Source organism: Mauremys reevesii, linkage group 1 (assembly GCF_016161935.1).
Source record: "Mauremys reevesii isolate NIE-2019 linkage group 1, ASM1616193v1, whole genome shotgun sequence".
NCBI classification, from domain to species: Eukaryota; Metazoa; Chordata; order Testudines; family Geoemydidae; genus Mauremys; species Mauremys reevesii.
In genome coordinates, this window is record NC_052623.1 from 5,126,787 (window position 1) to 5,198,875 (window position 72,089).

General features: G+C 43.3%; 3 protein-coding genes across 3 annotated transcripts; all 3 read left to right on the forward strand.

Annotated features, from left to right (window-relative positions):
• Nucleotides 1–14,114: 14,114 nt before the first annotated feature.
• Nucleotides 14,115–15,062, forward strand: LOC120395749 (olfactory receptor 52E4-like). The gene has a single exon (XM_039520426.1). The coding sequence runs from the start codon at nucleotides 14,115–14,117 to the stop codon at nucleotides 15,060–15,062; it is 948 nt and encodes a 315-aa protein (XP_039376360.1).
• A 21,970-nt stretch (nucleotides 15,063–37,032) lies between these two features.
• On the forward strand, nucleotides 37,033–37,980 carry LOC120381241 (olfactory receptor 52J3-like). Its single transcript, XM_039499442.1, has one exon. The coding sequence runs from the start codon at nucleotides 37,033–37,035 to the stop codon at nucleotides 37,978–37,980; it is 948 nt and encodes a 315-aa protein (XP_039355376.1).
• A 26,875-nt stretch (nucleotides 37,981–64,855) lies between these two features.
• LOC120388249 (olfactory receptor 52R1-like) lies at nucleotides 64,856–65,803 on the forward strand. The gene has a single exon (XM_039509960.1). It carries the CDS (start codon nucleotides 64,856–64,858, stop codon nucleotides 65,801–65,803), a length of 948 nt encoding a protein of 315 aa, XP_039365894.1.
• Nucleotides 65,804–72,089: the final 6,286 nt, after the last annotated feature.

The following is a 72,089-nucleotide window of genomic DNA, read 5'->3' on the forward strand; positions in this document are numbered from 1 at the left end:
TGACAAGAGGGAAATGAACTCATGGTCTAGCCGGGCCTGTTTGTTTGGTGGATGTGATAGACTTTCCCAGGGTGCAACCTGGAATGGGGTTACCTCCAAACCCTCTGCTAAACCAATCTAGGCCCCTTCTCGCACTGTGAGACTCTGACAAGGTGCAGTCATCTCAGATCTTCCACTTACACAGCCTTTCGCAGACAGGGACAGAACCATCTGTACTTACATCAATGTTTTCACTAACCACTCATGATCCAACAATACAGAGACTCCAGCCAGCTCACCCCAGATCTCCAGCCTGGAACTGCAGACTTATACCATCATGCTCTGATCAAAAGTTTCACCTGTGTAACTTTTTATTACCCAGTCTGCCTCTCATAGAATCATAGAATTATAGACGATTAGGTTGGAAGAGACCTCAGGAGGTCACCTAGTCCAATCCCCTGCTCAAACCAGGACCAACCACAACTAAATCATCCCAGCCAAGATTTGTCAAGCCGAGCCTTAAAATCTCTAAGGATGGAGATTCCACCACCTCCCTAGGTAACCCATTCCAGTGCTTCATCATTCTCCTAGTGAAATAGTGTTTCCTAATATCCAACCTAGACCTCCCCCACTGCAACTTGAGACCATTGTTCTCCCTCAATATGGAGAGGACAATGAACCAGCCTTTGTTCCTGAGCAGATTTCCCTTTTACATTTCAAACAATGCACTTTTAGGTTGAAAAATGTAAAACAGATTAGGTACAGAAAGATTTTAAGTGATTATAAGTAATAGTGGACTGATCAAAGTTGATTACCTAAGAATTAAACAAAATCACAACTTAAGTTCTGTACACTAGAGAGAGTTTAAATCAACAGTATCTCACCTTTATAGTATAGATGTGGATGTAAAGTCTCCTGTGGTTGTTACCCAGGAGCAAACACATTTGAAATACTGGTACATAGTCAATATTCATAACTTTCGGTATAGAAATGATACATGTACACAAATAGTGTAATCATATTCAGAGGAACAAAGAATCCTGTGGCACCTTATAGACTAACAGACGTTTTGCAGCATGAGCTTTCGTGGGTGAATACCCACTTCTTCGGATGCAAGTGGTGGAAATTTCCAGGGGCAGGTTCTCCTCCCTTGGTTTTCACACCTCAACTGCTAGAACAGGGCCTCATCCTCCCTGATTGAACTAATCTCGTTATCTCTAGCTTGCTTCTTGCTTGCATATATAAACCTGCCCCTGGAAATTTCCACCACTTGCATCCGAAGAAGTGGGTATTCACCCACGAAAGCTCATGCTGCAAAACGTCTGTTAGTCTATAAGGTGCCACAGGATTCTTTGTTGCTTTTACAGATCCAGACTAACACGGCTCCCCTCTGATACTTGACATATTCAGAGGGTTCATCAGATGCAACAAGAAACTGCCAGACTTCAGCTTCAAGGCAAAAAAATCAATGGAAGAACAGTAGAAACCGTATCCTCTTGAAAGTTCAGTTTATAACAATGTTCGTATGTTGTATTACTCTGAGCAGTTTTCTGTGTTTAACTCCTTATGCTATGACCCGAGGAGGGAGACTCTAACTTGGTGGGAAATAGCTATTTGTCTGTGAATGAAGTGTCTGAATGTCTGTCTAATGTCTCAGAAATGAATCTGTAATTAGATCAAGCACAGAAAGAACTAATTGGTCAGGGAAAAAAAATTCAGGAGCAGATTAAATTGGATGGTCAGGTTAAATCCCTGGCTGAGGAAGAAAAGTGAAGATTTTTGATGGGAGAGGAGGTCAAAGAAAGTTTGAATGAGCCTAGGCAGCCTTGTGAGCTGATGGCTTTGTCTAGTCAGCGGTTTGGAAAGGCAAGGACAGTGGCAGATGAGTGTCCCTATCCCTTACCTGTTTCCTGTGTGGAGAAATGTGACAGTGAAGGGAATGTGCCTGTGTCTGTCAGGGGTATTGACTTGCCTATGGAGGAAGCTACCTCGGTCTCCAAGCAGTTGTCTGTGAACAGCCCTGTGGGCTGGGACAGGGGAAATGAGATCCCAAGCTGTATGTCTGGTAAAGAAGAATGTGTCTCTGGCTCTTCTGTGTCTGTGGAGCAGACAGAAGGTGCCTGTCAGCCTGTGATGGTTGAGAATAGTGCAGTTGTCTCAGAGTTAGTTCTGAATTCAACTCAAGCCCAGGAAGAAAATGGTCCTAAGTTTGTGTCTGCTGGGGAGAATGGCACTGTGACTAGGTTGAATCCAGTTAGTGTCTTAGCAAAATCCCAGAGATCTGACAATTCTGGTGCTTGTATTTTGCCTGTTGCTAATATGTGGCTGGAAAAGGGTGTAGCAGCTCTATCTGATCAGGGTAATACCCTAGCCAGGGCACATGGAGAGCATAAAGGTAATTTGATTGTGTTACCAACTGACATTTTGGAAACATAGCAAGAAGAAAAAGATTCCTGAGCTTGTGTGTGGAAAGGAAAGGAAAATGCTTCTGACCCTTTAACTATGAAATTTAGCAGTTTTCCTGAAAGGGGATTGTGTAGGAATACACCTGATAAGCCCAAGGTGATCCTGGATGTACATGAGACCCAGAAAGAGTCTGTTGCTGCTCAGGAAAGTGTTCCTTTACAGCAAGTACTAGGTGAAGAGGGTAAGGGCAGAATTTCGGTGAGGAGTGAATTGTTGCTTAAAGAAGCTCCTAGGAAAAGGAATCCTCATGGTAATCTGTGCAAGCACTTTGATGTAGCTGAAGGGTGTGAAAGTGATTTAATCAAGGAAGTTTCAGTTCCTAACAGCCAAAAATTTTCTGTTGTAAATGGATCCACTGACTTTCCTTTTGAAAGATCTAGTGTGGGTAACTTTGAGAAGGTCTCAGATGGCGTAAAAGCTGTTAAGAAAGTTGAACAGCCCTATAACCAAGTGGCAGTGCTTGGCCAGTTTGTGGGGAAGGCAAGGTTGTTGAAAGAGGAATGTCTTCATGCTGATTCTTTGAGTAAACAGTGTGTGCTTTAGGGTCTAAGGACAGATTTGGTTACTGGTGTTTCAGAGCAGAACAGTTTTACCGCTGGATGCTTAAGGATGCTGGGGAGAGCAAGCAAACTCTCACCCTCAGACTTTTTGGATTTGTGTAGTATCTCTGTAAGACACTCCAGCCTTGGAATTGGTAGCAGTTAAGGATCTGGAAACTGGTGAACTGGCTCCTGTCTGTGTTGATGCAAATTACCTGGCTGCCAGGAAGAAGAAAGACTTGCTAATAGCTGTTAGCAAAGAGAGCCCACCCAATGAGCCAGTGAATTCTGTTAAGCAAAAAACCTCAAGATTTGACCCCTCAAAACAGGAAGAAAAGAAAAAAAACGTTATCATGATAATGGTATTAAGCAAAAGGCATGGCCTAACAAAAATGCTTGTTCTCAGGGTTCCCTCCCAACTCTGAACTCTGGGGTACAGATGTGGGGACCCCCATGAAAGACCTCTAAGCTTATTTTTACCATCTTAGGTTAAAAACTTCCAGAAGGCAAAAATTACTCCCCTTGTCCTTGGATGGTATTGCTGCCACCACCAAGTGAGTTAGACAAAAAATCAGGAAAAGGGTCACTTGGAGTCCCTTGTTCCCCAAAATATTCCCCTCAAACTCTTTCACCCCCTTTCCTGGGGAGGCTTGAGAATAATATACTAACCAATTGGTTACAATGTGAGCACAGACCAAACCCCTTGGTTCTTAGGACACTGAAAATCAATCAGATTCTTAAAGAAGAATTTTATTTATAGAAAAATAAAAAGAATCACACCTGCAAAAACCAGGATGGAAGGTAACATTACAGGGTAATACAAATATTTAAAACACAGAGGATTCCCCTCTAGGCTCAGCTTCAAAGTTACAAAAACAGGAATAAAAGTCCCTCTTAATACAGGGCAAATTCACAAGCTGAAACAAAAGATAATCTATCACATTTCCTTGCCCTTACTTACAATTTTTGTAATCTCATATGCTCATTTCAGGTATGTTTTCAGGAGATTTTTTCATGCCTGGTTTCTCTCTCCATCCAGAGAGGGAACAACAAAGAAAGCCCAAACAAAATACCGCCTCCCCCCATCATATTTGACAGTATCTTCTTTCCTTATTGGTATTTTTGGTCAGGTGCCAGCCAGGTTATTGGAGCTTCTTAACCTCTTACAGGTAAGGATTCAGTACGGTACATTCCCCTGGCTTCTTGTATATGCTCAGGCTCTAGGGTGATGGATGCAGTACAAATGCCTGGATGGAGACACAATGCTAATATGAGACATTACATACAGTACTGGAGGCTGTTCTCATGGATGAGGCTGATTGATCGCTCTACATACACTGAAAAATGACATTTTCATTATTCAGAGAAATGAATTATGAAGAACTGACCCTACTAATGCCAATTCCATATTTTATTGGCCTCCTTGTATTAATAATTCCCACCTGTCATGGTCTGAGAAACCTTAATAGGCACCAGCAGGAAAAAACTGTGTGGATACTGATTATCCATCATTGTTCCTTAATGCAATCAAAGCCAGGATAAAGAGTCTATGCTGTAGGAAGTTCTGCACTCACTTGGTTTATCAGAATCTGAGATTGGGAAAACTGCAAATCGTTGCCAAGAGATGTGCCAGGGGAAAAAATACCAAATAGAAAATATGTCAGGGAAAAGACATGGGTTTCACTGATAGCAGTTCCATGAAAACAAATGCTCATTCACAGCAGTGGCCAAAACAAAGACAATGTCTGAATGCCTAAGGAATGGAATGAAGAATAATCTGCTCTGGCTTTGCACTCAGTTTTGGTTACCCAGTCTCTCTAAAAGGGTGCCATATGCAGACAGAGTGAAAAGTCTGGGACTGTTTAGTTTAGAGAAGAGACAAAGAAGGGGGCATATGATAGCAGAGAGCAAAATGAAGAACAAACTGATGACATTTAAATGGACAAACAGAGAAGAGTTCCTGACCAGTAATATCTAGAGACCCTTTTTGCTTCATATGGGCTAATTCCCCAAAGCTGAAGCAAATTATCATTAAAACTGATTGTGAGGAAAAATGTAGACAGAAAAACGGGAAGGAAAATTGGGAGTTCTTTCAGAAGAGTTGATTAGATATTCAAAAAGTCACGATTCCACAGTCAAGAATATAGAGAACATTGGACAAACCCCGGTTCAGCAGCATATGAAGGCAGTAGATGATAGGGGGGGATCAAAGTAGAGCATATGGGGAAAAGGGAAATAGACAGACAACAATAAAAATTTCAGAGTAGCAGCCGTGTTAGTCTGTATCCGCAAAAAAAAACAACCAGGAGTACTTGTGGCACCTTAAAGACTAACAAATTTATTTAAGCATGAGCTTTCGTGAGCTACAGCTCACTTCTTCGGATGCATAGAATGGAACACACAGACAGGGGATATTTATACATACAGAGAACATGAAAAGGTGGAAGTATGCATAACAACAGGCAGAGTCTAATCAATTGAGATGAGCTATCATCAGCAGGAGGAAAAAAAACTATTGAAGTGATAATTAAGATGGCCCATAGAAGGTGTGAGGAGAACTTAACATAGGGAAATAGATTCAATTGGTGTAATGACCCAACCATTCCCAGTCTTTGTTTAACCCACAGTTAATATTATGTAATTTGCATATTAATTCAAGTTCAGCAGTTTCTCTTTGGAGTCTGTTTTTGAAGTTTTTTTGTTGCAAAATTGCCACCTTCAAGTCTGTCACTGAGTGGTTAAAGAGATTGAAGTGTTCTCCCACTGGTTTTTGAATGTTATGATTCCTGATGTCAGATTTGTGTCCATTTATTCTTTTGCGTAGAGACTGTCCGGTTTGGCCAATGTACATGGCAGAGGGGCATTGCTGGCACATGATGGCATATATCACGTTGGTAGATGTGCAGGTGTGCATGGCCCCTCAGTATGCCAACATCTTTATGGCTGACTTAGAACAACGCTTCCTTAACTCTCGTTCCCTAACGCCCCTACTCTACTTGCGCTACATTGATGACATCTTCATCATCTGGACTCATGGAAAAGAAGGTGCTATCAGAAGAATCCAGAAGGTGCTATCAGTTTAATTCCACTGATCACCTAAGGGATAAATTCCCTGTGCTGGGAGAAAGCCAGCCACAGGTAGCCCATGCAAATGCTGCAACTCTGAGCACAGAAGCCCCTCAGGAACTTGTCACGTATCATACTGGGATTGTAAAATTAGCCTATGCACACCCAGGCATGAAAAACATCAAGGCCATCACGATTAATGGCATGGAACATGTTGGGTGGGAAGATACGGGGCAGAAATTTCTGTGCTTAGATGTAGTATAGTTCAAAAAGGTGACATATTGACAGGACAGATGGCAGAGACTTTATTAGTAGGATATTAGTGTTCTTATGTTCTTAGGATGTTACAAACTCCTTGTGCCTTTGGCTAAAATAAACATACAAAATGAGGTTTGGAAGCTGTGTAATCAGTGTGTGTAGGTTATAATAACCCTACCAATATGCTAATAGGTAATGATTCCTTCTGTATAACTCAGGCTGTTAAAATATCCATGTGCAGGAAGAAGCTGCATTCTGCTGGGACCCCAAGTCCTAGCAACTGCTGAGGAAATGGGAGTAAGTCTTTATTCCTTTGCAGCAGTGGGAAGCTGAATGCTTCCACAGGTGTGGGAGGTTGAGACCAGCTCCTGCCCTGCAGCTGAAGGCAGCATCCCCTCAGGGAGGCAGGAGAATCTATTCCCTATCAGGGAGAAAAATGTCCAGGTTGCAGCTAAACAAGGGACAAACCCAGTGCTTGGGAGCTTAGGAAGGTTTGTCCTGGAGAAGTGTGATGGAATCATAGAAACCACTACAGAGGTGGGTGAGATTTCCCTTAACACTGCAGCAGGAGGTAACAGCACCTCGCGGAGGGAGGAGTTTGTAGTGTCTGTCAGTGAGACACTGTCCAGGCTGTTAGCTGTGAGGCACTTATGGCTACACAGGGGATAGATCCCACCCTGAAGAGCACTGGGATATGTGTCTTTGAGGGGGACCCAGAGAAGGAAACAGGGAGGAATAGTGGGAGAACAGGAATGAGTTCTCACTCATCACATGGGGGAGGATGCCCAGGACAGAATGGCTGGTAGAGCATCTGTGCACTCAAGCACTCAACCTATGGCTCAGGTTTTGAGAGGAAACTATAATTTCCCAAGGAAGCAGTCACACAACGGACCTCCTGGGGATAGAGAGAGGGGTGATGGATGGTACCTCAATCCAGGTCCTGATTATTCAGGAATTTGTTCTTGACGTGCTTGTGAAAACAGACTGTGTCTCTTTAGGACAGGATGTAAATCCCACGGAATAAACGGTTGCCTGTGGAAATGCTAATGATGCATCTGACAGAGGGGAGAAAGGAATCCCCAGGGCTGGTAAGACACATACAGCAGCTGAATGAAGGGGGTGGGGAGTCCCAGTGCTTAGAGTGGGGAGCACAGGAAAAGCCATGGGGGGGTGGATTTTTTTGCATTGGCATAAACCTGGGATTAGGAAGCAGCTCCACAGAGAGCCACCCAACAGACAAATCCCCCTTACATCCTTACCTCACTAGACCCTGATATAACAAGACCCCAGAGATGACCTTTTGACTTAGATCCCTACCGACAAGCAGGGTTACAAGGTGTCCAGGTTTCAACTGAACACCCGGTTGAAAAGGGACCCTCTCCAGCCCTCCCAGCACAATGAAAATGAGAGAGGGAGGTAGGGAGCGAATGACGGAGGGAGGTTGGATGGAGTGAGAGAGGTAGGACCTCAGAGAATGGCCGGGGCAAAGGTGTTTGGTTTTGTTAGCCAGATATTACACAATCCTTCTGACAGGGACACTGAGGGGAAAGGAAAACCACTTACTAAACACATGTTAAGGTTCAGAGAGGAGTTGAAAGTCACAGTGAGTTTTTAAGAAACACAATGTCCAAGCAGAAGGTGTGGCAAAATAAAAAGTCTTAGAAAAATGTACCTCTGACAAAAGATTTTGTGTTATTGTTCAATCTCCTGATGCAAAGTTTGTTGCTAATGATAAACTTTATAACAAAGAATTTGATACTGATGGTAACTACTATGAAAAGGTGTCATGTGCCTGATTTTGGGAAATAGCATTTGGACATGGTAGGAGTAGTAAAAAAGAAGCCCTATGGAGAAGTCCTCAGCTAGGACCTGTAAACAGGCTCAAAGCTTCTCACTGTAGGGAAACCATAATAAACCTGGTCTGCTGTGTGGACGGGGAAGCTGAAGCACCCCCACCTCAGGACATTGATGAATATCTGTATATCTGTTCATGAGTGGGGAAAGCATTTACGTAACTGCAGCTGGTGTATCCCTGTCTGTGTATGGCAGTGTAAATGCAAGACCTGGTGAGGCTTGAAGCTTGTCAGAGACTCACAGCATTAGAAGGAGCCCAGATTAGTATGCCAGAGGACTCGGCGGTACCCCAGTTTCAGGTTGGACCCCCAGAGAAATCCGTAGCATCTACCCAAAGAACAGGCCACACTAGAGCGTGAGCCCATTTCCTTTGTTTCATGAGCTCAGTTACTGATGGAGAGACCGTGGTGATGGCAAAGAAGTCAAGATCCTGGATTCTGTCTGTTGTTCTCTGCATGACCTTGGCCAAGTCACATCTCCCTTTGCCCCAGTTTACCTATCTGTGTAATGGGGATATGTTCATAATGACTTTCCTTTGCAAAGTATTTTGAAGATCCTTCAGTGAAAGGTGCTTTACAGTATTGTGATAGTTAATGATGAGAATCACTTATCCCTGATCATTTAGCAATAGCCCCGTATATCTGAAAAAAACTGCTAGTGTCTCCTCTTAGTCATCTTTCTCCAGATCTGTTTGTCTACTATCTACCCAGACCTCCTGTGTATTTACAGGATATCAGACCCTATGAAACCTAGGCACTATCCCTAGGTTTCTAAGTAATGAATTATAATCTTTAAAAATACACAAATACACAGAGCAGCCAATTCCTCTCTGACTCAACACAGAGCCCAGGAGTTCGCATCTCCCTTTGGGAAGGTTCTTTAATTATTGTTTACTCCTAATGCTGCATAAAGAGCACAGAAGTGGAGACATGGAAAGAGAGAGATTGGCTAGAATCTCTCTGGTCTCGAGCCTGTTTGCGTATTTCTCCCCTAGAGGCTGAGCGAACGCTGCTGGAATTGCACAGAGCTATATTATAAACAGATCACACCCCCGCTTCAGCTCTCAATGTGGGATGTTGCTGCGGATGCTGGGGTGAGAGAGGTGTGGGACACGGCTACCTGAGGGGGATTCCCAGGGAGGACACTTCTGTCTCAGAATTCATGAGTACCCATCTCTTGCTGAGGAGCTCACCTGCTCGACAAACCCAGTGAAACATGTTCATGGTGTGATAAAGAGTAAGTGTGTGGTCCTTTTTCCTCTGCACAACCATTAAACATCCCAGGTCCCTTGCCAGAGGTGATGGGTTTGCTCTACTATCATAGGCCAAAATGTCCCTCACAGCTGTGTCCCCCGCCCCCTGCCAGGCTATCTATCCCGGGTGGCTGCATTTCAGTGGCACAGTAGATCCTTCAGGAAAAAAGGCATTAATAGATGTATAATACAAGCCCAAATTCTAAGGCCCTGGCTTGTATATTGCTCAGGCTCCACTGAAGCAAAACTCTCCTTTGAGAAAGACCAAAGTAAAGAGCTCAGGAGCCAGCTGTGAGTTCATGTACAGACACGTTGAGCTCCTCCTCTTGCATTTCATGGCTTTGGCTGGTAACAGGATGACTGTTACCTGATTTTTATCTGCTGGAAATCATGGAGGTGCTAGGACTCCTCACTGGAAAATTATAAGAATTTTTCAATATAGGCAAGACATTGTCTCTTCTAGCTTCATTTGATTAGTCAGCTGAACACTTAGGTTAGAAACTTTAGAAAAACAAACAAACAAACAAAACAATTCAGCCAGAAGCAGACACCCATTGATGGAAATTTCAGTCCAAACGGTGAAAGTTTGGCAAAATTTTAAGCAACTGAAAATGAGGTCTCCTAGGTTAAGGTGTCAGACAATCTTAACTAACGGAGGGGCCACCAAAACTACCTATAGTGGCCAATCCATTTGTGAATCCCATTCAGCTAAGCTCTTTGCTGCAATAATGTCTGTGGCAAGGAGTTTCACAGGCCAAATATGGATTATGTAAATAATTTTCTTATCAATTTTATAGTTCAGACTTTCAATGTAATTCAACGTTCCCTTGTCTGTGTTTTATGAGACATAGCAAATATAAATGCCTGATACACTTTCTTTATCAATAGATTCATAGGGTTTAAGGCCAGAAGGGACCATTTAATCATCCAGTCCGACCTCCTATATAACACAGGCCATTAAATTTCACCCAGTTACATGTGTACTGAGCCCCATGACTTGTGTTTGACTGAGGCCTGGTCTATGGCAGTATTTTAGATTGTTAAATCATAGAGCCAAAGGATTAGAAGATACCTCAAGGCTCAGCTAGTCTAACCAACTGCCAAGATGCAGGACGTATTCAGTATAAACCATTCCAGACAGACGCTATCCAGCCTCCTTGGAAAACCTACAGTGAAGGAGTTTCCACAAGATCCCGAGACGTCTGTTCCATCGTCCTCTTGTTCTTACAGTTAGGAAGTTTTTTTTCCTGAGATTTCATCTAAATCTGCTCTGCTTTAGTTGAACCCATTGCCTCTTGTCCTGCCCTCAGTGGAAAGGAAGAATATTTTTTCTTCATCTTTTTTTATGGCTTCCTTTAAAGTATCTGAAGACCGCTGTCATGTACCCCTTCAATCTCATATTTTCCAAACAAAACAATCCCAGTTCCTTCCGCCTTTGCTTATATTCCATCCATTTGATCATCGTTGTTGCTCACTTCCATATCCTTCCCAGTTTCTCTATATCGTTTCTATACATAGGTGAACAAAATTGGACACAGTATTCCAGCTGAGGCCTAACCAGCGCTGAGTAGAGTGGTACTATCACCTTCTGTGACTTGCATGTTATGCCTCTCTTAATGCAACCCCAAACGGCATTTGTGTCTCTCTTTGCAAAAGTAAATACATCCACACTCCTCAGAGAGCCTGAGCCTGGTGTAGACAGCAAGAGGTCGATGGAAGATTTCTTCCATTGCCCCAGCTACCACCTTTCAGGCAGGTGGATTACCTATGCTGACCGGGGAACCCCTGCCGTTGGTGTCAGGAGTGTCTACACTGAAGCACTGTGGCAGCACCGCTGTAGCATTTTATGTGTAGACGAACTCTCAAGCAGCTCTTCCAAGAAAGCATCCACTCTGGCTCTGCACACATGCAGAGCTGGAGAATCCACCACTTCCCTTCACAGTTTCTGCCAACAGTTAATCACCCTGATTTCCAGCTGGAATTTGTCTGGCTTCAGCTTCCAGCCATTCAGCTTAGATTTGCCTTTCTCTGCTAGATTTCACAGACCATTAGTACCGGTGGTTTTCTACATATGAAAGTCTCACTTGATCATCTTTTTGATAAGATGAACAAGATGAATCACTTTAAGTCTTTCTCTCTCTGTCAGGCATTTTCAGCAGCCTCCAATCATTTTTGAGGCTCTTTTCTGCATCTTCTCCAATTTTCCAACAACCTTTTTGAAATGTGGGCCCCGGGACTGGACACAGTCGGTTTCACCGGTGCCATGTGCAGAGGTAAAATCCTTCTCTTGCTCCAACTCACCAACCCCCTGTTTATGCAGCCAAGGATTGAATCAGCCCTTCTGGCCAGAGCATCACACTGGGAGCTCGCAATGATTTGGGCATCCACGGTGACCCCAAAATCCTTTTCAGGGTCCCTGCATTCCATAATACGGTGCCCTAGCCTGTCGGTTGGGCCTCCATTCTCTGTTCTGGGAGGGTAACTTTGCATTTGACTGCATTAAAACATTTTATTTGCATGAGCCCAGCTCACCAAAGGCTCCAGATGAACCAGTATGCCTGCCCTGGCTGCCTCATTGTAACTACTCTGCCAGTCTTTGGGTTGTACACAAATTTTATCTGCAGTGATTGTCTATTTGCTTCCAGATAATTGATGAAAATATTCAATAGCATTGGGCCTAGAAATGATCTTTGCAGAACCTCATTAGTAACCTCCCCCTACCTTCACTGGCAATGACGCTTTGACAACAGCTTTCTGAGATATATCAGTTAGCCACTTTTAGTCCATTTTACATATCCTCTTCTGATATTATAGTGTTCATTTTTTATCTGAATGTTTTCCCTACTAAAGCAAATGTTTGGGGGAAATCAAACTTTATGCATCTGAGTGGTCCCCTTGATCAACCAAACGTGTACTCTCATTTAAGGATGAAATTGGGTTTATTTGACAAGACTGATTTTCTATAAACTCTGTTGTTGATTGACAGTAATTATATTCCTAGACTTTTTTAACTAATCCCAGACCAGCTTCCACTGTTTCCTAATCTTGTCAAATCTTTTTTTTTAACTTTCCTTTTATTTTTAATAGTTGATGTTAAACACAGAACTGCCCTGTATCTGCCTCTTTTTTTTTTTTTTTTTGGCTCTGCTGCTGCCTGATTGTGTAGTTCTGGTTTCGAATGAGATGTGTGATTGATCAGTCAGTTCATAACCCTGGTGTTCGTAACTCTAAGGTTCTACTGTAGATGATGTATAACACCCTCCTTGACTGCTAATGGACTGGAAAGTATTTCATCGCCTCACATGATATGAGTACCTCATACTGCTTCTTTCCTAATGCAGGACAAATATATTTATTGAACACATCTACCTTTTCTGTAACATTAAAAAGTTTCTTTTCTCACTCCAGGAGTTGGCCTAAACCTTTTCTAGGATTTCTTTTGTTTTGAATATATCAAATAACCTCCTTTTTGTGATCCTTAGGCCTGCCACACATGGATTTTAACCTGATGTCTTTAATGTCCATGATCAATTTTCACAACTTCAGGTTTGTATTATTTGTTATTTGTTTCCCTTTTTTCCATGTGTTATATATTGCTATCCCTCCCAACCCCCACGCTGCAAATGTCTTCCCTTTTCACTGAACCAGATTTTTATCCAAGCTGTCCACCTTTTTGACTATGGAATTGTGGCTTTCTAGCTATCTAATAAATGCGTCTTATAGAATTCCAACTTTTCCTTCCCAGTTTTCTGTCTATTTTTTTCCTCCCAATAAGTTTTTCCGATATTTTGCCTCAGCTTTGAGGAATTAGCCCAGATATTACTGGTTGGGAATAGTTCTCTGTTTGACCATTTGAATGTAATCAGCTCCATTTTTTTATTTTCCACTCCTCTATTATACACCCCCTTCCTTGTCTCCTCTCTAAACTAAACAGTCCCAGACGTTTCACTCTGTCTGCATATAGCAGCTTCCCCCATTTCCCCAGCCTCTTGGAAACCCCCTTCCGATCTGCAATAACCTTTATAGAACAAAACTGAGTGTATGTCCAGAGCAAGTTATTCTCCATCCCATTCCATAAGCATCCAATCATTGCTTTTGTTTTGGCCACTTTGGGGAATGAGCAGGTCCATTCCATTGAGCTGATATCAGTGATGCCAGGTCTTTTCCCTGAGGTATGTTCTACCTGGGATATTCCCCCCGGTACATGTCTGCACACAGATTTGGGTTTTTTCCACTTTCAGATTTTGAGCAACCAGGTAAACGGGGAACTCCCTACATAATGGATTCTCTAGCCTGGGCTTCACTACATTAAGGAACAATGACAGATAACCAGTATCCATACTCGTATTTCCTGCTGCTGCCTGTTAAGAGTTCCCGCATCACCTAATGTAGGAATTATTTATGCATGGAGCACCATCAAATATGGAAGTGGCATTATTAGGGTCAGTTTTTCATAATTCATTTATCTGATTAATGAAAATGTCACTTCTCAGTGTCTGAAAAGCAACCAATCTGCTTCCCCCATAAGAACAGCCTCCAGTTGTGCATTTGTGTCTCATATTCACATTGTCTCCCACCTAGGAATTTGGACTGCGACCATTACCCGAGACCCTGGGCACATACAGAAAGTCCAGTGAATGTACAGTACATTCAGGAGACACTTCCCCTGCCTCAGAGCTGGACACCTTCTCCCCTACTCCATGTCAGATTCCAACACAACTGACTTCACCAACCCCTCCACCTTCATCCTGCTGGGCATTCCTGGTCTGGAGGCAGCCCACGTCTGGATCTCCATCCCCTTCTGCACCATGTATGCCATTGCTATCTTGGGGAACTTCACCACCCTGTTAATAGTGAAGAGGGAGCCGAGCCTCCATGGGCCCATGTACTATTTCCTCTGTATGCTGGCCGTCACTGACCTGGCCCTATGCACGTGCACAATTCCCAAAATGTTGAGCATCTTCTGGTTCAACTCCAGGGAGATCGATTTCAGTGCCTGCCTCACTCAGATGTACTTCATTCACTGCTTCTCAGTGGTGGAGTCTGGGATCTTTGTGGCCATGGCTTTTGATCGCTACGTGGCCATCTGTGATCCCCTGAGACATTCCACCACCCTGACAAATTCCATGGTGGTCAAGATTGGCTTTGCCATGGTGCTGCGTGGTGGCATGCTTGTACTGCCTGGTTTCCTTCTGGTAAGGCAGTGGCCATATTGCAGAACCAACATCATCCCCCACTCGTACTGCGAGCACATGGCCCTGGTGAATCTGGCCTGCGGTGACATCCACATCAGTAGTTACTACGGCCTCTTTGTGGTATTCTTTGTGACTGGTGTGGATGTGTTTTTTATCGCCGTATCCTATGTCCAGATCCTCAGGGCCATCTTCAGCCTTCCCACAAAGGATGCCCGGCTCAAGACTTTTGAGACCTGCACCTCCCACCTCTGTGCCATCTTAGCCTTTTACATCCCAGATCTTTTCTCCTTACTCGCACACCGGTTTGGTAGCAATGTGCCCCTGCATTTCCACATTATCATGGCCAACATGTACCTTCTAGTGCCCCCCACGCTGAATCCCATCATCTACGGGGTGAGGACCAAACAGATCCGGGACAAACTGCTCCATTTCTTTACTCATAAGGGGACTTAAAATTTTCTCCTGGTGCTCTGGCTCTCAGACCGAGCTCTGTGCAAATCTGGCTGGTAACATAGTGCTGGGCCCTCTTCCCTGAATCACTTATTTAACAGTCAAAAAGACATTAAATCCTTTCCTGGCCTTACAGTGTTCAACTCCTTAAATCATCGGGATGCCACCTTTCTAATTTCTGTTAAATGGACCTCTGAGGCTCTGACCTCTGCACAATTTCGTCCTCCAATGCCCAGCCCCTGCTCCACATCTCACCTCAGGTTCAAATTCTCACCAGCAACTGAATACCACACAGCAAAACAATAACCCAGGAACCAATCCCTGCAACAAACGCTGTTGCCAACTCTGCCCGCATATCTATTCAAGGGACACCATCATAAGACCTAATCACATCAGCCACACCATCAGAGACTCATTCACCTGCCCAACTACCGATGTGATATATGCCATCATGTGCCAGCAATGCCCCTCTGCCATGTACATTGGCCAAACCAGATGCAAAAGAATAAATGGACACAAATCAGACATCAAGAATTTTAACATTCAAAAACCAGTAAGAGAACACTTCAGTCACCCTGGACACTCAATAACAGACATTAAAGTGGCAATTCTTTAACAAAAAAACTTCAAAAACAAACCCCACTGAGAAACTGTAGAACTGGAATTAATTTGCAAACTGGACACCATCAAATTAGGCCTGAATAAAGACTGGCTTTATGGAAATATGCTTAGACTGTGTTTTATGCTACATATGCCATGTAACATATCTCAAAGGTTATGATTTACTGAATGTATTAATCCTATCTGTATGCATGTATCATTATTCAAAGTTATGAATGTTGGCTGTGTACTGGTTTGATTTCTAAATAACCTTAGTCGAGCATTTGGTCAGTTCCTGGAGGAAGGAATGTTGAAATTAAGTACCTAGTCAAGAAACACTTAAAGGATAATGTATCTTGGAATGCTCCAATCCACATAAGAAGTCTACTTGAGGATGTTCAAGGTAGCATGTAAACAATGGCTGCTGCCTGTAAAAACTTGTGACTTGCCCAGGTGACTCCTAAACTCCATCTTGGAGCTGGACTTTGCATAGAAAGGAGGAGGGGGGTCTCCACCCACAAGAGAAAGTTTATTTAAACCTCTGGGACACCCCTCCATTTTGTCTTCATCTGGCGAAAGAGGGAGCCTCTCCACTCCCCAGGATACTTGAAAAAAACTGGAACAAAGGACAGTAACTATAGGTGGTGTGTGTGATTGCTGAACCCAGGCTAAAATGAGTTTAGTCTGTAAAATGGAGCATTCTGGAACTGCTGAGGATCGTATCTGTATTCAGTTTGATTAGACATAGATTTGCGCATTTTATTTTGCTTGGTGACTTACTTTGTTCTGTCTGTCACTACTTCAAACCACTTAAATCCTACTTTCTGTATTTAATAAAATCGCTTTTTACTTATTAATTAACTCAGAGTCTGTATTAATACCCGGGGGAGAAAACAGCTGTTTTCAGCAATCACATAGCTCTCTATCAGTGTTATGGAGGGTGAACAATTTATGAGTTTATCCTGCATAAGCTTTATACAGGGTAAAACGGATTTATTTGGGTTTAGACCCCATTGGGAGATGGGGATCTGAGTGTTAAAGACAAGCACACTTCTGTGAGCTGTTTTCAGGTAAACCTGCAACTGTGGGGCAAGTAATTCAGACTCTGGGTCTGTGTTGGAGCAGACGGGCGTGTCTGGCTCAGCAAGACAGGGTGCTGGGGCACCGAGCTGGCATGGAAATCAGGGGTAGAGGTACTCTTGGCACATCAGGTGGCAGCTCCCCAGGGGGGTTCTGTGATCGAACCCATCACAGTGGCGTAGTCGGCAGGATATGAACAGCTGATTGCTTTGAGGGACAGCTAGTGATTTTAAGTGAGTTTTAAATGTGGTGCCTGGAGAACAGACAAAGTGGTTACTGGTTTGTTATTTTCTGTTTGCTTATTTCGGGTAAAGAAGTAGGGGCAGAAGTAGTCTTGGCACATGGAGTGGCAGCTCCCAAGTTTCTGTGATCCAACCCATCACAGAAGGACTGGGACCAAAGACTGCCATTTATCCTGATGGCTATAAGGGGTTCCGTGGCATCATATGGAGTAACTCCATTCAAGGAGATGACTGGGAGAGATATGTGTCTCCCAGAACAGTGGTGGGTGGATGGAACACCACGTGACACCCTACAACCCTGCATCCTCATGGACCAATGGATGCAGCAGCTGTTAAAAGCTGTTGCTGACATTCAGAAAACAAAAAAAGAATGGGTCAAATAAATCCTCAGAGAATGCAGGTAGGAGACATGGTTATGTATCGACAAGTAAAGGAAAGAGCATGTAATCTCAGTCCCATCTTGGCAGGACATGTTAGAATCTGTAACAAGGCCAGTCTCACTGTCTATTAGCTGGAAATTTGGTCAGGAAAGAAAAACATACTGAAGTGGCTTCACTCCTCACAGCTAAAACGAGGGAAGGGAAACCATCCCAGTCAGTCTTAGACGAGAGGGATGCCTATTTTTGGTTCCTGGAGGAGGAGAGCATAATTACTCATGGGAAATGGGAAACCGAAGTAGAAACAGATAGTGACCTGACAATTCCTCGGAGTCAGAAGAGGAGGAGTTAAGTCCAGAGCTGGAGGTAATAGAGGAAGCTCAAGAAGTCCCAGATGAAAATATAAATATAACCCAAGTAATTGTTGAAATTAAAACAGCAGAAAGTGAATTAAATGCAATAAACGACCCTAGTTGTCATGGGCAAATATTTGGGCCCCAGCACTAGACCCAGATAATCCCAGTGTGGGAGAAACATGATTCAGACATCAGTGAGTCTGAATAAATGTGAGCTTTGAAATGCTTTACCACTCCCTCCTTTTTAAAAGGGGGAGGAGGGAGAGTCTATTTTTGTTTTGTGTGTGGAACGGGAGGAGCAGTCCATAACAGCATTAATGAGGTGGTGCTTGCAAACAAGATGAATGCAATGGGAGCTCCTATAAAAGATTTGGTTACACTTATTAAGGTGTCATTTAATCAGTTAATCTCTCTGCATTCCTATGTAGCAAATATCTTAGAGGGATGGGGAAAAACCTAAGAGGGAGACCATCACCACCTCTTGCAGGCTGTTGGCACTCTGCAAACTAACACTTCTTTAGCTATGGCATGTATGCAAATGCAAGTATGGATGATTGATGTAGTAAAATATATGATTTGCGATGGTATGAATGGGGTGCTCCCAATAGAAATCAGAAGCATCATTTGGAAAAATTCCACCCAAACTGAAAGAATTACAGGCCTGGTGGAAAATGCTAAATTTCCCCTATAATGAAGAGTCAGAGGAAATCGTGGTCTGTTTTGCTAATGTCCCAAGCAGAAATAAAATGGGTTTCTCCCATTGTGGCTTTAGGCCTCAATATTAATCAGACCGTAATGGAACCCTCCAACCTCAGGATGTATGTTTGGAAATAGCTGAAAGAAAATGTCTTTATGCTATTAAGGCATTTGTAAGTAATAATTCTGTGTTTGTGTATCTGGGGAATCATTGTGTATGTCTTAAAAGTTCGTGTCCTATGCGTCTTGTTAATTTTGTGCATAAAATCAATCCTTATAAGAATAGATGTTTTTGTTATATTGTTGCAATTAGGGGATGTGATTTTGAATATAATGTACCTGAATTTAAGTATAGCCAGTTAAAAGTGTTGTATATTTTATATTTTTTTTGTAAAATCTGTGCCCCTTGGAATGAATTTAACTGCTTTACAAATATTGCTTGGACACTCTGATTTACAGAACCAGCTATCCACTGAAAAACAGGAAGGGCGCAGAGTCATGGTTACCGTACATCCCAATGCCAATGAAATTAAATGGGTATTTGCAAGAATTGGCCAGGACCTGTCACACCACTGGTGGGAAGTGTTATTGGGATGGTCCCCCACTGGCACAGGCATCCTGAATTTAGCCCTACACCCATCATAGCAATCTTGGGGTGCCAAATAGTAGTGTTTTTTGTTACCAGCCTAATGACATGCTGGACCGGGAGCAAAATCTGGCAATTGCAAGTCCCCCAACAGATGAGTCAGTGGTTACTGCCACCGGCACTCAGACCCCCAGGAAGAGAACATATTGAACTTGTCACCCCTCCCTCAAATGAAAGAGTAGGCTAAAATGACCGCTTGTTAGTTGCTATGCTGGTGTGCTAAGTATGGGATGCCAACAAGAAGATCATTTGCTCGGTCTCAGCTGAAAGTCTTGAACTTTCATTGGATCTCAACTCAGGTGCATCCAGGAAAGGTGTAACAGTGATAAGGTAAAGCCCCCCTGATGTGGAAGGTGACCTTTAAGGAGGGGAAACTGTACGGGGAGATTTTGGCAAACCAGTAAAGTTCCTAAACCACTATCGCTTGTTGCTAACAGTAGCCAATTTAGCAGGCCGTACTGAACCACTGTTGTGTGTTGCCGACAGTAGTTAGGTTAGACGGCCATGCTGAACCATTCTTGCTAAAAGTAGCCAAGTCAGCAGCTCATAAATTGGTCATGCATGTGGCTAACTTAAGGACACTGCCAGAGAAGCATCAAGTCTTTTTCTTTTTTATAAACAACTAAAAAAATCATCCAAAGCACAGGACTTGATGGTGATGGGGGACTTCAACCACCCAGACATCTGTTGGGAAAATAACACAGCAGGGCACAGATTATCCAACAAGTTCTTGGAATATATTGGACACATTTTCTTTTACTTCAGAAAATCGAGATGGCTACTAGGAGAGAGGCTGTTCTAGATTTGAATTTGACAAATAGGGAGGAACTGGTTGAGAATTTGAAAGTGGAAGGAAGCTTGGGTGGGAGTGATCATGAAATGGTAGAGTTCATGATTCTAAGGAATGGGAGATGGGAGAACAGCAAAATAAAGACAATGGATTTCAAGAAGGCAGCCTTTAGCAAACTCAGGGAGTTGGTGGTAAGATCCCAAGAGAAGCAAGTCTTAGAGGAAAAGCAATTGCAGACAGTTGGCAGTTTTTCAAAGAGACATTATTAAGGGCACAAGAGTAAAGTATCCAACTGCATAGGAAAGATAGGAAGTATGGGAAGAAACCACCCTGGCTTAACCAGGAGATCTTCAATGATCTAAAAATAAAAAGAGAGTCCTACAAAAAGTGGAAACTAGGTCAAATTAAAAAAGGATGAATATAAAAATATAGCACAGGTATGCAGGGACACAATTAGAAAGGCCAAGACACAAGGGTGAGGGAACTCCAGTTATTAGGAAGAGACAGGTAATAGTTGGGGGATTTAATAATTAGAAACATAAATAACTAATCTCTCACAACATCTAAACAGACTTATGTGCAGTGCTGGGGAGGAACCAGTGGTCACGGTACATTAAGGTATCATTGGCATAATAAAGGATAGAAGAGATGTCCCGGAGGCCAAATTTAGGCTGCTAAGGAAATGATTGGCATCCAGGACTTCCATGGTAGCATTCTCTGAAATGTTCCTGTAATGCCAACAGACCCCGGTCATCAGTGGGTGGGATCAAACCTGGGACTGCTGGAGCTTAGTACATAAGCCTGTACCACAAGAGCTAAAAGCCAACTGCCTCTTAGCTAAGGCCGTAGAGCGCACTCATAAATCTTCTTTCTATCTTCCTCTCTCTAACTGGTCTCAGTGCCACTAGATGGGGCAGATCACCACACCCACTTCCACTCAGAAGGCCAGTTAGACAAGCAGAGCTGCAGGGTCTCAATGTGTGGATGAGACGATGGTGTAGGGAGGTAGGGTTTAGCGTTATTACGAACTGGAGAAACTTTTGGCAAAGAGGGAGCCTATACAGGAAGGATGGTCTCCACCTGTCATAGGTTTATTCCCCACTTTGAACTTTAGCATTCACAAGATGGGGACCTGCATGGACTCCTCTAAACTTAAATCCTAGTTTAGATCTAGTACGCTGCCACCAACTAGAGATTCCAGTGTCTAGTAAACTCCCTGTTCCCCCAAAACTTTCCCTGGGGAACACAGATTCAAACTCCTTGAATCTCAACACAAAGGAAAATAAAGCATTCCCCCCTCCCCTCTCCTAGTCCTTAGGAGAGATATCTGGATTCAAATTCCTTGAATCAAACAAAGAGGGATTCACTTTTCCCCCTCCCCTTCCCCTGAAAATCCAAACAAGGGAAGAAATCAATCAAGTTCTAAAAAGAAAAGATTTTATTAAAGAAAGAAAAAAAAGTACACTATCTCTGTTATACCAGGATGGAAAATATTTTACAGGGTCTAAATTATAAACCTGGAGAGGCTCCCCCCCCCTCCTTTTCTCAGAATAATCAAAGTAACAGCAAACAGAAATAAAGATATTTCTTCAGCAGACACACAATTGCAAATGTAGAAAATTAATTATAAGGCTAGTTCGCCTTTCTAATACTTACTAAACTGAATAGAAGAAAATACTTCAGGAAACCTTGGAGAACATGAAGATATATCTAGCCTCTCTTAGATCCAAAAAGAGAACAGCAATCCAAACAAAGGACACAGACAAAGACTTCCCTCCACAGAGATTTGAAATTATCCTGTCCCTTGATTGGTCCTCTGGTCAGGTGTTCATCAGGTTACTGAGCTTGTTAACCCTTTACAGGTAAAAGAGACCTTAATCCTTATCAATTTATGACACCACCTAAACCAAAATGGAACCAGATTGCTGGCACTCAGAAAGATCATAGAGCAGTTTTAACACTAAAGGCTGGGGGAAAGCCGGCAGATGCAGAGGACCATGTGGTTCCGGCAAAGACATCCCTTAGGGGAGGTTCTATTAATGGAGAGTCCCTATGTCCTAGTGAGGAGGAGAGGATAGAAGATGATAAAATACAGCTAGGATCTGATGAGAAACAGTCAAATTAAAAAAAAAGTCTCATCCAATTACATCATGTAATGGCAGACAGTTAAAACGCGACAATTTTCTAAAGTGCTTATATTCCAATGCTACAGGTGTAAATAATATGGGAGAACTAGAGTGTCCCATATTAAATGAGGATTATTTGTATAATAGGCATAACAGAAACTTGGTGGAATGAGGACAATCAATGGGACACAGTAATACCACAGTACAAAATATATCAGAAGGGCAGAATAGGTCATGCTGTTGGGGAGATATTATTGACCACCCGACTATGATGGTGATAGTGACTGTGAAATGCTCAGGGAGATTAGAGAGGATATAAAATTTAAAAAAAAATCCTCAATAATAATGGTTGATTTCAACCATCTCCATATAGACTTTGCTTCTTTTACTTTGTTGTTTAGGCACTGGGGCTCTTTTTGGGTTCTCTATTTTGTTTAATTTGGGGATACATTTAATTTGAGCCTCTATTATGGTACCCACATGCCACCTCAGGAAGGGATGCAGAGATAAGAACCCACAAGATAAGAGGCAATTGTTGATTTAGTCCAAAGTGGAGCAAAGGATCTGGTCCAAGAGGTGAATATACCTGGACCGCTTGGTAATAGTGACCAGAATATAACTAAATTTAACATCCCTGTGGCAGGGAAAACAGCCCAGCAGCCCAGAACTGTAGTGTGTATAATTTCAGAAAGGGGACTTCACAGAACTAAGGAAGTTAGTTAAACAGAAATTAAATTCAGTGCCAGAATGAAATCCCTGCAAGCTGCATGGAAAGTTTTTAAAGGGACCATAATAGAGGCTCAAATTAAATGTATCCCCAAATTAAACAAAATAGAGAACCCAAAAAGAGCCCCAGTGCCTAAACAACAAAGTAAAAGAAGCAGTGAGATGCAAACAGGTGTCCTTTAAAAAGTGGAAGTTAAATCCTGTTGAGGAAAATAAAAAGGAGCATAAATTCTGGCAAATGAAATGTAAAAATATAATTAGGAAGGCAAAAAGAGAATTTGAAGAAAAACTAGCCAAAGTCTCAAAAAGTAATATCAATTATTGTAAGTACATCAGAAGCAGCAAGTCTGCTAAACAACCGGTGGGGCCACTGGAAGGTCAAGATGTTAAAGGAGCAGTGAAGGGCAATATGGCCATTGTGGAGAAACTAAATGGATTCTTTGCATTGGTCTCCATGATGGAGGACGTGAGGGAGATTCCCAAACCTGAGCCAGTCTTTTTAGGTGAAGAATCATAGAATCATAGGACTGGAAGGGACCACGAGAGGTCTTTGAGTCCATTCCCCTGAACTCACGGCAGGACCAGCACCATCTAGGAACTGTCCCAGATTGAGGTTTATTACAGGAGGTTTGGAAACAATTTGATAAACTAAACAGCAATAAGTGACCAGGACCAGATAGTATTCAACTAATCATTCTGAAGGAAGCCAAATGTGAAATTGCAGAATTACTAACTGCAGTCTGTAAGTTAAATCAGCTTCTATACCAATTTTTAAAAAGGGCTTCAGAGGTGACACTGGCAATTACAGGACAGTAAGCTTGACTTTAGTACTGGCAAACTGGTTGAAACTATAGTAAAGAACAAAATTGTCAAACTATAGTAAAGAACAAAAAACTATAGTAAAGAACATAAATGAACATAACTTGTTGGGGAGAGTCACCATTGTTTTTGTAAAGGGAAATCACGCCTCACCAATCTACTAGAATTTTTTGTGGGGGCAACAAGCCTGTGGAAAAAGGGAATTCAGTGGATATAGTCTACTCAGATCTTCAGAAAGCCTTTGACAAGGTCCCTCACCAAAGGCTCTTAAGAAAAGGAAGCTGCCATGGGATAAGAGGGAAGGTTCTCTCATGGATTGGCAAAAGGTTAAGAGATAGAAAATAAAAGGTAGGAATAAATGGACAGTTTTCAAAATGGAAAGAGGTAAATAGTGGTGCCCCCAGGGATCTGTACTGGGCCCAGTAGTATTCCATATATTCATAAATGATCTGGAAGAAGGGATAAACAGTGAGGTGGCAAAATTTGCAGATGATATAAAACTACTCCAGGTAGTTAAGACCCAGGCAGACTGCAAAGAGTTACAGAACTGGGTGACTGGACAACAAAGTGGCAGATGAAATAAAATGTTGATCAATGCAAATTAATGGGCATTGGAAAACATAATCCCAACTATACTTTTAAAATGATTGGGTGAAAATTGGCTGTTACCACTCAAGAAAGAAAGCTTGGAGTCATTGTAGATAGTTCTATGAAAATGTCCACTCAATGTTCAGTGGCAGTCAAAAAAGTGAACACAATGTTGGGAATAATTAAGGAAGGGAAAGATAGTGAGACAGAAAATATTATATTGCCTCTATATAAATCCATGGGATGCCCACATCTTGCATACTGAATGCAGATAGATGTGGTCACCCCATCTCAACAGAGATACATTGGATTTGGAAATGGTAAAGAGAAGGGCAATAGAAATTATTAGGTTTATGGAACAGCTTCTGTATGAGGAAAGAGTAAAATGACTGGTAATTTTTTGCTTCAAAAAGACACGATTATAGGGGGGATATAAGTGAGGTCTATAAAATCATGACTGGTGTGGAGAAAGTAAATAAGGAACTGTTATTTACTTCTTCTCATAACAGACTAACTAGGGCTCACCAAATGAAATAATGGGCAGCAGGCTGAAAACAAACAAAAGGAAGAATTTCCTCACACAACACACAGTCAACCTGGGGAACTCCTTGCCAGGGGATGTTGTGAAGGCCAAGACTGGAATGGGTTACCTAGGGAGGTGGTGGAATCTCCTTCCTTAGAGGTTTTTAAGGTCAGGCTTGACAAAGCCCTGGCTGGGATGATTTAGTTGGGAATTGGTCCTGCTTTGAGCAGGGGGTTGGACTAGAACCTCCTGAGGTCCCTTCCAACCCTGATATTCTATGATTCTACTATAACAGGGTTCAAAAAAGAACTAGATAAGTCCCTGGAGGGTAAGTACATAAGTGGCTATTAGCCAGGATGGGCGGGGATAGTATTCCTAGCCTCTGTGTGCCAGAAGCTGGGAATGGCAGACAGAATGGATCACTTGATGATTCCCTCTTCTGTTCACTTCTTCTGGGGCACCAGGCTTTGGCGACTTTTGGAAGAGAGGATACTGGGCTAGATGGGCCTTTGCTGTGATCCCGTATGGCCATGCTAATGTTTTTAGATCATTCTGAAAATGCTAATGACCCATTAGACAGAGGGTAGGAGGCAATTCCTCAGGCTGGTAAGACAGAGAAGGATGCTGTAAAAGAGCTACAGGGAGAAGACATACTTTTGAGATCACAAGTCTCTAGAAAAGGTGGGGGGTGGGGGGAGGTCCCAGTGCTGGGAGTGGGGATCAAAGGGAAAGGATAAGGCAGGGTGGATTTTTGCAAGGGTATAACCCTGGGCTTAGGAAGCAGCTCCACAAGGGACTAGCCAAAGTTCAAACTTTCCTCACCAGACCCTGGCATACCAAGAACCCTAAAAGGACCTTAGATTGAGATCTCTACTGTAGAGGACGCTGAGGGGAAAGGAAAACAAGCAATTTAACACATGTTAAGGTTCAGGGAGGAGTTGAAAGACACAATGGGTATTGAACAAACCAAACTGTCTAAGCAGAAGGCCTGGTATTGTAAAAATATTTGGAAACACCCACCTGTGATAAAAGATTTGGTGTTATTGTTAAATCTCATGATGGAAAGTTTGTTGCTAAGATAAGAACATTCTTATATTTGTTTAAAGAAAAAAAATGGTCCTGATGGTAATTCCTGTGAGAAGATGTAACGTGCGTGATTGTTGGGAAAAGCTTTTGGACATGCTAGGAATAGTAAACAAGGAGCCCTGTGGGGATAGAGCTTCTCAGCTAACACCTGTAAACAGGCTCAAAGCTTGTCACAGCAGGGAAACCATAATAAACTTGATCTGTGCTGTGGGAGGGGAAACTGAGGCACACCAACTCATGGCACTCCTGAATATCTGTAATGAATTATCGCCAGTTGGAAAAACACAATGGCTTAACAACACGGTACAGATGCAAAAGAGAGACTCTCTATAACAACCCAGAGCTTACCCTATTTGTATGCATGTATCATTTTTGTGCCTAAAGTTATGAATATTGACTATGTACCAGTATTCTAAATGTGTTTGCTGCTGGTTAACACCCACAAGGTAGTTTACATCCAATCTAGCCAGCACATTGTTGATGAACCATTCAAGGTAATGGCCCATTAAGAAACATAATAGGCCTTAGAAGAAGCATTTACCACCTGATGGAATTTCCTGTGAACATTGTAGCCCAGATCTGGGTAATGGACCATACTATGAGTCATTGAAGCAGGCAAGGGCATGTGACCTGCTCATGTGACACTGGACTCCATCTTATGCCTGTACTTTTCCACTAACTGTGCGGGGAGGACTTCCACTTGGAAAAATGATATTACCTCCACGTGTCAAATGCTATGAAATAGAGAAGTGGCATAATCACATGGCCTCATTCTCCCCACAGCTCAATGCCTGGAAACACATTAAGAATGAGGACTGAACTGGGGATGTGAACTCAGGTTGAAGGGATTTTTCACCTATGTATGGAAGACTGGTGGACTGTTTGTACCACCAGGGTGACACTGCTTGATTCAAATACTATCTAATGTATCAAACTTAGACTGTGATTGTGTTTATTTTTTAGATAACCAACTTTGATCTGTTCGCTATTACTTACAATCACTTAAAATCTATCTTTCTCTAGTTAATAAATCTGTTTTATTATTGTCAATAGATCAGCATGGAAACATACAACACTCAAAGCTTTTCAAGCCTTTGAAGAGGAGAGAATTAATTGATTGTTAGCTGCCAGGAAAAAGCATCATACTGCTATAACTACCATTACACTCACAACTGACTTTGTTTGTCCAATCTGTTCATGAGTATGCACTTTACGCTTTGACTACAGAATCTACAAAAAGAGATAGCATGAAATTGTCATTGTCAAATCGATGGAATATATATACACACACACATACACACACCTCCCTAATATAGTGTGTTGTTTGAAATATAAAAGAGAAATATGCTAAGGAAATGGTGATGGTGCATTGTCCTCTCCCAACTGAGAGAGAGGGGGAATGGATAATAAAATTAGACTGGTCAGGCTTTTGACCCGGGCAAGACAGAACAGCTATTGGGTCCTTGGTGGGGGAGCTGGGGAGAATTGGATGGAACTTCTCCATTTTTGGCTAGTGAACTCATTCATGTAACTGCAGCTGGGTGTGTTTCTGACTGTAAGGCTGTGTAAGTTCAAGACCAGGAGTGGATTGCAGCTTGTCACTGCCTCAGTGACAAGGCAGTCACTGCCTCCCATCGGTGTTTATAATCCACTTCCCTGAGAAGTGATAGCTAGATTGAGGGAAGAATTCTTCCGTTGAGTTCATGGTGTCTACACCAGGGTTAGGTTGATATAACTACATCTCTCAGAGGCTGAATTTTTTCTGCTGCTTCAAAAAAAGGCAAATGCAACGTTAGATTGTATTAACATAGGCATAGCATGCAAGTCACAGTAGGATATAATACTGTTTTCTTCTGTGCTGCTTAGGCCTTAGTTAGAGCGGTGAGTCCAATGTTGGTCACTGCTGTATAGAAAGGATGTAGATTACCAGGAGAGGATCCAGAGGCCAATGACAAGATGATCAAAGGGAGGAAATACAAGCAATTTCAGATTGTCCCTGAAATATATAGAGTGGAATCCTGAATATGGTGCTGATATGAACAATGCAGAATATATTTTAAAAATGAATTTGACTATGTTACTGAGGAGCATTTGTAAAGTTGATGTAAAGCAGTGTCTATTGGACAAAAAGGTGAAAATGTGGATGAGATGAGTGGTCTGGCTGATGATTTTGACAGACACAAGCATCTATTTTGACAGACAGAGGGGTTTAAACCTGGTGGGACGTAGGGGTCCATTTTACCTCATTCCTCTGATCCCCGACCAAAATCTCTGTTAAAAAAGAAGAATCCAAAAGGTGCTATCAGTGTAATTCCACTGATCACCTAAGGGATAAATTCCCTGTGCTGGGAGAAAGCCAGCCACAGGTAGCCCATGCAAATACTGCAACCCTGAGTACAGAAGCCCCTCAGGCACTTGTCACGTATCATACTGGGATTGTAAAATTAGCCTATGCACAGCCAGGCATGAAAAACATCAAGGCCATCACGATTAATGGCATGGAACATGTTGGGTGGGAAGATACGGGTCAGAAATTTCTGTGCTTAGATGGAGTATAGTTCAAAAAGGTGACATATATGTTACAAACTCCTTGTGCCTTTGGCTAAAATACACATACAAAATGAGGTTTGGAAGCTGTGTAATCAGTGTGTGTAGGTTATAATAACCCTACCGATATGCTAATAGGTAATGATTCCTTCTGTATAACTCAGGCTGTTAAAATATCCACGTGCAGGAAGAAGCAGCTTTCTGCTGGGACCCCAGGGGAAAGAGGAAAGTCCTAGCAACTGCTGAGGAAATGGGAGTAAGTCTTTATTCCTTTGCAGCAGTGGGAAGCTGAATGCTTCCACAGGTGCGGGAGGTTGAGACCAGCTCCTGCCCTGCAGCTAAAGGCAGCATCCCCTCAGGGAGGCAGGAGAGTCTATTCCCTATCAGGGAGAAAAATGTCCAGGTTGCAGCTAAACAAGGGACAAACCCAATGCTTGGGAGCTTAGGAAGGTTTGTGCTGGAGAAGGGTGATGGAATCATAGAAACCACTACAGAGGTGGGTGAGATTTCCCTTAACACTGCAGCAGGAGGTAACAGCACCTCGCGGAGCGAGGAGGGTGTAGTGTCTGTCAGTGAGACACTGTCCAGGCTGTTAGCTGTGAGGCACTTATGGCTACACAGGGGATAGATCCCACCCTGAAGAGCACTGGGATATGTGTCTTCGAGGGGGATCCAAAGAAGGAAACAGGGAGGAATAGTGGGAGAACAGGAATGAGTTCTCACTCATCACATGGGGGAGGATGCCCAGGACAGAATGGCTGGTAGAGCATCTGTGCACTCAGGCATCTGTGCACTCAACCTGTGGCTCAGGTTTTGAGAGGAAACTGTGTAAATGACTTCCCAAGGAAGCAGTCACACAACAGACCTCCTGGGGATAGAGAGAGGGGTGATGGATGGTACCTCAATCCAGGTCCTGATTATTCAGGAATTTGTTCTTGACGTGCTTGTGAAAACAGACTGTCTCTCTTTAGGACAGGATGTCAATCCCACGGAATAAACGGTTGCCTGTGGAAATGCTAATGATGCATCTGACAGAGGGGAGAAAGGAATCCCCAGGGCTGGTAAGACACATACAGCAGCTGAATGAAGGGGGTGGGGAGTCCCAGTGCTTAGAGTGGGGAGCACAGGAAAAGCCATGGGGGGGTGGATTTTTTTGCATTGGCATAAACCTGGGATTAGGAAGCAGCTCCACAGAGAGCCAGCCAACAGACAAATCCCCCTTACATCCTCACCTCACTAGACCCTGATATAACAAGACCCCAAAGATGACCTTTTGACTTAGATCCCTACCGACAAGCAGATGATACTAAACTACTCAAGATAGTTAAGACCAAAGCAGATTGTGAAGAACTTCAAAAACTAAGTGATTGGGCAACAAAATGGCAAATGAAATTTAATGTGGATAAATGTAAAGTAATGCACATTGGAAAAAATAACCCCAACTATACATACAACATGATGGGGGCTAATTTAGCTACAACGAGTCAGGAAAAAGATCTTGGAGTTATCGTGGATAGTTCTCTGAAGATGTCCACGCAGTGTGCAGAGGCGGTCAAAAAAGCAAACAGGATGTTAGGAATCATTAAAAAGGGGATAGAGAATAAGACTGAGAATATATTATTGCCCTTATATAAATCCATGGTACGCCCACATCTCGAATACTGTGTACAGATGTGGTCTCCTCACCTCAAAAAAGATATTCTAGCACTAGAAAAGGTTCAGAAAAGAGCAACTAAAATGATTAGGGGTTTAGAGAAGGTCCCATATGAGGAAAGATTAAAGAGGCTAGGACTCTTCAGTTTGGAAAAGAGAAGACTAAGGGGGGACATGATAGAGGTATATAAAATCATGAGTGATGTTGAGAAAGTGGATAAGGAAAAGTTATTTACTTATTCCCATAATACAAGAACTAGGGGTCACCAAATGAAATTAATAGGCAGCAGGTTTAAACAAATAAAAGGAAGTTCTTCTTCACGCAGCGCACAGTCAACTTGTGGAACTCCTTACCTGAGGAGGTTGTGAAGGCTAGGACTATAACAATGTTTAAAAGGGGACTGGATAAATTCATGGTGGCTAAGTCCATAAATGGCTATTAGCCAGGATGGGTAAGAATGGTGTCCCTAGCCTCTGTTCGTCAGAGGATGGAGATGGATGGCAGGAGAGAGATCACTTGATCATTGCCTGTTAGGTTCACTCCCTCAGGGGCACCTGGCATTGGCCACTGTCGGTAGACAGATACTGGGCTAGATGGACCTTTGGTCTGACCCGGTACGGCCTTTCTTATGTTCTTATGTTCTTATGTTACAAGGTGTCCAGGTTTCAACTGAACACCCGGTCGAAAAGGGACCCTCTCCAGCCCTCCCAGCACAATGAAAATGAGAGAGGGAGGGAGGGAGCGAATGACGGAGGGAGGTTGGATGGAGTGAGAGAGGTAGGAGCTCAGAGAATGGCTGGGGCAAAGGTGTTTGGTTTTGTTAGCCAGATATTACACAATCCTTCTGACAGGGACACTGAGGGGAAAGGAAAACCACTTACTAAACACATGTTAAGGTTCAGAGAGGAGTTGAAAGTCACAGTGAGTTTTTAAGAAACACAATGTCCAAGCAGAAGGTGTGGCAAAATAAAAAGTCTTAGAAAAATGTACCTCTGACAAAAGATTTTGTGTTATTGTTCAATCTCCTGATGCAAAGTTTGTTGCTAATGATAAACTTTATAACAAAGAATTCGATACTGATGGTAACTACTATGAAAAGGTGTCATGTGCCTGATTTTGGGAAATAGCATTTGGACATGGTAAGAGTAGTAAAAAAGAAGCCCTATGGAGAAGTCCTCAGCTAGGACCTGTAAACAGGCTCAAAGCTTCTCACTGTAGGGAAACCATAATAAACCTGGTCTGCTGTGTGGAAGGGGAAGCTGAAGCACCCCCACCTCACGACATTGATGAATATCTGTATATCTGTTCATGAATGGGGAAAGCATTTACGTAACTGCAGCTGGTGTATCCCTGTCTGTGTATGGCAGTGTAAATGCAAGACCTGGTGAGGCTTGAAGCTTGTCAGAGACTCACAGCATTAGAAGGAGCCCAGATTAGTATGCCAGAGGACTCGGCGGTACCCCAGTTTCAGGTTGCACCCCAGGAAATCCGTAGCATCTACCCAAAGAACAGGCCACACTAGAGCGTGAGCCCATTTCCTTTGTTTCATGAGCTCAGTTACTGATGGAGAGACCGTGGTGATGGCAAAGAAGTCAAGATCCTGGATTCTGTCTGTTGTTCTTTGCATGACCTTGGCCAAGTCACATCTCCCTTTGCCCCAGTTTACCTATCTGTGTAATGGGGATATGTTCATAATGACTTTCCTTTGCAAAGTATTTTGAAGATCCTTCAGTAAAAGGTGCTTTACAGTATTGTGATAGTTAATGATGAGAATCACTTATCCCTGATCATTTAGCGATAGCCCCGTATATCTGAAAAAAACTGCTAGTGTCTCCTCTTAGTCATCTTTCTCCAGATCTGTTTGTCTACTATCTACCCAGACCTCCTGTTTATTTACAGGCTATCAGACCCTATGAAACCTAGGCACTATCCCTAGGTTTCTAAGTAATGAATTATAATCTTTAAAAATACACAAATACACAGAGCAGCCAATTCCTCTCTGACTCAACACAGAGCCCAGGAGTTCGCACCTCCCTTTGGGAAGGTTCTTTAATTATTGTTTACTCCTAATGCTGGATAAAGAGCACAGAAGTGGAGACATGGAAAGAGAGAGATTGGCTAGAATCTCTCTGGTCTCGAGCCTGTTTGCATTTTTCTCCCCTAGAGGCTGAGCGAACGCTGCTGGGATTGCACAGAGCTATATTATAAACAGTTCACACCCCCGCTTCAGCTCTCAATGTGGGATGTTGCTGCGGATGCTGGGGTGAGAGAGGTGTGGGACACGGCTACCTGAGGGGGATTCCCAGGGAGGACACTTCCGTCTCAGAATTCATGAGTACCCATCTCTTGCTGAGGAGCTCACCTGCTCGACAAACCCAGTGAAACATGTTCATGGTGTGATAAAGAGTAAGTGTGTGGTCCTTTTCCCTCTGCACAACCTTTAAACATCCCAGGTCCCTTGCCAGAGGTGATGGGTTTGCTCTACTATCATAGGCCAAAATGTCCCTCACAGCTGTGTCCCCCGCCCCCTGCCAGGCTATCTATCCCGGGTGGCTGCATTTCAGTGGCACAGTAGATCCTTCAGGAAAAAAGGCATTAATAGATGTATAATACAAGCCCAAATTCTAAGGCCCTGGCTTGTATATTGCTCAGGCTCCACTGAAGCAAAACTCTCCTTTGAGAAAGACCAAAGTAAAGAGCTCAGGAGCCAGCTGTAAGTTCATGTACAGACACGTTGATCTCCTCCTCTTGCATTTCATGGCTTTGGCTGGTAACAGGATGACTGTTACCTGATTTTTATCTGCTGGAAATCATGGAGGTGCTAGGACTCCTCACTGGAAAATTATAAGAATTTTTCAATATAGGCAAGACATTGTCTCTTCTAGCTTCATTTGATTAGTCAGCTGAACACTTAGGTTAGAAACTTTAGAAAAACAAACAAACAAACAAAACAATTCAGCCAGAAGCAGACACCCATTGATGGAAATTTCAGTCCAAACGGTGAAAGTTTGGCAAACTTTTAAGCAACTGAAAATGAGGTCTCCTAGGTTAAGGTGTCAGACAATCTTAACTAACGGAGGGGCCACCAAAACTACCTATAGTGGCCAATCCATTTGTGAATCCCATTCAGCTAAGCTCTTTGCTGCAATAATGTCTGTGGCAAGGAGTTTCACAGGCCAAATATGGATTATGTAAATAATTTTCTTATCAATTTTATAGTTCAGACTTTCAATGTAATTCAACGTTCCCTTGTCTGTGTTTTATGAGACATAGCAAATATAAATGCCTGATACACTTTCTTTATCAATAGATTCATAGGGTTTAAGGCCAGAAGGGACCATTTAATCATCCAGTCCGACCTCCTATATAACACAGGCCATTAAATTTCACCCAGTTACATGTGTACTGAGCCCCATGACTTGTGTTTGACTGAGGCCTGGTCTATGGCAGTATTTTAGATTGTTAAATCATAGAGCCAAAGGATTAGAAGATACCTCAAGGCTCAGCTAGTCTAACCAACTGCCAAGATGCAGGACGTGTTCAGTATAAACCATTCCAGACAGACGCTATCCAGCCTCCTTGGAAAACCTACAGTGAAGGAGTTTCCACAAGATCCCGAGGCGTCTGTTCCATCGTCCTCTTGTTCTTACAGTTAGGAAGTTTTTTTTCCTGAGATTTCATCTAAATCTGCTCTGCTTTAGTTGAACCCATTGCCTCTTGTCCTGCCCTCAGTGGAAAGGAAGAATATTTTTTCTTCATCTTTTTTTATGGCTTCCTTTAAAGTATCTGAAGACCGCTGTCATGTACCCCTTCAATCTCATCTTTTCCAAACAAAACAATCCCAGTTCCTTCCGCCTTTGCTTATATTCCATCCATTTGATCATCGTTGTTGCTCACTTCCATATCCTTCCCAGTTTCTCTATATCGTTTCTATACATAGGTGAACAAAATTGGACACTGTATTCCAGCTGAGGCCTAACCAGCGCTGAGTAGAGTGGTACTATCACCTTCTGTGACTTGCATGTTATGCCTCTCTTAATGCAACCCCAAACGGCATTTGTGTCTCTCTTTGCAAAAGAAAATACATCCACACTCCTCAGAGAGCCTGAGCCTGGTGTAGACAGCAAGAGGTCGATGGAAGATTTCTTCCATTGCCCCAGCTACCACCTTTCAGGCAGGTGGATTACCCATGCTGACCGGGGAACCCCTGCCGTTGGTGTCAGGAGTGTCTACACTGAAGCACTGTGGCAGCACCGCTGTAGCATTTTATGTGTAGACGAACTCTCAAGCAGCTCTTCCAAGAAAGCATCCACTCTGGCTCTGCACACATGCAGAGCTGGAGAATCCACCACTTCCCTTCACAGTTTCTGCCAACAGTTAATCACCCTGATTTCCAGCTGGAATTTGTCTGGCTTCAGCTTCCAGCCATTCAGCTTAGATTTGCCTTTCTCTGCTAGATTTCACAGACCATTAGTACCGGTGGTTTTCTACATATGAAAGTCTCACTTGATCATCTTTTTGATAAGATGAACAAGATGAATCACTTTAAGTCTTTCTCTCTCTGTCAGGCATTTTCAGCAGCCTCCAATCATTTTTGAGGCTCTTTTCTGCATCTTCTCCAATTTTCCAACAACCTTTTTGAAATGTGGGCCCCGGGACTGGACACAGTCGGTTTCACCGGTGCCATGTGCAGAGGTAAAATCCTTCCCCTGCTCCAACTCACCAACCCCCTGTTTATGCAGCCAAGGATTGAATCAGCCCTTCTGGCCAGAGCATCACACTGGGAGCTCGCAATGATTTGGGCATCCACGGTGACCCCAAAATCCTTTTCAGGGTCCCTGCGTTCCATAATACGGTGCCCTAGCCTGTCGGTTGGGCCTCCATTCTCTGTTCTGGGAGGGTAACTTTGCATTTGACTGCATTAAAACATTTTATTTGCATGAGCCCAGCTCACCAAAGGCTCCAGATGAACCAGTATGCCTGCCCTGGCTGCCTCATTGTAACTACTCTGCCAGTCTTTGGGTTGTACACAAATTTTATCTGCAGTGATTGTCTATTTGCTTCCAGATAATTGATGAAAATATTCAATAGCATTGGGCCTAGAAATGATCTTTGCAGAACCTCATTAGTAACCTCCCCCTACCTTCACTGGCAATGACGCTTTGACAACAGCTTTCTGAGATATATCAGTTAGCCACTTTTAGTCCATTTTACATATCCTCTTCTGATATTATAGTGTTCATTTTTTATCTGAATGTTTTCCCTACTAAAGCAAATGTTTGGGGGAAATCAAACTTTATGCATCTGAGTGGTCCCCTTGATCAACCAAACGTGTACTCTCATTTAAGGATGAAATTGGGTTTATTTGACAAGACTGATTTTCTATAAACGCTGTTGTTGATTGACAGTAATTATATTCCTAGACTTTTTTAACTAATCCCAGACCAGCTTCCACTGTTTCCTAATCTTGTCAAATCTTTTTTTTAACTTTCCTTTTATTTTTAATAGTTGATGTTAAACACAGAACTGCCCTGTATCTGCCTCTTTTTTTTTTTTTGGCTCTGCTGCTGCCTGATTGAGTAGTTCTGGTTCCGAATGAGATGTGTGATTGATCAGTCAGTTCATAACCCTGGTGTTCGTAACTCTAAGGTTCTACTGTAGATGATGTATAACACCCTCCTTGACTGCTAATGGACTGGAAAGTATTTCATCGCCTCACATGATATGAGTACCTCATACTGCTTCTTTCCTAATGCAGGACAAATATATTTATTGAACACATCTACCTTTTCTGTAACATTAAAAAGTTTCTTTTCTCACTCCAGGAGTTGGCCTAAACCTTTTCTAGGATTTCTTTTGTTTTGAATATATCAAATAACCTCCTTTTTGTGATCCTTAGGTCTGCCACACATGGATTTTAACCTGATGTCTTTAATGTCCATGATCAATTTTCACAACTTCAGGTTTGTATTATTTGTTATTTGTTTCCCTTTTTTCCATGTGTTATATATTGCTATCCCTCCCAACCCCCACGCTGCAAATGTCTTCCCTTTTCACGGAACCAGATTTTTATCCAAGCTGTCCACCTTTTTGACTATGGAATTGTGGCTTTCTAGCTATCTAATAAATGCGTCTTATAGAATTCCAACTTTTCCTTCCCAGTTTTCTGTCTATTTTTTTCCTCCCAATAAGTTTTTCCGATATTTTGCCTCAGCTTTGAGGAATTAGCCCAGATATTACTGGTTGGGAATAGTTCTCTGTTTGACCATTTGAATGTAATCAGCTCCATTTTTTTATTTTCCACTCCTCTATTATACACCCCCTTCCTTGTCTCTTCTCTAAACTAAACAGTACCAGACGTTTCAGTCTGTCTGCATATAGCAGCTTCCCCCATTTCCCCAGCCTCTTGGAAACCCCCTTCCGATCTGCAATAACCTTTATAGAACAAAACTGAGTGTATGTCCAGAGCAAGTTATTCCCCATCCCATTCCATAAGCATCCGATCATTGCTTTTGTTTTGGCCACTTTGGGGAATGAGCAGGTCCATTCTATTGAGCTGATATCAGTGATGCCAGGTCTTTTCCCTGAGGTATGTTCTACCTGGGATATTCCCCCCGGTACATGTCTGCACACAGATTTGGGTTTTTTCCACTTTCAGATTTTGAGCAACCAGGTAAACGGGGAACTCCCTACATAATGGATTCTCTAGCCTGGGCTTCACTACATTAAGGAACAATGACAGATAACCAGTATCCATACTTGTATTTCCTGCTGCTGCCTGTTAAGAGTTCCCGCATCACCTAATGTAGGAATTATTTATGCATGGAGCACCATCAAATATGGAAGTGGCATTATTAGGGTCAGTTTTTCATAATTCATTTATCTGATTAATGAAAATGTCACTTCTCAGTGTCTGAAAAGCAACCAATCTGCTTCCCCCATAAGAACAGCCTCCAGTTGTGCATTTGTGTCTCATATTCACATTGTCTCCCACCTAGGAATTTGGACTGCGACCATTACCCGAGACCCTGGGCACATACAGAAAGTCCAGTGAATGTACAGTACATTCAGGAGACACTTCCCCTGCCTCAGAGCTGGACACCTTCTCCCCTACTCCATGTCAGATTCCAACACAACTGACTTCACCAACCCCTCCACCTTCATCCTGCTGGGCATTCCTGGTCTGGAGGCAGCCCACGTCTGGATCTCCATCCCCTTCTGCACCATGTATGCCATAGCTATCTTGGGGAACTTCACCACCCTGTTAATAGTGAAGAGGGAGCCGAGCCTCCATGGGCCCATGTACTATTTCCTCTGTATGCTGGCCGTCACTGACCTGGCCCTATGCACGTGCACAATTCCCAAAATGTTGAGCATCTTCTGGTTCAACTCCAGGGAGATCGATTTCAGTGCCTGCCTCACTCAGATGTACTTCATTCACTGCTTCTCAGTGGTGGAGTCTGGGATCTTTGTGGCCATGGCTTTTGATCGCTACGTGGCCATCTGTGATCCCCTGAGACATTCCACCACCCTGACAAATTCCATGGTGGTCAAGATTGGCTTTGCCATGGTGCTGCGTGGTGGCATGCTTGTACTGTCTGGTTTCCTTCTGGTAAGGCAGTGGCCATATTGCAGAACCAACATCATCCCCCACTCGTACTGCGAGCACATGGCCCTGGTGAAGCTGGCCTGCGGTGACATCCACATCAGTAGTTACTACGGCCTCTTTGTGGTATTCTTTGTGATTGGTGTGGATGTGTTTTTTATCGCCGTATCCTATGTCCAGATCCTCAGGGCCATCTTCAGCCTTCCCACAAATGATGCCCGGCTCAAGACTTTTGAGACCTGCACCTCCCACCTCTGTGTCATCTTAGCCTTTTACATCCCAGATCTTTTCTCCTTACTCGCACACCGGTTTGGTAGCAATGTGCCCCTGCATTTCCACATTATCATGGCCAACATGTACCTTATAGTGCCCCCCACGCTGAATCCCATCATCTACGGGGTGAAGACCAAACAGATCCGGGACAAACTGCTCCATCTCTTTACTCATAAGGGGACTTAAAATTTTCTCCTGGTGCTCTGGCTCTCAGACTGAGCTCTGTGCAAATCTGGCTGGTAACATAGTGCTGGGCCCTCTTCCCTGAATCACTTATTTAACAGTCAAAAAGACATTAAATCCTTTCCTGGCCTTACTGTGTTTTGTCACTGTGACAAACTGGGGAACCATTCAGTGTTCAACTCCTTAAATCATCGGGATGCCACCTTTCTAATTTCTGTTAAATGGACCTCTGAGGCTCTGACCTCTGCACAATTTCGTCCTCCAATGCCCAGCCCCTGCTCCACATCTCACCTCAGGTTCAAATTCTCACCAGCAACTGAATACCACACAGCAAAACAATAACCCAGGAACCAATCCCTGCAACAAACGCTGTTGCCAACTCTGCCCGCATATCTATTCAAGGGACACCATCATAAGACCTAATCACATCAGCCACACCATCAGAGACTCATTCACCAGCCCAACTACCAATGTGATATATGCCATCATGTGCCAGCAATGCCCCTCTGCCATGTACATTGGCCAAACCAGATGCAAAAGAATAAATGGACACAAATCAGACATCAAGAATTTTAACATTCAAAAACCAGTAAGAGAACACTTCAGTCACCCTGGACACTCAATAACAGACATTAAAGTGGCAATTCTTTAACAAAAAAACTTCAAAAACAAACCCCACTGAGAAACTGTAGAACTGGAATTAATTTGCAAACTGGACACCATCAAATTAGGCCTGAATAAAGACTGGCTTTATGGAAATATGCTTAGACTGTGTTTTATGCTACATATGCCATGTAACATATCTCAAAGGTTATGATTTACTGAATGTATTAATCCTATCTGTATGCATGTATCATTATTCAAAGTTATGAATGTTGGCTGTGTACTGGTTTGATTTCTAAATAACCTTAGTCGAGCATTTGGTCAGTTCCTGGAGGAAGGAATGTTGAAATTAAGTACCTAGTCAAGAAACACTTAAAGGATAATGTATCTTGGAATGCTCCAATCCACATAAGAAGTCTACTTGAGGATGTTCAAGGTAGCATGTAAACAATGGCTGCTGCCTGTAAAAACTTGTGACTTGCCCAGGTGACTCCTAAACTCCATCTTGGAGCTGGACTTTGCATAGAAAGGAGGAGGGGGGTCTCCACCCACAAGAGAAAGTCTATTTAAACCTCTGGGACACCCCTCCATTTTGTCTTCATCTGGCGAAAGAGGGAGCCTCTCCACTCCCCAGGATACTTGAAAAAAACTGGAACAAAGGACAGTAACTATAGGTGGTGTGTGTGATTGCTGAACCCAGGCTAAAATGAGTTTAGTCTGTAAAATGGAGCATTCTGGAACTGCTGAGGATCGTATCTGTATTCAGTTTGATTAGACATAGATTTGCGCATTTTATTTTGCTTGGTGACTTACTTTGTTCTGTCTGTCACTACTTCAAACCACTTAAATCCTACTTTCTGTATTTAATAAAATCGCTTTTTACTTATTAATTAACTCAGAGTCTGTATTAATACCCGGGGGAGAAAACAGCTGTTTTCAGCAATCACATAGCTCTCTATCAGTGTTACAGAGGGTGAACAATTTATGAGTTTATCCTGCATAAGCTTTATACAGGGTAAAATGGATTTATTTGGGTTTAGACCCCATTGGGAGATGGGGATCTGAGTGTTAAAGACAAGCACACTTCTGTGAGATGTTTTCAGGTAAACCTGCAGCTTTGGGGCAGGTAATTCAGACTCTGGGTCTGTGTTGGAGCAGACGAGCGTGTCTGGCTCAGCAAGACAGGGTGCTGGGGCCCAGAGCTGGCATGGAAATCAGGGGTAGAGGTAGTCTTGGCACATCAGGTGGCAGCTCCCCAGGGGGGTTCTGTGATCGAACCCATCACAGTGGCGTAGTCGGCAGGATCTATGAACAGCTGATTGCTTTGAGGGACAGCTAGTGATTTTAAGTGAGTTTTAAATGTGGTGCCTGGAGAACAGACAAAGTGGTTACTGGTTTGTTATTTTCTGTTTGCTTATTTCGGGTAAGAGAAGTAGGGGCAGAAGTAGTCTTGGCACATGGAGTGGCAGCTCCCAAGTTTCTGTGATCCAACCCATCACAGAAGGACTGGGACCAAAGACTGCCATTTATCCTGATGGCTATAAGGGATTCCGTGGCATCATATGGAGTAACTCCATTCAAGGAGATGACTGGGAGAGATATGTGTCTCCCAGAACAGTGGTGGGTGGATGGAACACCACGTGACAACCTACAACCCTGCATCCTCATAGACCATGGATGCAGCAGCTGTTAAAAGCTGTTGCTGACATTCAGAAAAGGGCAAAAGAATGGGTCCAATCCTAAATCCTCAAGAATGGCAGGTAGGAGACATGGTTATGTATCGACAAGTAAAGGAAAGAGCATGTAATCTCAGTCCCATCTTGGCAGGACATGTTAGAATCTGTAACTAGGCCAGTCTCACTGTCTATTAGCTGGAAATTTGGTCAGGAAAGAAAAACATACTGAAGTGGTTTCACTCCTCACAGCTAAAATGAGGGAAGGGAAACCATCCCAGTCAGTCTTAGATGAGAGGGATGCCTGTTTTTGGTTCCTGGAGGAGGAGAGCGTAATTACTCATGGGAAATGGGAATCCGAAGTAGAAACAGATAGTGACCTGACAATTCCTCGGAGTCAGAAGAGGAGGAGTTAAGTCCAGAGCTGGAGGTAATAGAGGAAGCTCAAGAAGTCCCAGATGAAAATATAAATATAACCCAAGTAATTGTTGAAATTAAAACAGCAGAAAGTGAATTAAATGCAATAAATGACCCTAGTTGTCATCGGCAAATATTTGGGCCCCAGCACTAGACCCAGAAAATCCCAGTGTGGGAGAAACATGATTCAGACATCAGTGAGTCTGAATAAATGTGAGCTTTGAAATGCTTTACCACTCCCTCCTTCTGAAAAAGGGGGAGGAGGGAGAGTCTATTTTTGTTTTGTGTGTGGAACGGGAGGAGCAGTCCATAACAGCATTAATGAGGCGGTGCTTGCAAACAAGATGAATGCAATGGGAGCTCATATAAAAGATTTGGTTACACTTATTAAGATATTATTTAATCAGTTACTCTCTCTGCATTCCTATGTAGCAAATATCTTAGAGGGATGGGGAAAAACCTAAGAGGGAGACCATCACCACCTCTTGCAGGCTGTTGGCACTCTGCAAACTAACACTTCTTTAGCTATGGCATGTATGCAAATGCAAGTATGGATGATTGATGTAGTAAAAGATATGATTCGCGATGGTATGAATGGGGTGCTCCCAATAGAAATCAGAAGCATCATTTGGAAAAATTCCACCCAAACTGAAAGAGAATTACAGGCCTGGTGGAAAATGCTAAATTTCCCCTATAATGAAGAGTCAGAGGAAATCGTGGTCTGTTTTGCTAATGTCCCAAGCAGAAATAAAATGGGTTTCTCCCATTGTGGCTTTAGGCCTCAATATTAATCAGACCGTAATGGAACCCTCCAACCTCAGGATGTATGTTTGGAAATAGCTGAAAGAAAATGTCTTTATGCTATTAAGGCATTTGTAAGTAATAATTCTGTGTTTGTGTATCTGGGGAATCATTGTGTATGTCTTAAAAGTTCGTGTCCTATGCGTCTTGTTAATTTTGTGCATAAAGTAAATCATAATCCTTATAAGAATAGATGTTTTTGTTATATTGTTGCAATTAGGGGATGTGATTTTGAATATAATGTACCTGAATTTAAGTATAGCTAGTTAAAAGTGTTGTATATTTTATATTTTTTTTGTAAAATCTGTGCCCCTTGGAATGAATTTAACTGTTTACAAATATTGCTTGTACACTCTGATTTACAGAACCAGCTATCCACTGAAAAACAGGAAGGGTGCAGAGTCATGGTTACCGTAAATCCCAATGCCAATGAAATTAAATGGGTATTTGCAAGAATTGGCCAGGACCTGTCACACCACTGGTGGGAAGTGTTATTGGGATGGTCCCCCACTGGCACAGGCATCCTGAATTTAGCACTACACCCATCATAGCAATCTTGGGGTGCCAAATAGTAGTGTTTTTTGTTACCAGCCTAATGACATGCTGGACCGGGCGCAAAATCTGGCAATTGCAAGTCCCCCAACAGATGAGTCAGTGGTTACTGCCACCGGCACTCAGACCCCCAGGAAGAGAACATATCGAACTTATCACCCCTCCCTCAAATGAAAGAGTAGGCTAAAATGACCGCTTGTTAGTTGCTATGCTGGTGTGCTAAGTATGGGATGCCAACAAGAAGATCATTTGCTCGGTCTCAGCTGAAAGTCTTGAACTTTCATTGGATCTCAACTCAGGTGCATCCAGGAAAGGTGTAACAGTGATCAGGTAAAGCCCCCCTGATGTGGAAGGTGACCATTAAGGAGGGAAAACTGTACGGGGAGATTTTGGCAAACCAGTAAAGTTCCTAAACCACTATCGCTTGTTGCTAACAGTAGCCAATTTAGCAGGCCGTACTGAACCACTGTTTTGTGTTGCCGACAGTAGTCAAGTTAGACGGCCATACTGAACCATTCTTGCTAAAAGTAGCCAAGTCAGCAGGTCATAAATTGGTCATGCATGTGGCTAACTTAAGGACACTGCCAGAGAAGCATCAAGTCTTTTTCTTTTTTATAAACAACTAAAAAAATCATCCAAAGCACAGGACTTGATGGTGATGGGGGACTTCAACCACCCAGACATCTGTTGGGAAAATAACACAGCAGGGCACAGATTATCCAACAAGTTCTTGGAATATATTGGACACATTTTCTTTTACTTCAGAAAATCAAGATGGCTACTAGGAGAGAGGCTGTTCTAGATTTGAATTTGACAAATAGGGAGGAACTGGTTGAGAATTTGAAAGTGGAAGGAAGCTTGGGTGGGAGTGATCATGAAATGGTAGAGTTCATGATTCTAAGGAATGGGAGATGGGAGAACAGCAAAATAAAGACAATGGATTTCAAGAAGGCAGCCTTTAGCAAACTCAGGGAGTTGGTGGTAAGATCCCAAGAGAAGCAAGTCTTAGAGGAAAAGCAATTGCAGACAGTTGGCAGTTTTTCAAAGAGACATTATTAAGGGCACAAGAGTAAAGTATCCAACTGCATAGGAAAGATAGGAAGTATGGGAAGAAACCACCCTAGCTTAACCAGGAGATCTTCAATGATCTAAAAATAAAAAGAGAGTCCTACAAAAAGTGGAAACTAGGTCAAATTAAAAAAGGATGAATATAAAAATATAGCACAGGTATGCAGGGACACAATTAGAAAGGCCAAGACACAAAAGGACCCCTCGCCGGGTGAGGGAACTCCAGTTATTAGGAAGAGACAGGTAATAGTTGGGGGGATTTAATAATTAGAAACATAAATAACTGGGTGCGAAGTTTGCCAATCTCTCACAACATCTAAACAGACTTATGTGCAGTGCTGGGGAGGAACCAGTGGTCACGGTACATTAAGGTATCATTGGCATAATAAAGGATAGAAGAGATGTCCCGGAGGCCAAATTTAGGCTGCTAAGTAAATGATTGGCATCCAGGACTTCCATGGTAGCATTCTCTGAAATGTTCCTGTAATGCCAACAGACCCCGGTCATCAGTGGGTGGGATCAAACCTGGGACTGCTGGAGCTTAGTACATAAGCCTGTACCACAAGAGCTAAAAGCCAACTGCCTCTTAGCTAAGGCCGTAGAGCGCACTCATAAATCTTCTTTCTATCTTCCTCTCTCTAACTGGTCTCAGTGCCACTAGATGGGGCAGATCACCACACCCACTTCCACTCAGAAGGCCAGTTAGACAAGCAGAGCTGCAGGGTCTCAATGTGTGGATGAGACGATGGTGTAGGGAGGTAGGGTTTAGCGTTATTACGAACTGGAGAAACTTTTGGCAAAGAGGGAGCCTATACAGGAAGGATGGTCTCCACCTGTCATAGGTTTATTCCCCACTTTGAACTTTAGCATTCACAAGATGGGGACCTGCATGGACTCCTCTAAACTTAAATCCTAGTTTAGATCTAGTACGCTGCCACCAACTAGAGATTCCAGTGTCTAGTAAACTCCCTGTTCCCCCAAAACTTTCCCTGGGGAACACAGATTCAAACTCCTTGAATCTCAACACAAAGGAAAATAAAGCATTCCCCCCTCCCCTCTCCTAGTCCTTAGGAGAGATATCTGGATTCAAATTCCTTGAATCAAACAAAGAGGGATTCACTTTTCCCCCTCCCCTTCCCCTGAAAATCCAAACAAGGGAAGAAATCAATCAAGTTCTAAAAAGAAAAGATTTTATTAAAGAAAGAAAAAAAAGTACACTATCTCTGTTATACCAGGATGGAAAATATTTTACAGGGTCTAAATTATAAACCTGGAGAGGCTCCCCCCCCTCCTTTTCTCAGAATAATCAAAGTAACAGCAAACAGAAATAAAGATATTTCTTCAGCAGACACACAATTGCAAATGTAGAAAATTAATTATAAGGCTAGTTCGCCTTTCTAATACTTACTAAACTGAATAGAAGAAAATACTTCAGGAAACCTTGGAGAACATGAAGATATATCTAGCCTCTCTTAGATCCAAAAAGAGAACAGCAATCCAAACAAAGGACACAGACAAAGACTTCCCTCCACAGAGATTTGAAATTATCCTGTCCCTTGATTGGTCCTCTGGTCAGGTGTTCATCAGGTTACTGAGCTTGTTAACCCTTTACAGGTAAAAGAGACCTTAATCCTTATCAATTTATGACACCACCTAAACCAAAATGGAACCAGATTGCTGGCACTCAGAAAGATCATAGAGCAGTTTTAACACTAAAGGCTGGGGGAAAGCCGGCAGATGCAGAGGACCATGTGGTTGCGGCAAAGACATCCCTTAGGGAGGTTCTATTAATGGAGAGTCCCTATGTCCTAGTGAGGAGGAGAGGATAGAAGATGATAAAATACAGCTAGGATCTGATGAGAAACAGTCAAATTAAAAAAAAAGTCTCATCCAATTACATCATGTAATGGCAGACAGTTAAAACGCGACAATTTTCTAAAGTGCTTATATTCCAATGCTACAGGTGTAAATAATATGGGAGAACTAGAGTGTCCCATATTAAATGAGGATTATTTGTATAATAGGCATAACAGAAACTTGGTGGAATGAGGACAATCAATGGGACACAGTAATACCACAGTACAAAATATATCAGAAGGGCAGAATAGGTCATGCTGTTGGGGAGATATTATTGACCACCCGACTATGATGGTGATAGTGACTGTGAAATGCTCAGGGAGATTAGAGAGGATATAAAATTTAATAAAAAATCCTCAATAATAATGGTTGATTTCAACCATCTCCATATAGACTTTGCTTCTTTTACTTTGTTGTTTAGGCACTGGGGCTCTTTTTGGGTTCTCTATTTTGTTTAATTTGGGGATACATTTAATTTGAGCCTCTATTATGGTACCCACATGCCACCTCAGGAAGGGATGCAGAGATAAGAACCCACAAGATAAGAGGCAATTGTTGATTTAGTCCAAAGTGGAGCAAAGGATCTGGTCCAAGAGGTGAATATACCTGGACCGCTTGGTAATAGTGACCAGAATATAACTAAATTTAACATCCCTGTGGCAGGGAAAACAGCCCAGCAGCCCAGAACTGTAGTGTATAATTTCAGAAAAGGGGACTTCACAGAACTAAGGAAGTTAGTTAAACAGAAATTAAATTCAGTGCCAGAATGAAATCCCTGCAAGCTGCATGGAAAGTTTTTAAAGGGACCATAATAGAGGCTCAAATTAAATGTATCCCCAAATTAAACAAAATAGAGAACCCAAAAAGAGCCCCAGTGCCTAAACAACAAAGTAAAAGAAGCAGTGAGATGCAAACAGGTGTCCTTTAAAAAGTGGAAGTTAAATCCTGTTGAGGAAAATAAAAAGGAGCATAAATTCTGGCAAATGAAATGTAAAAATATAATTAGGAAGGCAAAAAGAGAATTTGAAGAAAAACTAGCCAAAGTCTCAAAAAGTAATATCAATTATTGTAAGTACATCAGAAGCAGCAAGTCTGCTAAACAACCGGTGGGGCCACTGGAAGGTCAAGATGTTAAAGGAGCAGTGAAGGGCAATATGGCCATTGTGGAGAAACTAAATGGATTCTTTGCATTGGTCTCCATGATGGAGGACGTGAGGGAGATTCCCAAACCTGAGCCAGTCTTTTTAGGTGAAGAATCATAGAATCATAGGACTGGAAGGGACCACGAGAGGTCTTTGAGTCCATTCCCCTGAACTCACGGCAGGACCAGCACCATCTAGGAACTGTCCCAGATTGAGGTTTATTACAGGAGGTTTGGAAACAATTTGATAAACTAAACAGCAATAAGTGACCAGGACCAGATAGTATTCAACTAATCATTCTGAAGGAAGCCAAATGTGAAATTGCAGAATTACTAACTGCAGTCTGTAAGTTAAATCAGCTTCTATACCAATTTTTAAAAAGGGCTTCAGAGGTGACACTGGCAATTACAGGACAGTAAGCTTGACTTTAGTACTGGCAAACTGGTTGAAACTATAGTAAAGAACAAAATTGTCAAACTATAGTAAAGAACAAAAAACTATAGTAAAGAACATAAATGAACATAACTTGTTGGGGAGAGTCACCATTGTTTTTGTAAAGGGAAATCACGCCTCACCAATCTACTAGAATTTTTTGTGGGGGCAACAAGCCTGTGGAAAAAGGGAATTCAGTGGATATAGTCTACTCAGATCTTCAGAAAGCCTTTGACAAGGTCCCTCACCAAAGGCTCTTAAGAAAAGGAAGCTGCCATGGGATAAGAGGGAAGGTTCTCTCATGGATTGGCAAAAGGTTAAGAGATAGAAAATAAAAGGTAGGAATAAATGGACAGTTTTCAAAATGGAAAGAGGTAAATAGTGGTGCCCCCAGGGATCTGTACTGGGCCCAGTAGTATTCCATATATTCATAAATGATCTGGAAGAAGGGATAAACAGTGAGGTGGCAAAATTTGCAGATGATATAAAACTACTCCAGGTAGTTAAGACCCAGGCAGACTGCAAAGAGTTACAGAACTGGGTGACTGGACAACAAAGTGGCAGATGAAATAAAATGTTGATCAATGCAAATTAATGGGCATTGGAAAACATAATCCCAACTATACTTTTAAAATGATTGGGTGAAAATTGGCTGTTACCACTCAAGAAAGAAAGCTTGGAGTCATTGTAGATAGTTCTATGAAAATGTCCACTCAATGTTCAGTGGCAGTCAAAAAAGTGAACACAATGTTGGGAATAATTAAGGAAGGGAAAGATAGTGAGACAGAAAATATTATATTGCCTCTATATAAATCCATGGGATGCCCACATCTTGCATACTGAATGCAGATAGATGTGGTCACCCCATCTCAACAGAGATACATTGGATTTGGAAATGGTAAAGAGAAGGGCAACGGAAATTATTAGGTTTATGGAACAGCTTCTGTATGAGGAAAGAGTAAAATGACTGGTAATTTTTTGCTTCAAAAAGACACGATTATAGGGGGGATATAAGTGAGGTCTATAAAATCATGACTGGTGTGGAGAAAGTAAATAAGGAACTGTTATTTACTTCTTCTCATAACAGACTAACTAGGGCTCACCAAATGAAATAATGGGCAGCAGGCTGAAAACAAACAAAAGGAAGAATTTCCTCACACAACACACAGTCAACCTGGGGAACTCCTTGCCAGGGGATGTTGTGAAGGCCAAGACTGGAATGGGTTACCTAGGGAGGTGGTGGAATCTCCTTCCTTAGAGGTTTTTAAGGTCAGGCTTGACAAAGCCCTGGCTGGGATGATTTAGTTGGGAATTGGTCCTGCTTTGAGCAGGGGGTTGGACTAGAACCTCCTGAGGTCCCTTCCAACCCTGATATTCTATGATTCTACTATAACAGGGTTCAAAAAAGAACTAGATAAGTCCCTGGAGGGTAAGTACATAAGTGGCTATTAGCCAGGATGGGCGGGATAGTATTCCTAGCCTCTGTGTGCCAGAAGCTGGGAATGGCAGACAGAATGGATCACTTGATGATTCCCTCTTCTGTTCACTTCTTCTGGGGCACCAGGCTTTGGCGACTTTTGGAAGAGAGGATACTGGGCTAGATGGGCCTTTGCTGTGATCCCGTATGGCCATGCTAATGTTTTTAGATCATTCTGAAAATGCTAATGACCCATTAGACAGAGGGTAGGAGGCAATTCCTCAGGCTGGTAAGACAGAGAAGGATGCTGTAAAAGAGCTACAGGGAGAAGACATACTTTTGAGATCACAAGTCTCTAGAAAAGGTGGGGGGTGGGGGGAGGTCCCAGTGCTGGGAGTGGGGATCAAAGGGAAAGGATAAGGCAGGGTGGATTTTTGCAAGGGTATAACCCTGGGCTTAGGAAGCAGCTCCACAAGGGACTAGCCAAAGTTCAAACTTTCCTCACCAGACCCTGGCATACCAAGAACCCTAAAAGGACCTTAGATTGAGATCTCTACTGTAGAGGACACTGAGGAAAGGAAAACAAGCAATTTAACACATGTTAAGGTTCAGGGAGTTGAAAGACACAATGGGTATTGAACAAACCAAACTGTCTAAGCAGAAGGCCTGGTATTGTAAAAATATTTGGAAACACCCACCTGTGATAAAAGATTTGGTGTTATTGTTAAATCTCATGATGGAAAGTTTGTTGCTAAGATAAGAACATTCTTATATTTGTTTAAAGAAAAAAAATGGTCCTGATGGTAATTCCTGTGAGAAGATGTAACGTGCGTGATTGTTGGGAAAAGCTTTTGGACATGCTAGGAATAGTAAACAAGGAGCCCTGTGGGGATAGAGCTTCTCAGCTAACACCTGTAAACAGGCTCAAAGCTTGTCACAGCAGGGAAACCATAATAAACTTGATCTGTGCTGTGGGAGGGGAAACTGAGGCACACCAACTCATGGCACTCCTGAATATCTGTAATGAATTATCGCCAGTTGGAAAAACACAATGGCTTAACAACACGGTACAGATGCAAAAGAGAGACTCTCTATAACAACCCAGAGCTTACCCTATTTGTATGCATGTATCATTTTTGTGCCTAAAGTTATGAATATTGACTATGTACCAGTATTCTAAATGTGTTTGCTGCTGGTTAACACCCACAAGGTAGTTTACATCCAATCTAGCCAGCACATTGTTGATGAACCATTCAAGGTAATGGCCCATTAAGAAACATAATAGGCCTTAGAAGAAGCATTTACCACCTGATGGAATTTCCTGTGAACATTGTAGCCCAGATCTGGGTAATGGACCATACTATGAGTCATTGAAGCAGGCAAGGGCATGTGACCTGCTCATGTGACACTGGACTCCATCTTATGCCTGTACTTTTCCACTAACTGTGCGGGAGGACTTCCACTTGGAAAAATGATATTACCTCCACGTGTCAAATGCTATGAAATAGAGAAGTGGCATAATCACATGGCCTCATTCTCCCCACAGCTCAATGCCTGGAAACACATTAAGAATGAGGACTGAACTGGGGATGTGAACTCAGGTTGAAGGGATTTTTCACCTATGTATGGAAGACTGGTGGACTGTTTGTACCACCAGGGTGACACTGCTTGATTCAAATACTATCTAATGTATCAAACTTAGACTGTGATTGTGTTTATTTTTTAGATAACCAACTTTGATCTGTTCGCTATTACTTACAATCACTTAGAATCTATCTTTCTCTAGTTAATAAATCTGTTTTATTATTGTCAATAGATCAGCATGGAAACATACAACACTCAAAGCTTTTCAAGCCTTTGAAGAGGAGAGAATTAATTGATTGTTAGCTGCCAGGAAAAAGCATCATACTGCTATAACTACCATTACACTCACAACTGACTTTGTTTGTCCAATCTGTTCATGAGTATGCACTTTACGCTTTGACTACAGAATCTACAAAAGAGATAGCATGAAATTGTCATTGTCAAATCGATGGAATATATATACACACACACATACACACACCTCCCTAATATAGTGTGTTGTTTGAAATATAAAAGAGAAATATGCTAAGGAAATGGTGATGGTGCATTGTCCTCTCCCAACTGAGAGAGAGGGGGAATGGATAATAAAATTAGACTGGTCAGGCTTTTGACCCGGGCAAGACAGAACAGCTATTGGGTCCTTGGTGGGGGAGCTGGGGAGAACTGGATGGAACTTCTCCATTTTTGGCTAGTGAACTCATTCATGTAACTGCAGCTGGGTGTGTTTCTGACTGTAAGGCTGTGTAAGTTCAAGACCTGGAGTGGATTGCAGCTTGTCACTGCCTCAGTGACAAGGCAGTCACTGCCTCCCATCGGTGTTTATAATCCACTTCCCTGAGAAGTGATAGCTAGATTGAGGGAAGAATTCTTCCGTTGAGTTCATGGTGTCTACACCAGGGTTAGGTTGATATAACTACATCTCTCAGAGGCTGAATTTTTTCTGCTGCTTCAAAAAAAGGCAAATGCAACGTTAGATTGTATTAACAGAGGCATAGCATGCAAGTCACAGTAGGATATAATACTGTTTTCTTCTGTGCTGCTTAGGCCTTAGTTAGAGCGGTGAGTCCAATGTTGGTCACTGCTGTATAGAAAGGATGTAGATTACCAGGAGAGGATCCAGAGGCCAGTGACAAGATGATCAAAGAATCATAGAATCATAGAATCATAGAATTCAAGATCAGAAGGGACCATAATGATCATCTAGTCTGACCTCCTGCAAGATGCAGGCCACATAAGCCGATCCACCCACTCCTTATCAAGTGAACCCTGCCCCATGCTTCGGAGGAAGGCGAAAAACCTCCAGGGCCATAGCCAATCTTCCCTGGAGGAAAATTCCTTCCCGACCCCAAATATGGCGGTCAGCTGAACCCCGAGCATGCGGGCAAGACTCTCCAGCCAAACCCTCTGGAAAAGGTTACATCATACCAGGCACATAATTGACCTATTGACTAAGCCCGTTATCCTATCATACCATCCTCCATAAACTTATCTAGCTTAATCTTAAAGTCGTGGAGGTCCTTCGCCCCCACTGTTTCCCTCGGTAGACTGTTCCAGTATTGCACTCCCCTGATGGTTAGAAACCTTCGTCTAATTTCAAGCCTGAATTTCCTGACTGACAGTTTATATCCGTTCGTCCTCGTGTCCACATTAGCACTGAGCTGAAATAATTCTTCTCCTTCCTGGTATTTATCCTCTGATATATTTAAAGAGTGTAATCATATCTCCTCTCATCCTTCTTTTGGTTAAGGAAAACAAACCGAGCTCCTCAAGTCTCCTTTCATACGAAAGGCCTTCCATTCCTCGGATCATTCTAGTGGCCCTTCTTTGTACCTGTTCTAGTTTGAATTCATCCTTCTTAAACATGGGAGACCAAAACTGCACACAATACTCCAAATGAGGTCTCACCAGCGCCTTATATAACGGGACTAGCACCTCCTTATCCCTACTAGAAATACCTCGCCTAATGCAACCCAAGACCGCATTAGCTTTTTAACGGCCACATCACATTGCCTACTCATAGTCATCTTGCGATCAACCAGGACTCCTAGGTCCTTCTCCTCCTCCGTTACTTCCAACTGGTGCGTCCCCAGCTTATAACTAAAGTTCTTGTTAGACATCCCTAAATGCATAACCTTACACTTCTCACTATTGAATTTCATCCTGTTACTAATACTCCAGTTTACAAGGTCATCCAAATCTCCCTGGAGAATATCCCGATCCTCTTCCGAATTGACAATAACCCACCACTTGGTGTCATCCGCAAACTTTATCAGCCCACTCCTACTCTTGGTTCCCAGGTCAGCAATAAATAGATTGAATAAAATCGGACCCAAAACCGAGCCTTGAGGAACTCCACTGGTAACCCCCCTCCAACCGGACAGTTTCCCTTCAATACTACCCTCTGCAGTCTCCTTTAACCAGCTCCTTATCCACCTCTGGATTTTCACTTCGATCTCCATCTTTTCCAATTTAACCAGTAATTCTTCATGCGGTACCGTATCAAACGCCTTACTGAAATCCAGATATATGAGATCCACCGCATTTCCCTTGTCTAAAAAATCTGTTACTCTCTCAAAGAAGGAGATCAAGTTGGTTTGGCACGATCTACCTTTCGTAAATCCATGCTGTAATCTATCCCAGTTGCCATCGGCCTCATGCTCCGGAACCATTCTCTCTTTTAAGATTTTTTCCATGACTTTGCATACTACAGATGTTAGACTAACAGGCCTATAATTCCCCGGGTCACTTTTTTTCCCCTTCTTGAATATAGGAACTACATTAGCTAATCTCCAGTCAGTCAGTACAATCCCCGAATTTAGGGATTTATTAAAGATTATCGCTAACGGGCTAGCAATATCCCTCGCCAATTCCCTTAATATTCTAGGATGAAGATTATCCGGGCCCCCCGATTTACTTCCGTTAAGCTGTTCCAGTTTGGCTTCTACCTCAGCTACCGTAATGTCTACCCCCATATCTTCATTCCCATCGGTCCCTCTATCACTATTCCTTAGCCCTTCATTAGCCTCATTAAAGACCGAGGCAAAGTATTCGTTCAGATATTGTGCCATACCAAGATTATCCCTAATCTCCACTCCATTTAAAGTTTTAAGCGGTCCCACTTCTTCTTTCTTGGTTTTCTTCCTATTTATATGGCTAAAAAACCGTTTGCTATTGGTTTTAATCCCCGCTAGATCCATCTCCACTCGTCGCTTTGCCTTTCTCACAGCTTCCCTGCACCCTCTGACCTCAATAAGGTAGGTTTCCTTGCTGATCCCTCCCATTTTCCACTCCCGGTACGCTTTCTGCTTTTTCTTAATGACCCCTCTAAGACGCTTGCTCATCCAGCTCGGTCTAAAACTGCTACCTACGAGCCGTTTCCCCCTTCTCGGGATACATGCCTCTGACAACTCCTGCAACTTCAACTTGAAGTAACCCCAGGCGTCATCTGCCCTTAGATCCCTAAATATGTTAGCCCAGTCCACTTCCCTAACTAGTCGCCTTAATTTAGTAAAATTAGCCCTTTTGAAATCATACACCCTAGTCTCAGATGCACTATTGATTATCCTCCCATTTATTTGGAAACGAATTAGCTCATGGTCACTCGAGCCAAGGTTGTCCCCTACAACAATGTCCTCAACAAGGTCCTCGTTACTCACCAAAATCAAATCCAAAATGGCATCCCCCCTCGTCGGTTCAGCAACCACTTGATGAAGGAATTAATTAGCTATCACGTCTAGGAAAAGCTGAGCCCTATTATTATTACTAGCATTTGTTTCCCAATCTATATCCGGGAAGTTAAAGTCCCCCATGATCAAGCAGTTCCTATTAGTGTTTACCTCCTTAAAAACATGAAAGAGCTCCCTATCCATCTCTAAGCTAGATCCCGGCGGTCTATAGCACACCCCAATCACTATCCTGGATGAGGCTCTGGTAGTTTTCTTCCCCAATGTGACCGTTGCCCAAACAGACTCTGTATTGTCCATTGCAGCGCTAGTTATCTCATTACATTTTACCTCATTATTGATATACAGTGCTACTCCCCCACCTTTACCTTTGCATCGGTCTTTCCTAAACAGCACATACCCTTCCATACCTGTACTCCAGTCATGGCTACCGTTCCACCATGTTTCTGTTATTCCTACGATATCCGGTTTCAATTCCCGGACCAGGAGCTCCAGTTCCTCCATTTTGTTACCTAAGCTTCTCGCATTGGTGAACAAACATCCTAATTTTTCCTGTTGGGCTCCTCTCACTCTTTTTACCCAACTCGGTAGGGACACAGTACTTCCAGTATGACTTGTAGATCTAGAATCTGTCCCCCCACTCTTCCTTACACTTAACTGCCCCCCTCTGGCTATATCTGTTATCTTGTTGTCCTCACTCCCAATGTGAAAATTTGGCGTGAGAGCACCAGGACCTCTCCCGTCTCCCCAGTGTCTAGTTTAAAGCTCTTTTAATCAGATGAGCCAGCCTCCCTCCTAGAAGTCTACTTCCTTCCCTACTTAGGTGGAGCCCATCCCTTGAGAACAGTTGTCTGTCCCCAAAAGCCTCCCAGTGCCCATACATCCCAAAGCCCTCCTTGTAACACCACTCCCTCAGCCAACTATTAACCATCACGATCCTCTCACCCCTTTGGCGCCCTTCCCTAGGGACAGGTAGAATCCCACTGAAGATCACCTGAGCCTCAATTTCCTTGAGCGTCTTACCCAACCTGGCATAGTCTCCCTTGATCCTCTCTAGCGAGAATCTAGCCGTGTCATTCGTTCCCACATGAAGGATGATCAAAGGGTTCTTACCCGCTCCTCTTAGGATCCTTTTCAACCTCAGGTCCACATCCCGTATTTTAGCACCCGGTAGACAGCACACCCTTCTGTTCTCCGGATCGGCCCTGGTCACAGGCCTGTCCAACCTTCGCAGTATGGAATCCCCAATCACGTAGACCTGCCTCCGCCTGGGGACAGCACGGTCCTCTAACCTATCCCCCGTTCCCCCTGGTCGCAAGCTCCTTCCATTCCTATCATCCCTTGTGGTTCCCCTTAAGCCATCCTGTATCTCCCCTGGGCCCAAACTTGGTGCTACTTCCATCGACTCCTCCCCTTTATCTATGGGACTGGCCGCTCGCCTCTTTTTCTTTGGCCTCTCACTGTCAGTTACCACTTGCTGTACCCCTTCCTCATTCTCCAAACCTTCAAACCTGTTCCTTAGCTCAATTTCCCCCTCACTGGCTCTCCTTTTCCTTGGCCTGCTTCTCACGGTCACATGCTTCCACCGCCCATCTTCCTCCTCTGGTGGTCCCCCTTCCTTGGCCTCAGCCCCTGCTCCCCCCTGTGCCCCTGGGCGTTCCCCCTCAGTTACTGCTTGCCATTGCTCCATCAGCCTCTCAAACCCCCTTCTGTTCTCTATCAGGGTTTCCACCTGCAGCTCTAGGCCCTGGATCTTTTCCTCCAGCAGCTCTATTAGGCGACACTTCATGCATATATAGTACTGGTCAGGGTCCCCTGCTAGGACCAGGTACATACCGCAGCTGCTGCATGCTCTCATCCTCGGTGTGTCCTCTGCTGCTTGGCTCATGGCTGCTGGCTGCTGCTGTCTTGGCTCCGCTTGGTGTTCTTCCCTGGGGGGCGCAGGGCCTCCCCTTCCACCTCCCCCTGCCAACTCCCACGCTAACTCCCACGCTAACTCCCCTGTTGGCAGCCCTGTTGGCAGCCCTGTTTGCTGCCTCCTGTGCCGCTGCTCGCAGCTGTGCCGCTGCCTGGCTGGGCGGCCGCTTTTATAGGCCCCTCCTGGCCTGGCTCCTCCCCCTACTCAGGGCTCAGCCAATCCTGGCTCAGCTGCCCCTTCAGCAGCCTGCCCCTCTGGGCCTCTACAGCGAGATACAAACACTACACAAACAGACGCAAAGACACTCACCTGCTCCTCCAATGGCAACTCCCACGCTAACTCCCCTGTTGGCAGCCCTGTTTGCTGCCTCCTGTGCCGCTGCTCGCAGCTGTGCCGCTGCCTGGCTGGGCGGCCGCTTTTATAGGCCCCTCCTGGCCTGGCTCCTCCCCCTACTCAGGGCTCAGCCAATCCTGGCTCAGCTGCCCCTTCAGCAGCCTGCCCCTCTGGGCCTCTACAGCGAGATACAAACACTACACAAACAGACGCAAAGACACTCACCTGCTCCTCCAATGGCAACTCCCACGCTAACTCCCCTTTTGGCAGCCCTGTTTGCTGCCTCCTGTGGAAATACAAGCAATTTCCTCCTGAGGAAATACAAGTAATTTCAGATTGTCACTGAAATATATAGAGTGGAATCCTGAATATGGTGCTGATATGAACAATGCAGAATATATTTTAAAAATGAATTTGACTATGTTACTGAGGAGCATTTGTAAAGTTGATGTAAAGCAGTGTCTATTGGACAAAAAGGTGAAAATGTGGATGAGATGAGTGGTCTGGCTGATGATTTTGACAGACACAAGCATCTATTTTGACAGACAGAGGGGTTTAAACCTGGTGGGACGTAGGGGTCCATTTTACCTCATTCCTCTAATCCCCGACCAAAATCTCTGTTAAAAAAGAAGACTCCAAAAGGTGCTATCAGTGTAATTCCACTGATCACCTAAGGGATAAATTCCCTGTGCTGGGAGAAAGCCAGCCACAGGTAGCCCATGCAAATACTGCAACCCTGAGTACAGAAGCCCCTCAGGCACTTGTCACGTATCATACTGGGATTGTAAAATTAGCCTATGCACAGCCAGGCATGAAAAACATCAAGGCCATCACGATTAATGGCATGGAACATGTTGGGTGGGAAGATACGGGTCAGAAATTTCTGTGCTTAGATGGAGTATAGTTCAAAAAGGTGACATATATGTTACAAACTCCTTGTGCCTTTGGCTAAAATACACATACAAAATGAGGTTTGGAAGCTGTGTAATCAGTGTGTGTAGGTTATAATAACCCTACCGATATGCTAATAGGTAATGATTCCTTCTGTATAACTCAGGCTGTTAAAATATCCACGTGCAGGAAGAAGCAGCTTTCAGCTGGGACCCCAGGAAAGAGGAAAGTCCTAGCAACTGCTGAGGAAATGGGAGTAAGTCTTTATTCCTTTGCAGCAGTGGGAAGCTGAATGCTTCCACAGGTGCGGGAGGTTGAGACCAGCTCCTGCCCTGCAGCTAAAGGCAGCATCCCCTCAGGGAGGCAGGAGAGTCTATTCCCTATCAGGGAGAAAAATGTCCAGGTTGCAGCTAAACAAGGGACAAACCCAATGCTTGGGAGCTTAGGAAGGTTTGTCCTGGAGAAGGGTGATGGAATCATAGAAACCACTACAGAGGTGGGTGAGATTTCCCTTAACACTGCAGCAGGAGGTAACAGCACCTCGCGGAGCGAGGAGGGTGTAGTGTCTGTCAGTGAGACACTGTCCAGGCTGTTAGCTGTGAGGCACTTATGGCTACACAGGGGATAGATCCCACCCTGAAGAGCACTGGGATATGTGTCTTCGAGGGGGACCCAAAGAAGGAAACAAGGAGGAATAGTGGGAGAACAGGAATGAGTTCTCACTCATCACATGGGGGAGGATGCCCAGGACAGAATGGCTGGTAGAGCATCTGTGCACTCAGGCATCTGTGCACTCAACCTGTGGCTCAGGTTTTGAGAGGAAACTGTGTAAATGACTTCCCAAGGAAGCAGTCACACAACAGACCTCCTGGGGATAGAGAGAGGGGTGATGGATGGTACCTCAATCCAGGTCCTGATTATTCAGGAATTTGTTCTTGACGTGCTTGTGAAAACAGACTGTCTCTCTTTAGGACAGGATGTCAATCCCACGGAATAAACGGTTGCCTGTGGAAATGCTAATGATGCATCTGACAGAGGGGAGAAAGGAATCCCCAGGGCTGGTAAGACACATACAGCAGCTGAATGAAGGGGGTGGGGAGTCCCAGTGCTTAGAGTGGGGAGCACAGGAAAAGCCATGGGGGGGTGGATTTTTTTGCATTGGCATAAACCTGGGATTAGGAAGCAGCTCCACAGAGAGCCAGCCAACAGACAAATCCCCCTTACATCCTTACCTCACTAGACCCTGATATAACAAGACCCCAAAGATGACCTTTTGACTTAGATCCCTACCGACAAGCAGATGATACTAAACTACTCAAGATAGTTAAGACCAAAGCAGATTGTGAAGAACTTCAAAAAGATCTCACAAAACTAAGTGATTGGGCAACAAAATGGCAAATGAAATTTAATGTGGATAAATGTAAAGTAATGCACATTGGAAAAAATAACCCCAACTATACATACAACATGATGGGGGCTAATTTAGCTACAACGAGTCAGGAAAAAGATCTTGGAGTTATCGTGGATAGTTCTCTGAAGATGTCCACGCAGTGTGCAGAGGCGGTCAAAAAAGCAAACAGGGGATAGAGAATAAGACTGAGAATATATTATTGCCCTTATATAAATCCATGGTACACCCACATCTCGAATACTGTGTACAGATGTGGTCTCCTCACCTCAAAAAAGATATTCTAGCACTAGAAAAGGTTCAGAAAAGAGCAACTAAAATGATTAGGGGTTTAGAGAAGGTCCCATATGAGGAAAGATTAAAGAGGCTAGGACTCTTCAGTTTGGAAAAGAGAAGACTAAGGGGGGACATGATAGAGGTATATAAAATCATGAGTGATGTTGAGAAAGTGGATAAGGAAAAGTTATTTACTTATTCACATAATCAAGAACTAGGGGTCACCAAATGAAATTAATAGGCAGCAGGTTTAAAACAAATAAAAGGAAGTTCTTCTTCACGCAGCGCACAGTCAACTTGTGGAACTCCTTACCTGAGGAGGTTGTGAAGGCTAGGACTATAACAATGTTTAAAAGGGGACTGGATAAATTCATGTTGGCTAAGTCCATAAATGGCTATTAGCCAGGATGGGTAAGAATGGTGTCCCTAGCCTCTGTTCGTCAGAGGATGGAGATGGATGGCAGGAGAGAGATCATTTGATCATTGCCTGTTAGGTTCACTCCCTCAGGGGCACCTGGCATTGGCCACTGTCGGTAGACAGATACTGGGCTAGATGGACCTTTGGTCTGACCAGTACGGCCTTTCTTATGTTCTTATGTTCTTATGTTACAAGGTGTCCAGGTTTCAACTGAACACCCGGTCGAAAAGGGACCCTCTCCAGCCCTCCCAGCACAATGAAAATGAGAGAGGGAGGGAGGGAGCGAATGACGGAGGGAGGTTGGATGGAGTGAGAGAGGTAGGAGCTCAGAGAATGGCTGGGGCAAAGGTGTTTGGTTTTGTTAGCCAGATATTACACAATCCTTCTGACAGGGACACTGAGGGGAAAGGAAAACCACTTACTAAACACATGTTAAGGTTCAGAGAGGAGTTGAAAGTCACAGTGAGTTTTTAAGAAACACAATGTCCAAGCAGAAGGTGTGGCAAAATAAAAAGTCTTAGAAAAATGTACCTCTGACAAAAGATTTTGTGTTATTGTTCAATCTCCTGATGCAAAGTTTGTTGCTAATGATAAACTTTATAACAAAGAATTCGATACTGATGGTAACTACTATGAAAAGGTGTCATGTGCCTGATTTTGGGAAATAGCATTTGGACATGGTAAGAGTAGTAAAAAAGAAGCCCTATGGAGAAGTCCTCAGCTAGGACCTGTAAACAGGCTCAAAGCTTCTCACTGTAGGGAAACCATAATAAACCTGGTCTGCTGTGTGGAAGGGGAAGCTGAAGCACCCCCACCTCACGACATTGATGAATATCTGTATATCTGTTCATGAATGGGGAAAGCATTTACGTAACTGCAGCTGGTGTATCCCTGTCTGTGTATGGCAGTGTAAATGCAAGACCTGGTGAGGCTTGAAGCTTGTCAGAGACTCACAGCATTAGAAGGAGCCCAGATTAGTATGCCAGAGGACTCGGCGGTACCCCAGTTTCAGGTTGCACCCCCAGGGAAATCCGTAGCATCTACCCAAAGAACAGGCCACACTAGAGCGTGAGCCCATTTCCTTTGTTTCATGAGCTCAGTTACTGATGGAGAGACCGTGGTGATGGCAAAGAAGTCAAGATCCTGGATTCTGTCTGTTGTTCTTTGCATGACCTTGGCCAAGTCACATCTCCCTTTGCCCCAGTTTACCTATCTGTGTAATGGGGATATGTTCATAATGACTTTCCTTTGCAAAGTATTTTGAAGATCCTTCAGTAAAAGGTGCTTTACAGTATTGTGATAGTTAATGATGAGAATCACTTATCCCTGATCATTTAGCGATAGCCCCGTATATCTGAGAAAAACTGCTAGTGTCTCCTCTTAGTCATCTTTCTCCAGATCTGTTTGTCTACTATCTACCCAGACCTCCTGTTATTTACAGGCTATCAGACCCTATGAAACCTAGCCACTATCCCTAGGTTTCTAAGTAATGAATTATAATCTTTAAAAATACACAAATACACAGAGCAGCCAATTCCTCTCTGACTCAACACAGAGCCCAGGAGTTCGCACCTCCCTTTGGGAAGGTTCTTTAATTATTGTTTACTCCTAATGCTGGATAAAGAGCACAGAAGTGGAGACATGGAAAGAGAGAGATTGGCTAGAATCTCTCTGGTCTCGAGCCTGTTTGCATTTTTCTCCCCTAGAGGCTGAGCGAACGCTGCTGGGATTGCACAGAGCTATATTATAAACAGTTCACACCCCCGCTTCAGCTCTCAATGTGGGATGTTGCTGCGGATGCTGGGGTGAGAGAGGTGTGGGACACGGCTACCTGAGGGGGATTCCCAGGGAGGACACTTCCGTCTCAGAATTCATGAGTACCCATCTCTTGCTGAGGAGCTCACCTGCTCGACAAACCCAGTGAAACATGTTCATGGTGTGATAAAGAGTAAGTGTGTGGTCCTTTTCCCTCTGCACAACCTTTAAACATCCCAGGTCCCTTGCCAGAGGTGATGGGTTTGCTCTACTATCATAGGCCAAAATGTCCCTCACAGCTGTGTCCCCCGCCCCCTGCCAGGCTATCTATCCCGGGTGGCTGCATTTCAGTGGCACAGTAGATCCTTCAGGAAAAAAGGCATTAATAGATGTATAATACAAGCCCAAATTCTAAGGCCCTGGCTTGTATATTGCTCAGGCTCCACTGAAGCAAAACTCTCCTTTGAGAAAGACCAAAGTAAAGAGCTCAGGAGCCAGCTGTGAGTTCATGTACAGACACGTTGATCTCCTCCTCTTGCATTTCATGGCTTTGGCTGGTAACAGGATGACTGTTACCTGATTTTTATCTGCTGGAAATCATGGAGGTGCTAGGACTCCTCACTGGAAAGGACACCTGGCTAAAACAGGTGTCCATTCAGCTAAGCACTTTGCTGCAATAATGTCTGTGGCAAGGAGTTTCACAGGCCAAATATGGATTATGTAAATAATTTTCTTATCAATTTTATAGTTCAGACTTTCAATGTAATTCAACGTTCCCTTGTCTGTGTTTTATGAGACATAGCAAATATAAATGCCTGATCCACTTTCTTTATCAATAGATTCATAGGGTTTAAGGCCAGAAGGGACCATTTAATCATCCAGTCCGACCTCCTATATAACACAGGCCATTAAATTTCACCCAGTTACATGTGTACTGAGCCCCATGACTTGTGTTTGACTGAGGCCTGGTCTATGGCAGTATTTTAGATTGTTAAATCATAGAGCCAAAGGATTAGAAGATACCTCAAGGCTCAGCTAGTCTAACCAACTGCCAAGATGCAGGACGTGTTCAGTATAAACCATTCCAGACAGATGCTATCCAGCCTCCTTGGAAAACCTACAGTGAAGGAGTTTCCACATGATCCCGAGGTGTCTGTTCCATCGTCCTCTTGTTCTTACAGTTAGGAAGTTTTTTTTCCTGAGATTTCATCTAAATCTGCTCTGCTGTAGTTGAACCCATTGCCTCTTGTCCTGCCCTCAGTGGGAAGGAAGAATATTTTTTCTTCATCTTTTTTTATGGCTTCCTTTAAAGTATCTGAAGACCGCTGTCATGTACCCCTTCAATCTCATCTTTTCCAAACAAAACAATCCCAGTTCCTTCCGCCTTTGCTTATATTCCATCCATTTGATCATCGTTGTTGCTCACTTCCATATCCTTCCCAGTTTCTCTATATCGTTTCTATACATAGGTGAACAAAATTGGACACAGTATTCCAGCTGAGGCCTAACCAGCGCTGAGTAGAGTGGTACTATCACCTTCTGTGACTTGCATGTTATGCCTCTCTTAATGCAACCCCAAACGGCATTTGTGTCTCTCTTTGCAAAAGAAAATACATCCACACTCCTCAGAGAGCCTGAGCCTGGTGTAGACAGCAAGAGGTCGATGGAAGATTTCTTCCATTGCCCCAGCTACCACCTTTCAGGCAGGTGGATTACCTATGCTGACCGGGGAACCCCTGCCGTTGGTGTCAGGAGTGTCTACACTGAAGCACTGTGGCAGCACCGCTGTAGCATTTTATGTGTAGACGAACTCTCAAGCAGCTCTTCCAAGAAAGCATCCACTCTGGCTCTGCACACATGCAGAGCTGGAGAATCCACCACTTCCCTTCACAGTTTCTGCCAACAGTTAATCACCCTGATTTCCAGCTGGAATTTGTCTGGCTTCAGCTTCCAGCCATTCAGCTTAGATTTGCCTTTCTCTGCTATATTTCACAGACCATTAGTACCGGTGGTTTTCTACATATGAAAGTCTCACTTGATCATCTTTTTGATAAGATGAACAAGATGAATCACTTTAAGTCTTTCTCTCTCTGTCAGGCATTTTCAGCAGCCTCCAATCATTTTGAGGCTCTTTTCTGCATCTTCTCCAATTTTCCAACAACCTTTTTGAAATGTGAGCCCCGGGACTGGACACAGTCGGTTTCACCGGTGCCATGTGCAGAGGTAAAATCCTTCTCTGCTCCAACTCACCAACCCCCTGTTTATGCAGCCAAGGATTGAATCAGCCCTTCTGGCCAGAGCATCACACTGGGAGCTCGCAATGATTTGGGCATCCACGGTGACCCCAAAATCCTTTTCAGGGTCCCTGCGTTCCATAATACGGTGCCCTAGCCTGTCGGTTGGGCCTCCATTCTCTGTTCTGGGAGGGTAACTTTGCATTTGACTGCATTAAAACATTTTATTTGCATGAGCCCAGCTCACCAAAGGCTCCAGATGAACCAGTATGCCTGCCCTGGCTGCCTCATTGTAACTACTCTGCCAGTCTTTGGGCTGTACACAAATTTTATCTGCAGTGATTGTCTATTTGCTTCCAGATAATTGATGAAAATATTCAATAGCATTGGGCCTAGAAATGATCTTTGCAGAACCTCATTAGTAACCTCCCCCTACCTTCACTGGCAATGACGCTTTGACAACAGCTTTCTGAGATATATCAGTTAGCCACTTTTAGTCCATTTTACATATCCTCTTCTGATATTATAGTGTTCATTTTTTATCTGAATGTTTTCCCTACTAAAGCAAATGTTTGGGGGAAATCAAACTTTATGCATCTGAGTGGTCCCCTTGATCAACCAAACGTGTACTCTCATTTAAGGATGAAATTGGGTTTATTTGACAAGACTGATTTTCTATAAACGCTGTTGTTGATTGACAGTAATTATATTCCTAGACTTTTTTAACTAATCCCAGACCAGCTTCCACTGTTTCCTAATCTTGTCAAATCTTTTTTTTAACTTTCCTTTTATTTTTAATAGTTGATGTTAAACACAGAACTGCCCTGTATCTGCCTCTTTTTTTTTTTTTTTTTTTGGCTCTGCTGCTGCCTGATTGTGTAGTTCTGGTTCCGAATGAGATGTGTGATTGATCAGTCAGTTCATAACCCTGGTGTTCGTAACTCTAAGGTTCTACTGTAGATGATGTATAACACCCTCCTTGACTGCTAATGGACTGGAAAGTATTTCATCGCCTCACATGATATGAGTACCTCATACTGCTTCTTTCCTAATGCAGGACAAATATATTTATTGAACACATCTACCTTTTCTGTAACATTAAAAAGTTTCTTTTCTCACTCCAGGAGTTGGCCTAAACCTTTTCTAGGATTTCTTTTGTTTTGAATATATCAAATAACCTCCTTTTTGTGATCCTTAGGCCTGCCACACATGGATTTTAACCTGATGTCTTTAATGTCCATGATCAATTTTCACAACTTCAGGTTTGTATTATTTGTTATTTGTTTCCCTTTTTTCCATGTGTTATATATTGCTATCCCTCCCAACCCCCACGCTGCAAATGTCTTCCCTTTTCACGGAACCAGATTTTTATCCAAGCTGTCCACCTTTTTGACTATGGAATTGTGGCTTTCTAGCTATCTAATAAATGCGTCTTATAGAATTCCAACTTTTCCTTCCCAGTTTTCTGTCTATTTTTTTCCTCCCAATAAGTTTTTCCGATATTTTGCCTCAGCTTTGAGGAATTAGCCCAGATATTACTGGTTGGGAATAGTTCTCTGTTTGACCATTTGAATGTAATCAGCTCCATTTTTTTATTTTCCACTCCTCTATTATACACCCCCTTCCTTGTCTCCTCTCTAAACTAAACAGTCCCAGACGTTTCAGTCTGTCTGCATATAGCAGCTTCCCCCATTTCCCCAGCCTCTTGGAAACCCCCTTCCGATCTGCAATAACCTTTATAGAACAAAACTGAGTGTATGTCCAGAGCAAGTTATTCCCCATCCCATTCCATAAGCATCCGATCATTGCTTTTGTTTTGGCCACTTTGGGGAATGAGCAGGTCCATTCCATTGAGCTGATATCAGTGATGCCAGGTCTTTTCCCTGAGGTATGTTCTACCTGGGATATTCCCCCCGGTACATGTCTGCACACAGATTTGGGTTTTTTCCACTTTCAGATTTTGAGCAACCAGGTAAACGGGGAACTCCCTACATAATGGATTCTCTAGCCTGGGCTTCACTACATTAAGGAACAATGACAGATAACCAGTATCCATACTCGTATTTCCTGCTGCTGCCTGTTAAGAGTTCCCGCATCACCTAATGTAGGAATTATTTATGCATGGAGCACCATCAAATATGGAAGTGGCATTATTAGGGTCAGTTTTTCATAATTCATTTATCTGATTAATGAAAATGTCACTTCTCAGTGTCTGAAAAGCAACCAATCTGCTTCCCCCATAAGAACAGCCTCCAGTTGTGCATTTGTGTCTCATATTCACATTGTCTCCCACCTAGGAATTTGGACTGCGACCATTACCCGAGACCCTGGGCACATACAGAAAGTCCAGTGAATGTACAGTACATTCAGGAGACACTTCCCCTGCCTCAGAGCTGGACACCTTCTCCCCTACTCCATGTCAGATTCCAACACAACTGACTTCACCAACCCCTCCACCTTCATCCTGCTGGGCATTCCTGGTCTGGAGGCAGCCCACGTCTGGATCTCCATCCCCTTCTGCACCATGTACACCATAGCCATCTTGGGGAACTTCACCACCCTGTTAATAGTGAAGAGGGAGCCGAGCCTCCATTGGCCCATGTACTATTTCCTCTGTATGCTGGCCGTCACTGACCTAGCCCTATGCACGTGCACAATTCCCAAAATGTTGAGCATCTTCTGGTTCAACTCCAGGGAGATCGATTTCAGTGCCTGCCTCACTCAGATGTACTTCATTCACTGCTTCTCAGTGGTGGAGTCTGGGATCTTTGTGGCCATGGCTTTTGATCGCTATGTGGCCATCTGTGATCCCCTGAGACATTCCACCACCCTGACAAATTCCATGGTGGTCAAGATTGGCTTTGCCATGGTGCTGCGTGGTGGCATGCTTGTACTGCCTGGTTTCCTTCTGGTAAGGCAGTGGCCATATTGCAGAACCAACATCATCCCCCACTCGTACTGCGAGCACATGGCCCTGGTGAATCTGGCCTGCGGTGACATCCGCATCAGTAGTTACTATGGCCTCTTTGTGGCATTCTTTGTGACTGGTGTGGATGTGTTTTTTATCGCTGTATCCTATGTCCAGATCCTCAGGTCCATCTTCAGCCTTCCCACAAAGGACGCCCGGCTCAAGACTTTTGGGACCTGCAGCTCCCACCTCTGTGTCATCTTAGCCTTTTATATCCCAGGTCTCTTCTCCTTCCTCACGCAGCGGTTTGGCCACAATGTGCCCCTGCATTTCCACATTATCATGGCCAACATGTACCTTCTAGTGCCCCCCACACTGAATCCCATCATCTACGGGGTGAAGACCAAACAGATCCGGGACAAACTGCTCCATTTCTTTACTCATAAGGGGACTTAAAATTTTCTCCTGGTGCTCTGGCTCTCAGACCGAGCTCTGTGCAAATCTGGCTGGTAACATAGTGCTGGGCCCTCTTCCCTGAATCACTTATTTAACAGTCAAAAAGACATTAAATCCTTTCCTGGCCTTACAGTGTTCAACTCCTTAAATCATCGGGATGCCACCTTTCTAATTTCTGTTAAATGGACCTCTGAGGCTCTGACCTCTGCACAATTTCGTCCTCCAATGCCCAGCCCCTGCTCCACATCTCACCTCAGGTTCAAATTCTCACCAGCAACTGAATACCACACAGCAAAACAATAACCCAGGAACCAATCCCTGCAACAAACGCTGTTGCCAACTCTGCCCGCATATCTATTCAAGGGACACCATCATAAGACCTAATCACATCAGCCACACCATCAGAGACTCATTCACCTGCCCAACTAAAGATGTGATATATGCCATCATGTGCCAGCAATGCCCCTCTGCCATGTACATTGGCCAAACCAGATGCAAAAGAATAAATGGACACAAATCAGACATCAAGAATTTTAACATTCAAAAACCAGTAAGAGAACACTTCAGTCACCCTGGACACTCAATAACAGACATTAAAGTGGCAATTCTTTAACAAAAAAACTTCAAAAACAAACCCCACTGAGAAACTGTAGAACTGGAATTAATTTGCAAACTGGACACCATCAAATTAGGCCTGAATAAAGACTGGCTTTATGGAAATATGCTTAGACTGTGTTTTATGCTACATATGCCATGTAACATATCTCAAAGGTTATGATTTACTGAATGTATTAATCCTATCTGTATGCATGTATCATTATTCAAAGTTATGAATGTTGGCTGTGTACTGGTTTGATTTCTAAATAACCTTAGTCGAGCATTTGGTCAGTTCCTGGAGGAAGGAATGTTGAAATTAAGTACCTAGTCAAGAAACACTTAAAGGATAATGTATCTTGGAATGCTCCAATCCACATAAGAAGTCTACTTGAGGATGTTCAAGGTAGCATGTAAACAATGGCTGCTGCCTGTAAAACTTGTGACTTGCCCAGGTGACTCCTAAACTCCATCTTGGAGCTGGACTTTGCATAGAAAGGAGGAGGGGGGTCTCCACCCACAAGAGAAAGTCTATTTAAACCTCTGGGACACCCCTCCATTTTGTCTTCATCTGGCGAAAGAGGAGCCTCCACTCCCAGGATACTTGAAAAAAACTGGAACAAAGGACAGTAACTATAGGTGGTGTGTGTGATTGCTGAACCCAGGCTAAAATGAGTTTAGTCTGTAAAATGGAGCATTCTGGAACTGCTGAGGATCGTATCTGTATTCAGTTTGATTAGACATAGATTTGCGCATTTTATTTTGCTTGGTGACTTACTTTGTTCTGTCTGTCACTACTTCAAACCACTTAAATCCTACTTTCTGTATTTAATAAAATCGCTTTTTACTTATTAATTAACTCAGAGTCTGTATTAATACCCGGGGGAGAAAACAGCTGTACATAGCTCTCTATCAGTGTTATGGAGGGTGAACAATTTATGAGTTTATCCTGCATAAGCTTTATACAGGGTAAAACGGATTTATTTGGGTTTAGACCCCATTGGGAGATGGGGATCTGAGTGTTAAAGACAAGCACACTTCTGTGAGCTGTTTTCAGGTAAACCTGCAACTGTGGGGCAAGTAATTCAGACTCTGGGTCTGTGTTGGAGCAGACGGGCGTGTCTGGCTCAGCAAGACAGGGTGCTGGGGCACCGAGCTGGCATGGAAATCAGGGGTAGAGGTACTCTTGGCACATCAGGTGGCAGCTCCCCAGGGGGGTTCTGTGATCGAACCCATCACAGTGGCGTAGTCGGCAGGATATGAACAGCTGATTGCTTTGAGGGACAGCTAGTGATTTTAAGTGAGTTTTAAATGTGGTGCCTGGAGAACAGACAAAGTGGTTACTGGTTTGTTATTTTCTGTTTGCTTATTTCGGGTAAAAGAAGTAGGGGCAGAAGTAGTCTTGGCACATGGAGTGGCAGCTCCCAAGTTTCTGTGATCCAACCCATCACAGAAGGACTGGGACCAAAGACTGCCATTTATCCTGATGGCTATAAGGGGTTCCGTGGCATCGTATGGAGTAACTCCATTCAAGGAGATGACTGGGAGAGATATGTGTCTCCCAGAACAGTGGTGGGTGGATGGAACACCACGTGACAACCTACAACCCTGCATCCTCATGGACCAATGGATGCAGCTGTTAAGCTGCTGCTGCACAGAAAGAAAGGCAAAAGAATGGGTCCCAAAATAAATCCTCAAGAATGGCAGGGAGACATGGTTATGTATCGACAAGTAAAGGAAAGAGCATGTAATCTCAGTCCCATCTTGGCAGGACATGTTAGAATCTGTAACAAGGCCAGTCTCACTGTCTATTAGCTGGAAATTTGGTCAGGAAAGAAAAACATACTGAAGTGTCTTCACTCCTCACAGCTAAAACGAGGGAAGGGAAACCATCCCAGTCAGTCTTAGATGAGAGGGATGCCTATTTTTGGTTCCTGGAGGAGGAGAGCGTAATTACTCATGGGAAATGGGAATCCGAAGTAGAAACAGATAGTGACCTGACAATTCCTCGGAGTCAGAAGAGGAGGAGTTAAGTCCAGAGCTGGAGGTAATAGAGGAAGCTCAAGAAGTCCCAGATGAAAATATAAATATAACCCAAGTAATTGTTGAAATTAAAACAGCAGAAAGTGAATTAAATGCAATAAACGACCCTAGTTGTCATGGGCAAATATTTGGGCCCCAGCACTAGACCCAGATAATCCCAGTGTGGGAGAAACATGATTCAGACATCAGTGAGTCTGAATAAATGTGAGCTTTGAAATGCTTTACCACTCCCTCCTTCTTAAAAGGGGGAGGAGGGAGAGTCTATTTTTGTTTTGTGTGTGGAACGGGAGGAGCAGTCCATAACAGCATTAATGAGGTGGTGCTTGCAAACAAGATGAATGCAATGGGAGCTCCTATAAAAGATTTGGTTACACTTATTAAGGTGTCATTTAATCAGTTAATCTCTCTGCATTCCTATGTAGCAAATATCTTAGAGGGATGGGGAAAAACCTAAGAGGGAGACCATCACCACCTCTTGCAGGCTGTTGGCACTCTGCAAACTAACACTTCTTTAGCTATGGCATGTATGCAAATGCAAGTATGGATGATTGATGTAGTAAAATATATGATTTGCGATGGTATGAATGGGGTGCTCCCAATAGAAATCAGAAGCATCATTTGGAAAAATTCCACCCAAACTGAAAGAATTACAGGCCTGGTGGAAAATGCTACATTTCCCCTATAATGAAGAGTCAGAGGAAATCGTGGTCTGTTTTGCTAATGTCCCAAGCAGAAATAAAATGGGTTTCTCCCATTGTGGCTTTAGGCCTCAATATTAATCAGACCGTAATGGAACCCTCCAACCTCAGGATGTATGTTTGGAAATAGCTGAAAGATAATGTCTTTATGCTATTAAGGCATTTGTAAGTAATAATTCTGTGTTTGTGTATCTGGGGAATCATTGTGTATGTCTTAAAAGTTCGTGTCCTATGCGTCTTGTTAATTTTGTGCATAATCCTTATAAGAATAGATGTTTTTGTTATATTGTTGCAATTAGGGGATGTGATTTTGAATATAATGTACCTGAATTTAAGTATAGCCAGTTAAAAGTGTTGTATATTTTATATTTTTTTGTAAAATCTGTGCCTTGGAATGAATTTAACTGCTTTACAAATATTGCTTGGACACTCTGATTTACAGAACCAGCTATCCACTGAAAAACAGGAAGGGCGCAGAGTCATGGTTACCGTACATCCCAATGCCAATGAAATTAAATGGGTATTTGCAAGAATTGGCCAGGACCTGTCACACCACTGGTGGGAAGTGTTATTGGGATGGTCCCCCACTGGCACAGGCATCCTGAATTTAGCCCTACACCCATCATAGCAATCTTGGGGTGCCAAATAGTAGTGTTTTTTGTTACCAGCCTAATGACATGCTGGACCGGGAGCAAAATCTGGCAATTGCAAGTCCCCCAACAGATGAGTCAGTGGTTACTGCCACCGGCACTCAGACCCCCAGGAAGAGAACATATTGAACTTGTCACCCCTCCCTCAAATGAAAGAGTAGGCTAAAATGACCGCTTGTTAGTTGCTATGCTGGTGTGCTAAGTATGGGATGCCAACAAGAAGATCATTTGCTCGGTCTCAGCTGAAAGTCTTGAACTTTCATTGGATCTCAACTCAGGTGCATCCAGGAAAGGTGTAACAATGATAAGGTAAAGCCCCCCTGATGTGGAAGGTGACCTTTAAGGAGGGGAAACTGTACGGGGAGATTTTGGCAAACCAGTAAAGTTCCTAAACCACTATCGCTTGTTGCTAACAGTAGCCAATTTAGCAGGCCGTACTGAACCACTGTTGTGTGTTGCCGACAGTAGTTAAGTTAGACGGCCATACTGAACCATTCTTGCTAAAAGTAGCCAAGTCAGCAGGTCATAAATTGGTCATGCATGTGGCTAACTTAAGGACACTGCCAGAGAAGCATCAAGTCTTTTTCTTTTTTATAAACAACTAAAAAACTCATCCAAAGCACAGGACTTGATGGTGATGGGGGACTTCAACCACCCAGACATCTGTTGGGAAAATAACACAGCAGGGCACAGATTATCCAACAAGTTCTTGGAATATATTGGACACATTTTCTTTTACTTCAGAAAATCGAGATGGCTACTAGGAGAGAGGCTGTTCTAGATTTGAATTTGACAAATAGGGAGGAACTGGTTGAGAATTTGAAAGTGGAAGGAAGCTTGGGTGGGAGTGATCATGAAATGGTAGAGTTCATGATTCTAAGGAATGGGAGATGGGAGAACAGCAAAATAAAGACAATGGATTTCAAGAAGGCAGCCTTTAGCAAACTCAGGGAGTTGGTGGTAAGATCCCAAGAGAAGCAAGTCTTAGAGGAAAAGCAATTGCAGACAGTTGGCAGTTTTTCAAAGAGACATTATTAAGGGCACAAGAGTAAAGTATCCAACTGCATAGGAAAGATAGGAAGTATGGGAAGAAACCACCCTGGCTTAACCAGGAGATCTTCAATGATCTAAAAATAAAAAGAGAGTGCTACAAAAAGTGGAAACTAGGTCAAATTAAAAAAGGATGAATATAAAAATATAGCACAGGTATGTAGGGACATCCAGGACTTCCATGGTAGCATTCTCTGAAATGTTCCTGTAATGCCAACAGACCCCGGTCGTCAGCGGGTGGGATCAAACCTGGGACTGCTGGAGCTTAGTACATAAGCCTGTACCACAAGAGCTAAAAGCCAACTGCCTCTTAGCTAAGGCCGTAGAGCACACTCATAAATCTTCTTTCTATCTTCCTCTCTCTAACTGGTCTCAGTGCCACTAGATGGGGCAGATCACCACACCCACTTCCACTCAGAAGGCCAGTTAGACAAGCAGAGCTGCAGGGTCTCAATGTGTGGATGAGACGATGGTGTAGGGAGGTAGGGTTTAGCGTTATTACGAACTGGAGAAACTTTTGGCAAAGAGGGAGCCTATACAGGAAGGATGGTCTCCACCTGTCATAGGTTTATTCCCCACTTTGAACTTTAGCATTCACAAGATGGGGACCTGCATGGACTCCTCTAAACTTAAATCCTAGTTTAGATCTAGTACGCTGCCACCAACTAGAGATTCCAGTGTCTAGTACACTCCCTATTCCCCCAAAACTTTCCCTGGGGAACACAGATTCAAACTCCTTGAATCTCAACACAAAGGAAAATAAAGCATTCCCCCCTCCCCTCTCCTAGTCCTTACGAGAGATACCTGAATTCAAATTCCTTGAATCAAACAAAGAGGGATTCACTTTTCCCCCTCCCCTTCCCCTGAAAATCCAAACAAGGGAAGAAATCAATCAAGTTCTAAAAAGAAAAGATTTTATTAAAGAAAGAAAAAAAAGTACACTATCTCTGTAATACCAGGATGGAAAATATTTTACAGGGTCTAACTTATAAACCTGGAAAGGCTTCCCCCCCTCCTTTTCTCAGAATAATCAAAGTAACAGCAAACAGAAATAAAGATATTTCTTCAGCAAACACACAATTGCAAATGTAGAAAATTAATTATAAGGCTAGTTCGCCTTTCTAATACTCACTAAACTGAATAGAAGAAAATACTTCAGGAAACCTTGGAGAACTTGAAGATATATCTGGCCTCTCTTAGATCCAAAAAGAGAACGGCAATCCAAACAAAGGACACAGACAAAGACTTCCC

What these genes read in the sequence shown, in the direction of transcription:
- LOC120395749 (XM_039520426.1), top strand. Translation starts at nt 14,115, where the DNA reads ATGTCAGATTCCAACACAACTGACTTCACCAACCCCTCCACCTTCATC.
- LOC120388249 (XM_039509960.1), top strand. Translation starts at nt 64,856, where the DNA reads ATGTCAGATTCCAACACAACTGACTTCACCAACCCCTCCACCTTCATC.
- LOC120381241 (XM_039499442.1), top strand. Translation starts at nt 37,033, where the DNA reads ATGTCAGATTCCAACACAACTGACTTCACCAACCCCTCCACCTTCATC.